This window comes from Gossypium hirsutum, chromosome A01, assembly GCF_007990345.1.
Source record: "Gossypium hirsutum isolate 1008001.06 chromosome A01, Gossypium_hirsutum_v2.1, whole genome shotgun sequence".
Lineage (NCBI taxonomy): Eukaryota > Viridiplantae > Streptophyta > Magnoliopsida > Malvales > Malvaceae > Gossypium > Gossypium hirsutum.
Genome location: NC_053424.1, coordinates 111,300,110 through 111,372,198, shown reverse-complemented (window position 1 = coordinate 111,372,198; position 72,089 = coordinate 111,300,110). Strand labels below are relative to the sequence as shown.

At 32.8% G+C, this 72,089-nt stretch overlaps 4 protein-coding genes and 1 pseudogene across 11 annotated transcripts in view; 3 read left to right on the top strand and 2 right to left on the bottom strand.

Annotated features, from left to right (window-relative positions):
- The window catches only part of LOC107925348 (tRNA pseudouridine synthase A), a 3,776-nt gene extending 3,532 nt beyond the window's left edge, over positions 1 to 244 (top strand). For all 3 annotated transcript variants that reach the window (XM_016856010.2, XM_041113438.1, XM_016856009.2), the window contains exon 10: positions 1 to 244. This exon is cut by the window's left edge and continues 97 nt beyond it. In XM_016856010.2, coding sequence (XP_016711499.2) covers position 1 — 1 coding nt within the window. In that variant the 3' untranslated portion in view covers positions 2 to 244.
- A 1,272-nt stretch (positions 245 to 1,516) lies between these two features.
- On the bottom strand, positions 1,517 to 5,399 carry LOC107925467 (bromodomain testis-specific protein). 2 transcript variants are annotated; one of them, XM_016856168.2, is made up of 8 exons: positions 5,229 to 5,399; positions 4,405 to 5,038; positions 4,239 to 4,316; positions 3,323 to 3,566; positions 2,953 to 3,040; positions 2,698 to 2,818; positions 2,173 to 2,577; positions 1,517 to 1,933 (listed from the first exon to the last, which is right to left on the bottom strand). In XM_016856168.2, exons 2-8 carry the CDS (start codon positions 5,002 to 5,004, stop codon positions 1,877 to 1,879), a joined length of 1,593 nt encoding a protein of 530 aa, XP_016711657.2. In that variant the 5' UTR covers positions 5,005 to 5,038; positions 5,229 to 5,399; the 3' UTR covers positions 1,517 to 1,876. The 2 variants fall into 2 exon arrangements, with proteins under 2 accessions (XP_016711657.2, XP_016711656.2); XM_016856167.2 differs by having other exon boundaries at positions 1,517 to 1,905.
- A 13,943-nt stretch (positions 5,400 to 19,342) lies between these two features.
- Positions 19,343 to 26,910, bottom strand: LOC107925444 (uncharacterized). Of its 5 annotated transcripts, XM_016856129.2 has the most exons (14): positions 26,654 to 26,910; positions 25,761 to 26,399; positions 25,504 to 25,581; positions 24,876 to 25,119; positions 24,035 to 24,346; positions 23,019 to 23,249; positions 22,489 to 22,698; positions 21,728 to 22,134; positions 21,442 to 21,645; positions 21,240 to 21,332; positions 21,046 to 21,153; positions 20,585 to 20,938; positions 19,720 to 19,802; positions 19,343 to 19,630 (listed from the first exon to the last, which is right to left on the bottom strand). In XM_016856129.2, exons 2-13 carry the CDS (start codon positions 26,298 to 26,300, stop codon positions 19,761 to 19,763), a joined length of 2,823 nt encoding a protein of 940 aa, XP_016711618.2. In that variant the 5' UTR covers positions 26,301 to 26,399; positions 26,654 to 26,910; the 3' UTR covers positions 19,343 to 19,630; positions 19,720 to 19,760. The 5 variants fall into 5 exon arrangements, with proteins under 5 accessions (XP_016711618.2, XP_016711617.2, XP_016711619.2 ...); XM_016856128.2 differs by having other exon boundaries at positions 19,343 to 19,802; XM_016856130.2 differs by having other exon boundaries at positions 19,343 to 19,802; positions 22,489 to 22,671.
- A 2,955-nt stretch (positions 26,911 to 29,865) lies between these two features.
- Positions 29,866 to 30,868, top strand: LOC107925373 (protein DMP3). The gene has a single exon (XM_016856034.2). It carries the CDS (start codon positions 30,061 to 30,063, stop codon positions 30,727 to 30,729), a length of 669 nt encoding a protein of 222 aa, XP_016711523.2. The 5' UTR covers positions 29,866 to 30,060; the 3' UTR covers positions 30,730 to 30,868.
- Positions 30,869 to 52,160: 21,292 nt separating this feature from the next.
- LOC107925367 (putative DNA (cytosine-5)-methyltransferase CMT1) lies at positions 52,161 to 61,552 on the top strand (annotated as a pseudogene).
- The last annotated feature ends 10,537 nt before the right edge of the window (positions 61,553 to 72,089 follow it).

Below are 72,089 nucleotides of genomic sequence, written 5' to 3'. Positions count from 1 at the left end.
ATCATGAGATGCTCAAGATGTTGTTTCCTACTACATGAGCCTCTACTTTGGTCCAGGGACGGATTCTAAAATGGGGCCTATTTCTTCCCCAAAACTATTACGAATGCAGTAATTTTAAATGTCTTTATTGAAATTTCAGTCGTATTATAAGAAGTCACAAGACTATTTGGATAGGTAGTTCATCACTCTTTCAAGAAAGTACATTTCCAAGAAATTTCTGGTAATGGAGTTAAATACTTGAACATTCTTTTCTCTTTATTTTTTGTATTTTTTTGGTCAACAAATTAAACATTCAAAGCATACTTCAGGCAAGCAATCTCCTGCCTTAACCAAGGAGCAAACATTATTTACATGCAAGGATATGCAATTTATTAGTCCTAATTAATTTTTATATTTTAATTTTGTTAACTTAATTTTAGTTTTTATATTTTAATTTTGTTAACTTAATTTTAGTTTTGATCTAAACAATAATAGTTAAATCTATTAGGTCAAATTTTGTTACTGTTTTGTATTATGGCGTAAATTGTAAATTTCTTTTTTCAATTTGATCTTTCTGAGATCATTTACACTTCAAATTTTGAAAATAGTCTAAACTCAAATAGTAGTTGTTGAATGGATTAACTAAAATAATAATGGTTTTTGTGCGAATATCAAGTAGAAATGACAAATAGTTCGAAAATTTAACGGTTTGATCATAATTTTAATTTTTTTTAAAAACACTGGAATTAAAAATAATTAAATTAGAATATATTATTAAATTCACAATTTACTTATAATACAAATGCTAATAGTAAAATTTTGACAAAAAATTTATATACAATAAAAAGACATGAACACAATATATATATCTTTAAAAAAATTACAAAAACAACACCATAAACAAAATATGATGTATCTAAGAATTAGTCTTTAATGCATTAACTAATGGCAATATGACATAATATCTAATGATGAAACCTCAACATTAGGCCTGTTAATCAAGGGTGCTCACCATATCCCAAGGCCATAATAAGATTGTGCTTGCGTTATAATTTAAATGAATGCTTGTGAATTTGAAATTATATTGTATAAAAAAATTAATTATATGAATATAAGTTTCTAACGGGAAAAATAAAAATCATTAATGGTCTTGAAGAAAAGAAGGAATAACTTTATTTAGGACTAAAGATAATGTTTTAGAAGTTGTTATTCACCTTAATGAGGTGTGAGATTGTAATTTACTAACATTGTATATCATATTTAATAATTTTTATATTTGTGGTAAACAGCCACAACAATATTTGACAATTGTGGGGCTAAAGTTTGATGAGATGAACTAAAAACACACCTATATTTGATCCATACATTTTTTTTCTCAAAGCAAGACTCCAAAACATTAATAGACATGAAAACTAATATCATAGTTCTCCACTCCTCACCTGGAATTCTTATTTTAAACATAAAAAAGTAGGTGAACAAAATGATTTTAACACTTTATCAAGAATGAAAGACTATAGTTATATGATAAAAGGAGGAATTAAAGGAAGGATACTTAGATTAGAGAAGTAAGCCACAAATGTAGATCAGATCTAGTGTCAGAGCATTCTGTGTGCTTAGCATCTAATAATTTACAACGGTATTATGTAAATCACCTATTTCACCTAGACAGATTTTCCAGGGTTATGTCAAAAACCTCTTGACAAAAGAAAGAACCGCAAGAAATCTCATAATCTACTTCATGAATGACTCGATAGCTGAATGAACTAGACTAGTTTGAGAATCCCGATTTGGAACCAATGAATGACTGCCACTCCAAACAGACTTCTTATTGTCAGGAAAGAGAACTCCACATAATTTAAGAAGCATGGGATTCTCGAAGCAGAAGCTCTCCAACATTTTAGACCTTTGTTGCCTTTCTTGAGCCTCCTGTAATTACATGAACACCATTAACTCTCTGCATGACCAAAATACATAGTAGCATGTCATAGAAATGCAAAATAGAAACCTTTGAACTCTTAAAACATCACTATGCCAAGAACTTTACAAGATATTTAAACCATGTTCCAAGAATAAAGTTTGTGCAATGGAGGAGGAACAGAATAGATTATTACATTTTAGAAATCAGAGTACATTGCAAATGATGCAAAAAGAAAAGGTGGGGAGGGAAAAAAGGGAAATCGGGGACACAAATACCTTGTATCTCTGTTGTTGAACTGCTTTACTTTCTTCTTCGTTTTGTGTTATAATTCCTTTCTGGTTTTGGACTACTGCACTGGACTTATCCACTGTTTCAGGCTGAGATTTTCTACCGCGCTCCTCTGACAAGCTATCTCTGAACTGTGATTGCTCTTTCGTTTGACCTTCATCTTTGTTAATAGTCTTTATATCATTTTCTTCCTCATCCTCCTCTTCCTCTTCTTCCCCATCATCTTCCTCCTCCTCATGCCTCTCCTCCATACGGCTATACTGATGCTCAGACACCTCCCCTTTCACCTTTTCTCCTTCACCTTCCACCTCAGCATCTGCATATGGGTCTACTGATTCATCCATATTTAACGATGAATCTTCACCATAAGGACTACCAACAGGTGAAGATTCCTACAATCAAGAAACAGAAAAGAGAAGTCAATCTTCTGTTAGAATATTAAAAGTAATTCTTTTGCCGATCAATTTAGCCTTAAACCTAAGCATTAGTCCAATAAATTAGCAGCAGCTTACCTCTTGCTGGAGATCCAGGACTCCAGAATGACCTTTAGCCATTCTAGCATTTGCCTCACGCTCTCTCTTGCGTCGCTTCAAGACGCAAATAGCACATAAGCAATCACTTTTATGGCGCCTTCTGCAAAATGAAGGATGAAAAGCAAATACAGAAAATATATGTTTTGTTTAAAAAAAAAGTTTAATGCGGATGAAACTTTCCAGAAAGCACCATCGTGCAGAAGAGAGAAAGAGGAAAACCCCATGACAACATACCCGTGTTTTCGATTTTTCAGTTTTGATTGACCAGATTTTATCTGCATTTTCCCCTGGCTGGAATCCTCAACATCACCGCCTTCAGCACCTGATACAAAGGAAATAAAAACTTCTAGTACGGTACCAAAAAATCCTCAGCTCCACATAGGAAAACAATTTTTATGAGAAAAATGACCAATATTACGAGGTTTTGTCTTTAACACAAGGATCAGAAAGGCAAATAGCTTCATAGATGGGATAAAGAATACTCATAATTTTAAAAACCTTACTCAGAAACTAAAAATGACAGATGCATAAGCAAATTCAGTATTAAAAATAAAAAGGAAAATGCATCAATTGCTAGGTAGCACAAGTCAGCATCAATCCTCACCATTTGCTCCTTTTGAATGTTCAGTGTATAATCCTGCTGCTGTCCAATACTTCATGAAATTCTTCTTCACTCGTCTCATTAGGTCCAAGATTGCATCACCTTTGTTGTTGTACTTGCAACAATTATCCCAAATGTACTGTACATCCTTAAACACATCTTCTGAATCCATGTACTTGTCCCCACTTTCAAGATTGTTGCATATAGTTCCAAAATCCATTGGTGTGTCTATGATATCAAAATAGTCCTTCATTTTGATACAGAAAAGAAATAAAGAAATAAACATATCTTGGTAGACCAAAGAAATAGGAATGAGAAAGCTATATGGCATACAGCAAGACATAAATATATCATCCAAGTCTGCAGAACAACAAATAGAAAAGGCATTGGCTTCCCCACAACAAAACTCTCTTCGGAAGTGTTTGGGAATTAGGATTTGGATTTCAAAAATATTGTAAATTGAGTGGTAAACTATCTAGAAACGTCACATTCATGATCATTTCTAAAATCCATGGATTTTTTAGATGCCTATTTAGTAATGAAATTGAAATTTTCAAAATCTTTTTGGATTTGATAAATCCATGTTTTTATACTTTGCTGATATACTTTATATTGAATCTCAACTAATTTGTCTATAACATAAGCATTTCATTCTTACAATTTACATAATAAATGAAATCCAAATCCAAATTCTGAAATCCATGTTCCCAAACGGAGCATTAAGATATTAACTAACTCCCTAAGGAGAACAATACCAATAGCCATAATACTACAAATGCATTGATCATCAAGACCTGAAGAAATAATTAATTATCTACCATCTAAAGACCTCTTGAATAATACAAAGAATAAACTGCTGAAAAAGCTGGAAAACTTTAATATCCTTAGGCTATAAATATAGCTTGTTATTCACACTTACAGGTATCCCCAGAGCTTCAGGGTTAACAGGCTCATTGAAGGGAGCAGCTGCTTCCATTTTCATCACTTTCTTTATCACCTAGGAAGAGCAAACAACAAACCACAATGAAAAGATGAGACAAAACAAAATAAATGCTAATGGAAACAAAGTTAAACCTCCAACATACCGTCAGAGCAGAATCTAATTCTTGCTTATTATACCGAGAACCCAAACGAGGCATCTTTGCTTCTTTCTGGAGAGAAGACTCACGTTCTTCTCCTATAACATTACCACTCTTATCAGCATTTGAACCAGCCAACATCCTAGATGACTTAATCTTGATACTTCCAGCTTTCCTTGACACGCTACTAGAAACACCCATTTTCATCTCTGCAGATGAATTAGCACTGTCTTCCATTTTCTCATAAACCCCACCTTGTCTCTCAAACCCTACTTGTGGACTACTCTTATCGGTATCACTATGCGAAGGGACATCAGATTCCAACACTTTTGATGATGTCTTGAGCTTCAACTTAACACGACCAACGGACTTACCAACGGCCTTATCCACAGAGCTATCAGGATTTACGCTGGTGACATTGAATGCCGGATCGGTTCTGGTAGATGAAGGAGTATCAACTTCCATCCCAGATTCATAATCATCATTAACAGAATTATCATCAGTATTTACACTCGCAACATTGCCAGTAGCCTCATTGGGAGCCACCAAAGCAGCAGCATTGGCTTTAGCTTTATTTCCTTTCTTATGCCCTCTCTTTCGTTTCATTTGTCTAAACAAAAATTCAGTCTTTTCTTACACACTACAACCAATCATAAAATAACAGAAAATTAAGTTAAAAGCATTTCCACCAATCCAAAGATAACTTGTATTTTCTAAAAAAATTGAAATTACACAGAAACCCAATTCCCAAAAACCCTAGAAAGTTCGGATGTTTTGTCAAAAAGTGTAACTTTCAAAGACAGAGAGAGAGAGTGTGTGTGTTAGGTTACCTTTTGTTTGTGAGAGTAATCAACGAACGAATGTTAGGTATTTGGGTCGGAGATTTTCTAACGGAGCCAGGATTTTATTTGATTTTGAGTTTCCAAAGTTCTTCCTTCGATTTTCCTCTGTAAACTGCTTCCCGCAACAAAATAAATCAGATTCGCTGAACCACGACGTCGTATTTATATTTTAGATTTAAATACCCTATCTATATTGTATAGCACATGGGTGGGAAAAAATTATACTAACACATTTATAAAATGTTTTGAAAAAGTTATATATTTTTTTTATTTAAATGAATCTGTGTAAAATATTTTCTATTATTTTGTAGATTTCTTACAAATATTTCATAGAAGTCATTTTCAATTAAATAAACATACATTTAAGATTTTTTTCATTGTTTAATTGAATTTATTTTTATCTATAATTTTATATTTTATATTGTTTTTGCATATTTTTAAAATATTATGTTAAATTCAGATTCATTACAACGTCATTTTTTAATTACATGATTATCAAGTGAGTATTTTTTATTTAAAAGTGTGACATCAACAATGTAACGATGTCAACAATTGGACTTTATTTTCAAATTTGAAAAGTAAAAGGACTAAATTCTTGAAAATAAAAGTACAAAGACTAAATTGCAAATCTGTAAAGTGTACGTAGAATTATAACATATTTTAACCTTTATACTACAAAATATTTATTATTAATATATTTATAATTGTAATAAATATTTATTATTAAAATATTAATATTGAATATTTTTAATAATATATGAATAATATTATTTAAAATTATTATTTTTAAAATTTATTAAAATAAATTTTAAATATTAAATAATTTATAAATTATATTTATTATATTAATAATTTATTATATGATTAAATATGTATGTTTAATACGATTGAAAAATATAATATTTTAATATTTTAAAATATTTTAAAATATTTTAAAAATAAAAAAAATGTATTATCAATATAATAATATTAAGCTTAAGTAAAATTATCTATAAATGAGCTCTTTTTCGGAAATTGACTTACATTTTTCAAAAGGGTAAGTCATTTTACAGGAAAAAGGGCTTATTTTACATTGACCTGTAAGTCATAACACAGAAAAATGCAGAAAACATTTTCTGTAAAACATTTTACGTGTAAACAAACGGACCCTAAATATATCAAATAGAAATTCTATCACATGTGTATGCGTGTTGAAATTACATACTTATAATACATATATTAATTTAAAATTAACATTCAATAAATAATGAAACATATTATTTGGAAGTAATTAATAATAACACATTAAATATTTACAATATTAAAATAAAAAATAGATTAAAACTGATGGAGTTAATAAAGTATGTATAATACAATTAAAATATAAATATTAAATTATAATAAAGCTTTGGTTTAATGGTAAATAGGGGCAAAGTCAGAAATTTTTTACCATTTAATAGCCTATATCTTTATAATTTTAAAGGATTAAATTAATTTTTTATCATTTTTGGGAATTTAAGTGCACTTTTACCGTTACTAATTTAAAATTTTATAAATTATAAATGGGCTTAAATAAAAAAATTTCCATTTTAAGGGAGTCGGGCCCCTGCCAACCTCCTAACTTTGCTACTGATAGGAAAGTTAATGTTTTATCTATATTTATATATATAATATATATAAAAGTACGGGTTGAGAAAAACTTTTGAAAATACACTTTATTTTCTATCATATTACTAAATTCACATCAAAAAATAATTACAGTATTTAATTTAGAATTATTAGTTTAAAAAGTCAAAATAAAATAGAAGTTGTGATAATTATACATTTAAAAATAATTATAATTTAATAAAAATTGTGATAATTACAGTTTTAAAAATAATTAGAATTTAAATTACAATTATTAGTTAAAAAGAGTTGTGCTAATTTTCAAATAAAGCTCTTACTTAAATAGAACTCTAAGTATAAACTTTTGAATTGGCGACTATACCCTTTATTTTTCATCATATTATTTTGAATAAGGTTACTTTGCATTAATTACCAAAAGTAAAACTATTTTGTATGTTTAATATGATAAAAGTGCTTTAAATATTATTTGAAAATTTTCTATTATAATATTTATTTTGATAAGTTAATATGTTTTAATTATATTCAATAATTCAAATAAGAAATATTATTTTAAATTAATTATTGTAATTAAAATATAATATTTAAAAACTAATTAAATATTAAATACATAACATCACATGTAATACATATGACATTAGAAACCGTTAATATAAATAGGACAGGTTCAAATCCAATCAAATACAAATTTTTAATTTATTTTAGTTATTGTATCAACCAAACTTTTTCCGATAATGATCTTACTACTTTTCAAACATATTTTTCTTCAAATATACATCTCACCGAAAGCATAAGCCTCATTAACAATACCATATAGCTTAAAATAAAAATAAAAAATAGATTCAGATTCAAACACGCCAAAAGTTTCCAAGTTGGTGGTGAATCTATGGAGCTTTGACATATTCGCACTTGAAATTTCTTCATAGGCAACCTTTAAAATGTTATAGGCTTCTCTTATAGATGCTTCGAAATTTCTCTAGATCCACTCTATTGAAGATAACATATAAGGTTTTTAAATAGTAATTTGTTGATTTATCTTCCTTTCTAGTCCAAGTAGTTTCAGGTTTGGGGTCTTCTCAATTGTTTATAGTGGTTCTCCTCTTATTACAATTGCTTTTCATGCCCTTTTATCAATAGATTTGATAAAAGTTTTCATTTTAGCTTACCAATAAAAGCAGTTTGACCTGTCTAGGAATAATGGTCTAGTTGTTGATACTCCTCCTTTATACCTTCCATGTGAATTGGTCAGACATAGGATCTGCACCAAATATGTTATGATTTCACTCTAATACTAGTTCAATGTATGTCTTGCTAAGTTGTGGGATGAGTTGTGGGCACAATTACTAAAATAATCGCAAAAAATTTAAAAGATAAAAAATTTATTTTATGTAATTCGAACTTAATCTACTTCTATAAGGCCTTACTTAGAAAATAAATACACTAAAATTTACTCTGTATAAAAAACTTACAACCTTGTCTTTGTACATCTTAATTTATCTCTCACATGTTGCTATCTCAATCACTTACCAAATGTTATCTAACATCACCTTTATTGAGCCATCCTAAGTTTAATATCTATATTTTTTTATCAAATTTATATCTTATCTTTAATTTCAAATACACTCCCAAATTAAAATGTCGTTCTTTCCTCCTTATCTGTATTTCAAGATAATGCCAAAATCTTCAAATAACGTGAGACTTTTTTTCATCTTCCGTTCTTTGAATAAAATGTTTTCCTTATGTCAATATTTGATGAGTCTTTAAATGTTCATATACCCTAATTTGAGTAGATATTCTGTAATGACCCAAAATTCATGGGCATCAGAAAAGTGCAAAATCAGACCTCCGTTTTAGTGAAATGGGTTCGTAAATAATTATTAGAAATATTTATGAGACTGGTGGTGTGCCTAATTAGGTTCTAATTAGGTGAATTTAGCTTAATTAGGAGTAATTAAGAAAAATGACTAAAGTGAATTAGGGTAAAAGTTGAATTGTAGATTAAAAGAAAATAAAAAGGATCAAAATAAAAAATAAACCATTTAGCATAAGTTGAGGCGGCAAACAAAACAAAAATCTAAGATTTTTGTTTGTTTAATTAATATAAATAAATAAATTAGTTATAAATTTAATTATGTTAAATTATAATAATTATGTTATAATCATATTATATTATATTATATTATATTATATTATATTATATTATATTATATTATGAAATAAATAAAATAAGGACAAGTAGATGATGATGATAATATACAATTGTAAAAATATATGTGTGCACAATTGTAATACATATATTTGTTATTAAATAGATATTTATTATTATTTAATTGATATTAAATTATAAATTAAATTAAATAGTTGACAAATGTAGGGTGATGTTAAAACACGTGTTTAATAAATATATGCAAACATTTGTAATATAATTATTTATTTACTTATATCTTAAGCTAAAGATATTTATTATAATAATTATTATTAAATTAATTTATTATAAATATATGAATTGAATTAAATTAAAGCCAAGTGTATGGTGATAAAAATATACCAATGTAATAATAGCATTTATATATTTGTAATATATTAATTTAATTACTTTTTAAGTAAATAGATATTATATTATATTATATTATATTATATTATATTATTATTGTTGTTGTTGTTGTTGTTGTTGTTGTTAACTAATATATATAAAATAAAGTAAAATAAAAAAAAAGAAACAAACAAAACAAAGAAGGAAAGAAAGAGAGAGCAATTTGAAACCGGGGAAAAGGAAAGAAGAAAAGAAAAAATAGGGTTTTGAAGCTTAAAGCTTTAATTGCTAATATCGCGCCCGAGCCATCCACGAAGAAAGGAAAAGAAAAGGTGGACGAGGAGTAGACACGAGAGTTATGATTTGTATTACTATAATTCAAATCTATTTATTATTAATTGTTATATTTTAATTAAAATGCATGGTAAGTAAAATTAGGTAAGCAATTGAAATGATAACATTGATTTGAATGAAATTGATTCAAACATGTTTATGGCTATTGAAATTGAATGTGAACAAATTGGAAATTAAAAGTGATTTGAATTAAGTAATTGAATTATGAATTATGTGAATATTTGAAAGTATATTTATTATAAACTAAAAGTGATTTGAATTGAATAAACTTAAATTGAACGAAGAAAATATGTGAGTATTTGAAATGTATATTGATTGAAAAGTAATTAGTGATTTGAATTTAATTGGAAAACGAATTAAAAATATGAATTGAATAAAAGTAAATTAAATTATGAATATGTGTGAATATGTGAATTGTGTATTGATTGAAAAGTGGTTTGAATTGAATCGAAGTATGATTATATGTGAATATGTGAAATATGTATTGGTATTGAATTGTATATTGATTAGAAAGTGGAAAGTGGATTTGAATTGAATTGTGATTGAATTGAAAGTGAATTTGAAATAGAAAAATGATTTGAATACCCTATTAACTAGTCGAGCTGAGTCGGATATAGTTGGCATGCCATAGGATTGGAAGAGTATGGGAATTTATCGGCTTTGCCGATCAGGCACCTCGTGTGTCGTTTCAGGCAGTTTATGTGTCGTATACTACTTCTAATATATTGATCAGGTATTGAGTACTGTTTTAGGCATAATGTGTTGTACTGGTGTGTTTGGTTGGTTGAAATATGTGTATCCGCCAAGGTCCGGGTTTGTTAATAGGGTGAATAACTGAAATGAGAAAATTAAATAAATTTGATTGATCATACTATTAAAAATATGAGAAAGAAATTATGAGTTGAATTGTGAATTGAATTGAGACATGAGATTTGAAGCATGAACTTAAGGCTCATGAATTTGTTAAAATATCGAAATAAGAAGTGAAAATAGAATGAATAGGAAATAATGAAATAGTGTATGAGTTAATTGAATATAATCATATGAATTAATTATAATTTTTTTTTTGAAAAATGTTGGTTTAAATAATTATTGAAAGACTAATGTTGTAAGGTTTTAGATATGAAATAGAATAAGTTATTGAATTGAGATATAGAAATGAAATATGTGAAATAATGACTTTATGAAATGGTTATTGATGAAATGCATGAAATGAATATTGATGTAGTAAGAAGATATATAAATTAAAATGAAGAAAAGCTATTTACGATACATATTACTAAGAAAATTTTAAAGTTTTAAATGCATGAATGATTTATTGAAAGTAAAATACTGGTAAGATTAATTGTGCATATTTATTGTTTTTACCTTAAGTATTTGAATTATAGTAATACCACTGGGTGTATACTCAGCGTACGGTTTGTTTCCGTGTGCAGATTAGGTACAGAAATTTTTGAAGAGTTGAATTTGAGATTGCAAGCTTTCATCTCATCACATCTTCAAGCAACAACAGGGTATGTTTTAAAATTTTGAATAGAATGGCATGTACTTAGGAAAAATATTAAGTATGTTCCAAGTGTCCATTTTTATGTTCAAATATATTAGTAATTAGCTAAGAATTACTTTGGCACCAAATGTAATATTTCTATATCAGGTTCCTTGAGTCGAACATGGTATAAGGGTGTTACATATTCTTTGTTGCATTTTTACAAAATAAAAAATATATATAATCGTAAAAAATGGGCAACTAAAACATCATGTTATAGCAGGTGTGACTTTTTTATATTGGTACAACCTTACCTCACAACATGTATCCTAACACATAATATCATCCAAGCAACTAAGCACCATCCAAAATTTGATCATTCAGTTGAGTTGTCTATGTAACACCGTTAGCCCATCCTAATCGCCGAGACTGAGCTACAGAATGCTACAGTATAAAACGGAATAGTTACATACCTTTAACGGATAATTCGAGATAGAAATCATTTTTTATCATAACATAAGTAATTTAGAACAAGTTTAAACTTTTCCTGAGCTTAATATGAGCTTACATGAGCTTTAAAATTGACCTGAAATCAAACAATAACCAAATTGCGAAGCTTGAAAAATACAAAGCTGATGTTGTGACGAGATTTTCTCCATGTCGTGACATTGCGGAATAATATGTCATGTCACAACATTTAACCACTTGATGTCGGGAAGTCACAAACTGTTGGTCGACGTTGCAACGAGGAAAGATCGACGTCTGGACGAGAACCTATTTTCGGTGTAATTTGGCCATTTGGTACTTGCTTCAAACTAATCATCCAAATAGGTCAAATAATGCATTTGATATCATTTGAACATGTTCAAAACATACCAATTTCATGCCAAAACATAACATATAATCATCTAATCAATCTACAAAACCAATATGCCAAATTAGACACTAAATCACAATAAGGATACATGAACCATTCCAAACCATTGCACCTATTTATACCATTTCATATCACATATCCATTTAAAATAACAAGTTGATTCAAGCATACCAAACTCATTATAATTACCTATCCATAAATGCATATCAATATACCAAAACTATGAACATGAGCAAATTAACATCACCATATGTGTTTAAAATCAACTATGTCTCAAACATGTTTAAATTACAAACAACTTGACACTCCTAAGTACATGTCACATATAATTGAGTTCAAGCGATCAAAAGTCTACCGAACTAGGAGACGGATAGTGTAAGCTCATCGAGGATCTGATCGACACATTCCGTAAGTCAAGATCTATAGAAAGAAAGGCAATTGAGTAACCATTACGGAATGCTTAGTAAGCTAATATAAAATTTCACTTAACTTACCTAAATTTTATATCAATTTAATCAATAGAAATACAGATATGCATATTGTAACAGCTTACTTTTCAGTGGTGTTGGAAATAGTGATTTGAGATCACTAAATCCGACAAGTGAGTTCAAAGATTTAATAAAATAATATATGTGAGACAAGTATGACATTAGAAGAATTTTTGAATTAGTGAAGTTGGAGAATTAGAAGAATTTATTAGATAAATTGGGTCGAAAATAAGGTATCGAGACCTTGAATTCATAATCCAAGCCATAAATATTTTTATAAATATTTATGGAGTGTTATTGAGTTAGTATTAAAGTTTTGTCAGAAAATTTTAACTTAGTATTAAAGTTTTGTCAGAAAATTTTAACGTTTTGATAGTTAATTAATCAAAAATGACTAAATTGTAAAAGGTGAAAAACTTGCAAAGGTCATTAAATAGCTTAAGTGTCCAATAAGGAAGGACTTAAAAGGAAATTAGATCCAAATCATTTGGGCTGGACGGTATGGGTATAGAAATGGACAAGAAAACAATGTGAACTAAGGACAAAATGGTAATTTGGTTAAAATTAAATATAAAACAAGTGACTAAATTGAAAAATCTAGAGATCTCTTCATAATTCATTAGCCAAAACGCCATAGGAGGTCTGAAACAGGCTTTTATTTCATATTTTTACACCATGTGAGTTCAATTCTTGCTTTTTCTTTGAAATTTTTATGTTTTTGTGACTTTTACAATTAGGTCCAATTATTGATTTCATTAGTTTTTGAGTCTATGGGTAAAATTGAAAGTTTCCATGGATAAATTCTGTATTTTTAAGAGGAATTATCATGTATTTGAAGCTTTTAATTCATTATAAGATGATTTTATTAAGTGATTTTAATAGAAATTAATTTTAGGACCTAATTGTGAAAAAAGTTATGCATTAGGATTTAATGTTTAAAATTATGAATATAAAATGTTATGTAATAGATTAAAGTAACTAGATAAAGTGTTTATTGAGAAAAATTAGCTCAATTGATGGGTTAATTAAGCAGGGACTAAATTATAAAAACTGTAAATTTTAGGGTAAAAGTGTAATTTTGAAAATTAAAGGGCATAGATTGTGAAGTGAATTAGAATTGAATTAGATGCTAATGAATGGAAAATTTTATATTATAGATCGAGAATCCAAAGATAAACGAGGAAAAGAGAAAATTTCTAATTAGTCCCTGAATTTCTACAACTTTCATAAATTAGCCCAGGTAAGTTCATATGGTTGAATTTTTATGTTAAATTGTTAATTTAGGATCGATACAATATTTATAATTTATATTTTTGCTATTGAATTATGATAATTGTAACAATGTAAAAATCGAATTGAAAGTTCAAATTAAGGGAAACGCAGGATTGAGTACGTTCATTCAATGATCAGTGATGAATTGACGGATAAGACCATGGTTAAACCATGGCAAAGTGTGAAGTACAAGACCATAGCAGAGCTATGGCATAGTGTGAAAGACCATAACTAGGTTATGGCACTGTGAAAGTAAACGTAAGACCATGATTGAATCACAGTAGTTATATGTGTGTGCAAGTGTAAGACCATAGCTAGGCTATGGCAATGTGATAAAGTGTGCAAGACAAAAGTGGATGTGGCATCAAGCTAACGACGTACTCTATTCTGTAAGACATTCCCTAATTTGAAAAATATTGGTAAGTGTTATGTGAATTTAAGTGTTGGGATTTAATTAGATATTGGTATTGAGCTCAATCAAGTGAATTCACCGTTTGAAATTGTGTATAACATGAAACATTAGTGAAAAACTTATTATTTGAATTGTTATTGTAATTCAGTAAGATTTATGTTTTAAGCCTATGACCTTACTAAGCTTTCTTAAACTTACTCTTGTGCATTTAATGTTCTGTGTAGATTGACGAGAGTTCAAAGGATCAGATCAACACATCAAGTCACACTATCTAGAATTATTTCGGTAGCTCTTGTTTTATACCTTAAGGTTTATATGGCATGTATAGAATGGAATGAAATGAAAGTAAATTTGTAATAGGGTTATGAATAACTATTCTACATATATATATGCATGTGTTTAATAAAATCCATTATTAGTCAATGAATGGAATTAAATGATAAGTTTATGCAAGAGAGTAGTGTAATGACAGTTATAAAACTTGATAATTGACTTGAATTGGTTGTTGAATTAGTGTATCTGGGTATATGAAAGTGTTTTGTGCAGGTTGGATGTATAAAAGGTGAGAAAAGTGGCCTTAAAATGGCTTATTTTCGTCCACACAAGTAGATACACGGGCATGTGTCTTGACCGTGTGTGACACACGGCCTAGCATATGGGCATGTGTTTTGGCCGTGTGTCCCTTGCACCTTAAAAATGAGAAACAGAATGTTCAAAATTGAGCAGACGGACAGAGATACGGGCGTGTGTCTCAGTTGTGTGGGTGACACGGTCTTGAACATGGGCATGTTACATGGCCGTATGAAAACTGCACCTAAAATGTGAAAATTAAATTAACCACACGGCCTGGTACACGGGCGTGTGACTTGGCCATGTGACTTCAATTTCTTCATGCCTTATAAGTCAGAGAGTTATACGGGTTAGGGACACGAGCGTGTGTAGCCACATGGCCTGACTACACGAGCATGTCCCTAAACCACACGGGCATATAGGTATTGTTCATAAGAAAAATTTTGTAATTTCGCGAAAAGTTCTTAGAGCTTCCGAATTAGTTCCAATTTGATTTTATTGTTCATATTGGACTTCGATAGTCCAATTAAGGGACAATATGATTATTTCTGAATATGAATAGTACTTTTGCATGATTTATTCGAAATTAATCTGTAAACTCCAGTAATGCCCCAAAATCCTATTCCAGTGACGGATACGAGTTAGGGGTATTACACATATCATGACATTTCTTTGATATCCTCAAGCATTCTTGTACCAGGCATAATAAAATCAAAGTATTCAAATCACAAGCACATACCACCATACTAATTATTTACATGTATTTCCCTCATATACTTTTTATTTTATAAACATATCAATTAAGTTCACAACCACTCTTTCCAATCGTTTGCACCTTTAGTGCGTTTGTACACTTCCAAGCCTACTTAAAACATGTTCAGCACATTCCAACAATGTAATTTAAATAGTTCAATTCAATTGAATTCAATATCAACTTTTCAATACTATATGCGTAATCAATTTAACATTTAGCCACTTTGAAATATCAAATTCATATCATGCACAACTATCTTGTTACCTCAATTTTTAGAGCTAAATGAATATACAAACATATGTTAAAATACTTGAACATTATTGCTCATCAGATTACTCGTCCAAGCTTAATCTATGTCCCAAATATTTTCGATATATCAATTGCTCATCCGATCTGAACATATAATCATATTAGGTTACCCGTCTGTGCTAAACCTTTTTCGGCACATCAAATAGCTTGGTTAAAGCTGTAATGTATAGGTCAGGTTACCCGTCCGGGCTGAACCTTTAAACGACCTCAAATTGCTCATTCGAGCTGAACATATATTAATGTCAAGTTACCCATTCGAGCTAAACTTTTATTGACATATTAAATAGCTTGGCCCGAAGTTATATATTCATGGAAGATTACCCATCTGGGCTAAACCTATAAAACGACATCAAATTATTTGTCTAAGCTAAACCTGTGTCACATGTATCTTTGAGTCTGTATCAAATGATAGATCTCAGAATCATCAAAATCAACCTGTAATCATTTGTACGATACATTTACCAATTTTCATTGGAGTAATTCCATCTTGTAAGTTCATGTTATTCCATTTCAACTTAATTCATTATCACCCTTTTGTACTAAATTATAAGGAATCCAAAGTTCACTAGAATTTATATACATTCTTACAATATAAAATGCATAAGAATCAAAGCATTATTATACCATATGAATTTGCCTGACAAAACAACAATTGCTAAAGTGTATGGAACTAATCCACAATTTTTCCTTTTCCGTGATTATCCTCCATCTGGTTTAAATCCCGATCTATATCATAATTAAATTTTCAATTTCAAACATCAATTGCAGCTTACTATAGTTATGTAACAGTTCAATTTCATCTATTTGTTTATTCCCTCAAGTTTTGTATTTTATTCAATTTAGTTCCTAAAACCGAAACAATTATAACTTTCACATTTAAGTTTCATTTTTCAAACTGATTTCAATTTCATCTTTATATGACCCTCTATTTTCTATAATTACATAAATTTCATGTCAATTTCAAGATATTTACATTTTAGTCCTTAAGTTCAAAACTAACAATTTTCACTTTACAAACTAGTCCTTTTTCATATCTAAGTATCAAATCTAACCAAATAAGACCAAAAGCTTCAATATTTAACAATGAAAACTTTTATAAACTTTAACAATTTAGAAAAATAACATACGGGTTAGTTAAACTGAGCTGCCACAATCTCAAAAACATAAAATTTATGAAAACATACTCATATACACTTACCATGTAAAGGCCAAATGTTCTTGAAGCTCTTCTCAAGCTTTCTTTGGTGTTAAACGGTTGAGGAAGATGAGAGAAATAAAGATGGTACTTTTTGTTTTATTATTTCTTTTAACATAAACATATAATTTAATTAAATTTTTAACATAATATTAAAGAAACATTGCACCAACAATCCACGCTAACATTAAAATGGGTCATTCCCATTTTAAATCTTAGCTTAATTATAAATAATCCCTTTGAAAATTAAAAATTAATAGCGATTAATTTTTACGGTTTTTATGATTTAGTTATTGTACCTTAATTAGTCACTAATTCGGTAAAATTATTTATCTAAAATTCAATTTTCTTATACAATAAATCCTTAAATATTTAATAAAAATATTTATAGACTCGGTTTATGGAAACGATGTCCCGATACCTCATTTTTCGACATCATTGACTTTAGGGTCATTACACTTGTACATTAATTAACTATCTCATTAACAAAATTAAAGAACCAAATTCTAATTAAACTTCATATTAATTTCATAAATATTAAATAATAATATTTATGGACTTCATCATCGAAAATAGAATTTCGAAATTACCGTTTCTGACACCACTAAAAAATAGATTGTTATAATCATCCTAATTTTCTTTAATAATAAGATAAATTGAGCTTTTGTTGTTTAAATATTTGTAGATAATATAATTTAGGGTTAATTATTAACAATGCAGTCACCACCATTTATAAAATCTTGCAAATTGCAGTTGTTTGTCATTTGTTGGGAAGTCTAGCCTACTTAATGCATAGAGCAAAGTACATAGTTATCCTTCCTTTCTTCCTAGTGCACAATTTGTTTGAATTGACATTTCTCAGTTTTTAACCCTTCTTTTTATTATTTTTCAATTTTAAACCTTTCATCATTCATCTCATCCTTCATTTCATTTTTTCTTTTAAGTTTTGAAAACATTGCTCAATAACTTTCAATAGTTATTGCTGCCTCCATGTGTTTCCTTAAACAACTTTTCTGAGTAGCTTCGCACTGTGCCCTCCGCTTGGTTATGGATGAGGAGATTTTCTTTAAGAATGTGTGATTTTTTAAGTACAATCATATTAATTGGCAAACAAAATGGTAATGTATTTAAATTATTATAAACAAAACTAATCATTATACAAATCAGACTTAACCTAAATGGGAATAATTATAAACAGATTCATACATGGCAAGATTAAGCTAAAAATAAAATCATACGTATAGTTTACATAAGGTCCCAAGACTTCAACCATGCCATTTTAACTACTCTCTCATTGGATATTACTTCAAAGTTTTAAGCTAAAAAGAAATAGTTTAATTTTTGGTGTTTTTATTATTGGACTTTGCACATTTAGAGGTGATACATTTATCCCTTTCTACATGATTTCCAAAATTTCATATTTCCACTCTAACAGCACAAAAACTAAATCAAAGTCTAAAAATCGAAAAACTTTTACTCAATACTCATACATAATACTAGTTAGACATATGTTATCTCTCTATGTCTATGTATTCACACATACATATGGATGATATAATATGCATATATAGGAATAATTGTACGAAATTTTGAAAACTTGCCTTCCCTCATCGTCGACTAGCTGAGTGGCGACCATAAGGCCAACCATCGGCTTCTTTCTTCTCCCCCTCTCCATCTTTTCTTCCTTTTTATTGTTTCCTCATTCAAAATCACCAACGAAGCTACTGACAGTCTGACACCCATTTTGTTGCCAATAACAGGGCTCGCCTCCACCCTATACCATTCTTCATTTTCTATTTGCAGATCGTCACCCCACTTACCGCCCTCCTCCCCCTTCGTCCCATCTCCTCGTCGACCATCCTCCGTTATTGAAATAAAAATTTAACGTAAGATTCAACACTCTACTCCTCCCAGGAGGAAAGCTTTCTCGAATTTGTGACTACTCAAATTTCTTAAATTCATAGTGAAATGATTTCTCAAGTCCAAATGAACTCGTTTTTGAATGAGTACGGTTTAAAAGAGTAAATATTTTCAGGTTTTCCGAGAATGACAAGATCGTTGATGGCTGATCCAACGCACCAATTTCAAGAGTTTTTTTCTTGGTGGTTGACGCCCAACATTCTACTGATGTTATTTCCTACAGTCAACCGTTTCCCACAATATGGTTCAACTTTCAATCAAGCGTATATACCGTTTTCTTTGGGCTTTAGTTGAAATGGGATCTTTGTAACTACTTTTACTCAATTGTAATGATTTATATATAAACGAAATTTCATGTTCGAATAAAATGTGTTTGTCTATATAGGAGAAAGCATACATGCAGAAGCCGGGCTCCAAAACCATGTCAACTTGAAAGCTGAAACCAGTTAATTGCAATTACCTAACTGAAAATATAAACTCTAACTATATTCCATGCTCACATTGCAAGTCCGCTAATAACGAGACCCAGGGAGGGGAAAAGGGAAGGCCCCAGATAAACAGTTTAACTCATCCGACGGTGGTGCTGTTCCAATTTCCCCCATTTTGCTTGATAACTTCCTACTCTCATTCAGACATAAAAAGAACTCTTAATAACTACATTCCTTTAATGGTTCATGTTTTAGAATTTCAACGTAAAAACACCATACCATCATAATGCCACGTACACTAAATAGGTAGGTGAAGTACATTAAGCATCATCCTCTTCTGGGTCTTCCTCCTCATGATGACGCTGGAAGAGGGAAAAAGAAATCAAGTTATTGGCAGAACAGGATTTATAAATAGCCTAACCTGATGAATAGCTAGCCTGACAAACTCTTTCTGTACACAGACTCCGAAAGGTCAATATGTTACTAACGATGAAAATCTTGTTTTCCTTAGCTCATTAACAAATCAATGCAAGCAAGACAGGTTGCATCCATGGAAGGCAAGATCAAAGGAATAGGATGTCAAACAAAACATTTCTTCAATGTCATATTCTGCAAATTCCTAAACTATGCTAATCATATTGAACACATATACAACCAAACTCGTGACATGCTACTTCCTGTAATATGGCTATTCTGCAATCATTTTTGTTTTTGACAGTTGAGATAGGGTCCCTAGGTTTTTAAAATTTACCATCTAATTAAACTACAGGTACTTTTCATGATACATAGGGGAACCCTATACTAGCCTATATGCTTAAAACCTCCTCATTTTGCAAACTCACTTGATCACAGCATTGTGTTTTTATTACAGCTTGATGCATTTCCAAGTCTAAGCTAATTAGTTAAGATGTCCATAAAAGGTCTGTCCCTAATAACTATGTAGAAGACAAATGCGGTGAAAAAAGGAAACCATAAAAAAAAATCCTCAGTAGGTTGTAGCTTATTTGTCTACTTGGTACATTTGAGAGTATCATGCAGCAATTATGCAAGCAGCAAAATAGTATAGCATAAGACAAAAATTAACTATTTGTTTTCGAGGAAAAAAAAAAAACTACCATTAAGTACTGGTATAAGAGAAGGTTACCTCAGAACCCAAAATATTTGAAGATCCCCCAATCTTCTCGAGAAACTTTTCCATGTTTGAAGTCATTCTAGCTATATTCTTTTCCATAAGGGCATATTTTTCCTCCATAGCTTCCATTTTCACTGCCATCTTGCGCACCTCTTCATTTGCAGATCTTTTGGCCTTGGAAGCCATCCTTGCAAGGACAACACGGCCAGGTCTTGGGCCAAAAATGCCAGTACGATTGGGACCCATTCCATAAGGTCCCACATGTTTGCCTTGTTCTTCTCCCATAACTTGACACAAGGTGTCATTTGATTCATCACTACATTGTGAGGTATTCTGTTTCTTAGCTTCTTGTTCGCGGATCGTTGACTGCAAAGAAAAACCCAACTGTTTAACTTGCAAAATTTATCAAGACCAGATGCACAAATATTTACATATAAATCTGCAACTCATAAAAATAAATTGCTTATACATACAATTAGTTTTGCTGCGGTACCGTCAACAGGCTGTCCATTCTTGCGAGTATGTGTTAATATATAAAGCTCAGCTCTAGTTGGCTCCTTCCCATCAGGCCTCTTGTTTCGCTATTTCCATAACAAAAGCATCGACTTCTTTCAATATGGCCAAAGCAGAATAAGAAACAAGTGAAAAAAATAAAAAAAGAAATTACCTCCTCCTCACATATCCTTGCATAACTCTTGGTCCCTGATGAATGTCCACACGTCTGTTTTTGACGGTTAGCCCTATTTCTTGCACAACGCTTCTACAAACGGCAGATATAGACAACATGTTTCCACATTGTAATGTAACAACCAGCAAAATTTGCATCAATATAGAGGAACTTAAAATGACAATCAGTGCTCAGTATGTACCTTTGTGTCTTCAGAGTTCCAATATGAGATAAGGCTTGGCCATTGGTCAGGAACAACCCTTGGGTCACTTACTTTCAAGCGCTCTTCGTCTGTATTAAGAGAATCATAATACGTTGCCTTTAAATCTGCTTTCCAGTCCCTCCATTTTGTAGCAATTGAATGCATGACCCAAGACTTGCCACTTGGATCAATGTCAAACTTTGTCTATAGCACATGGAAGAGATAAAATGTCACTAAAAGGGGAAGCAATATGACATAAAAAGACAGAATAAATGTTTTATCATGCCTGAACATATTCCCACATATCATCTTTGTAAGAATCTGGCATTGCCCTCCAGTCTATAAAATTAAGTGGTGCCCTGTGTCCATTCCGTGCCACAGTGCCCAGGAAGCTGCTTAGTTTGGATGAATTTGGACCAACAGGCTGTCCAAACTTGTTGATGCGGACAAATATCCGCTCACCATCTGCCAGATCATTTAAGAAGAGGCAGCGAGTGGGACCTCTTCCTTTCCTCTTCTTTGTGAACTGTAACTGTTCGGGTCTCTGTGGGCTCTGCTCAAGCTGGGATTTGGTGCAGCCCAACGGACCTTGATTTTCTTGGTTAGATTTGTTAGTTTTAGGGCTGGCAGAATATCTAAGTGCACATCTGATACCCCTCAAGGCAGAATCTGTAAGTGACGTGTGTGAATGTTCTGCAAAGAAAGGGGGGAAACCAGATATGCCACCCAAAATCAGAAGCTAGTATAAAGAAGTTACATCAAAACTGAAAGTTTCGATGCATTTTCACATAAAGGAAAACTACAGACTTTCACATCCCCAAAGAAAAAAAAAAAAAAACTCTTAGCTGATGCAATTTAACAACTAACTAAAGTTATTCCTGATAATCATGTTTAGCTTTTATTTATCTGTGTTACTGCTTTTCTGCTGGTGCTGATGTTTAAGTTATCAAATAGAATAGAAGATAAAATCATCCATACAATTTATATAAACACAAGGGTAAGCAGATGGTTCATAGACTGACAAAAGAAACAGTGTATAGACTGTACCAATATCTACATTATGTTGCAGCTGTGATGACTGAGGCTGGCAATGGCTTGCCTTCAGTTGCCGTTCCTGTGACTCACTAGATTCCCCATCGCTCAACCGGGACCGTTGGGGATGTGATTGGCCAGGAACAACCATGGGATCCACCGGATAATAGGGGACATACCCATGGGACCTTGTATAATCTGATTGAGGCAGAAAGTGAGAGTGTCCTAGTAAATAAAAAGAGAAAATTGAAGATGTGTGAAGAAAAAGTCTTGAAACTCCTCTAAAATGGAATTTTTATATTTTTTATTTACATGTTGCAACATGCTATGCAGATCCTTTGGAGAAAAAAGAACGTCTATAGAGACAAATGAATGAAGAAATTAAATCTGAGTAGTGCAGAAAAGAAGCTCGCTTCTGAACTCATAACCAGTAATGATGGATTATAAAAATAAACATAAAAGAATCACTGGGAATATTATGTACTGATTACAAGATTAAAGGCAGTAAAGGATCATTGTGAATCTGAAAAGCTTCACTCACTTACCACCATCTACAGCACCCTGCAATTGAGAGGATTGTAGCTGGTTGATGCTCCGTTGGTACTGCTGCAGACCATATGGCAGCTTGTAACTCAAATGAGGCTGTTGTGACTGGCCTGGTGGCCCACTAAGAATGGAGGCTGCAGGACCTGTAGATGAGTTCTTTTTGTGTTTCTTAGATGCCTGCTTTTTGTGTTTTGGGGCTATGTCTCCAGGAGGCTGAAAATGCGAATATCCTACAACAATTTAAAAAAAAAAAAAAAAGAGAGAGAGAATGAAGAAACTAAATCTCAGAGTAATGCAGAAAAAATGCACACTTCCAAACCCAGAACCTGCCGTAATAATGGATTCTCAAATAAGGAAATAAAGAATCATTTAAGAATGTAATGCCCCGATTACAAGTTAAAAGGCAGTGCAACAGCATTTAATTTGCTGATGCTCTGCTGCTGCTGCAGAAGATATGGCCGCTTGTGGCTCAACTGTTGGCTGTTGCACATCAAAACTGCAGGAGCAATAGATGCATCCTTTTTTGTTCTGATGAAGATGCATATTTTTGTGTTTAGGAGCTATGTCTCAAGGTGGCTAATAATGCAAAACCCTACAAATTCATTATTGGTGTGAGAGAGAAACAAAAAAAGCCCAATGGGTAGTTTTCACATGCTAGTGGCAGATAAGATTAAGATCAACAAAGTTTAGAATCATTCAAGATTATTGTTCTGAGTTAGTGTGTTACTCATGCAAGATCAATATGCTTGTTAAAAATATACAAGGATTTACATGTATAACATCAAAAGATATATACATATATAGGAAGACTTCAGGCATGTATATGTTTTCATTGAATATTATGTTATCCATATCTACAAATTCAAAGCATGACAACACAATCCCTTATCGATGGAATGGTTTGAAATTGAAATAAAGTTAGTACGAGTTTTGAGCAGGCAGAAAGGAAAGAGAGATTATAAGAAGTCATAGCACCCATCCAAGAAAAAAATGGCAGAAATGATGAATACATTACCCGTGTGAGATTGTAATTGGGAGAATTGTGGCTGGTTGGTGGTTGGCAGTGGATGCTGTGACTGATGATGTTGGTGATAATTCACTGGGGACAACTGGGAAAACTGTGGCCATGTAGTGCTTGGTGGAGGTTGCGGTAATTGATGAGGTTGGCTATAGCATGATGAAGGGAAGTACAGATGGTGCTGATTAAAACCCAATTGACCCTGCTGCAACTGACTGGCACCATCTGCACTGCCCACTGGATAGAAAGGCTCATGTCCCCTATGCCTTGTAGCATAGTCTGTTGTAGATGGCTCGAACGAAGTTCCCACTGAAGGAATAAAACTAAAAGATAAATATTTAAACACCAAAACAAAAAGACTCACAAAGTATTCATGATTGAAATTTGAGAATCCAATACAAACGATATTAGCATTAGATGCATCATCATTGCACATATACTATAAACTTCCATTTCTCAACGGTATCCTACTAATTACAGAAGTACCTTCAATTAGGTTTACCAGATAGATGTTATCATTTCATACCTAAGAAAAGTTTAATGTCCTAATGTAATGTACGCTGAATGGTATCTACTGAAATTGAGTTCCCATTAAAAATAAAATTGAAACATTTTAGATATCAGTAAACCCCATAACCGACTATCTATATGTATCACTGGTTAATTCTTCAAGGTGAAAATTCAAAAAATGGTTAAGTAGTTGATATAACACAAAATCTCATTTCACAAAGCATCTAATTTTTGTCCACTACTTTTTGCATCTCTAGCATAAAAGCTTTAATAAATTTTGGAGATGCCACCTGAATGTAAGAAATAAGTAATAATTCTGAACACGTACCATTACTCTTCCCTGGTTGTCCAATGCTCAAGCCAGCAGCTATCCAGTACTTCATGAACTTTTTCTTCACTCGTTTCATTAGATATACTATATACTCTCCCTTCTGGTTGCACTTGTAGCAGTTCTCCCAAATGTATTGTACATCATTAAACACATCTTTTGTGTTCATGTACTTTGCGCTATTTTCTAAATTACTACATATAGTACCAAAATCCATTGGTGTGTCGATTACATTAAAGTAATCCTGTTTCCGGTAAACCACAACCCAAAGGGGAGAAGGGAGAAGAGAGGAGAGAGAAAGTTAGCAATTGATAGGGCTGGAGAAGTATTCAAAAGGTGCACTGTGCATAATAAATGATAACTGTGTAACTGAATCTTTTATTTTATGCTTTTCAGGCAACACAACTCAACTGAATAACGTGAAACCTATAATTTCAATATCATTATAATGACAACTTAGGGAAAAGATAAATATAAGGGGGCAAGTAGGCAGGCCATCACATTAGGTTATATCAAAAGGTTGACCCTAGCCCCACTAAGATTGCTAGAATAGATTCAACCCACAGCACGCTGCTATTGAAGATAATTTGGCAATGCATTCATAAATCGCATAGCAATATATCCTTACAGATTTACCCAACGCAACAGGATCTACAGGAACACTGAACGGTTGAGCCTCATCCATCTTCATAATTTTCTTAATCACCTAATAAGTTGAGGAAAAAGGCAATAAGTAGAAAATGCATTAAATATTTCAAAAATATTGGAAACGCTAAACCAAGAATTGTTCCATTAGCAAATTGAAAGCACCTTTCTTTTCCTTCCCGAGCATTCAAAGTGTTAATCAAGCCTAAAAATTAGTATTAATAACGACTCTCATCATACCTCCAATGCGGCTTTCAGTTCTTTCGTATTGTAACAAGCATCCTGCTCAGACATCTTATATTCATCATGCTTTTTACCGAAAGAGCGCAAAACCCTGGACGAGTTAACATCATCTTTCCTCCCTTTATTTGGTAATTTACTTGCTTCCTGCTTTCCATTACCATGCCTTTTAGTCGGTTTCCTTGATCTCCTATCCACCGATGATGAGTCATCGGAGCTACTTTCTTCAGCACTAAATGACTCATCACTGTCACTTGAAGAGGATGATAAAGATGAATTACTCTTGGCCTCATCAGAGTCTAAGTCAACTACTTCCAGATCATTTGAGTCTGCAGAAACAGAATCCCCTTTCCTATTTTGGTTAATAAAACTTAAAAACGCTTCCTCACTTTGGTTCACTATTCTTTCATTTTGGTTCACAGCCTTTTCACTTTGGTTCACTGCCTTTTCACCTTGCTTCACTGCTTCTACATTTTCGGCCAATGCAGCTGATTTTCGTGCAGGAGGTTTTCTGCATGCTCGTTTTCGCTTCGTTCTCATTCTCTTTCAACTACTTACGAGCTTCAAACACTTAACTCTTTTCACTTCAAAGATTGTTACAGAACAGAGATTGCTTTAAATCTAGCTCATTGTTGTACACTAAAAAAAATAGCAACAAATTCAGTAAGATAACAGAAAAATATCAAAAAGCATTAACCAAAAAAGAAGTAAATTTTAATCCAAGGAAATAAATTATTATAAACTATTAAAACCTGGAAAAAAAGGAACCCGTAGAAAGCAGCAATTTCTTGCTAATTGGTTATCTTAAGAGCTTCAACTTTCAATAAACTGAATAATTCATTCGATGAACTTTTACATTGAATTGGAAGAGAGTGAGAGCGAGAAAGAGTTACCTTAATCCCATGAAATGCGAGTGAAACCGAAGAGGGAATGTTAGGGCTAAAGTTTTAGAGGGAAACGCTCAGTCTTGAAGAGAAAGACGATAGTAGAATTCAGCTGATAATGGTGACGATCATGGAATCGCGGCGCCGCTAAATGTAAAAGAAAGACGACGGTTTCAAGTAGATTTCCATGCCGATCAGGAGATAAAAGAATATAAATAGAAATGGGACATATATCTGACGGTCATGATTGATTGTTTCAGTTTCCCGACGTGATTTGTCTTTTCACTGACAAAATGAATTAATACCCTACACGTTGGAGAAAGGGTAAAGCAGGAAAACAATACTTTTCTTTTAAAAGGAATGGTAAATTACACATAATTTCATTCAATTATTACTAAGTTTATGTTTTGGTCACTTAACTTTAAAAAGTTACAAAATGGTCACTGAATTGTACGAAATTTTTTATTTAAGTTATTGAACTATTTGAATGTTTTTATTTAAGTCACTAGGTTGTTTTTTTTTTAATTCGACTAGCGAACTCCAAATGACTATTTGACAAGCAATACAGTGGATTAATACTCATCAACGAGTAGAAAAACATATCTTAGACCCAAGTCAATCTAATGATTATGTCAAAGAGAAGAAAGAAGTTATTTAAATATTGGTTCGTAAATTTGTGATGTTCAAAGTTGTTTCATAAATAAATGAATTGTAGAAGAGAAAGGGAATAAAAGCTTTTGATTGATGCAAGTGGTACAAATAGAGAAGGCTTTACATTAGCGATTTTAACAACCTAGTAACTTAAATAAAAACTTTCAAATAGTTCAATGATCATTTTGTAATATTTTGAAGTTGAATGACCAAAACGTAAACCTATTAATTGCTCAATGATATTGTGTGTAGTTCACCCTTCAAAGAATGTAATAAAATTTGGTTAAACTACACTGATAGTCACTCTAACTATTAGTGAGTTTCTTTTTTGGCCATCCAACTATTCAACCTTTTCTTTTTTGATCACCGGGCATTAAATGACTAATCAAAAACAGCGCAACAGCTTTTAAAATCGACATAATAACAAATTTGCCCCCCAACATTTACACATTACCTTATGTTATCCTTTTTACATTTAAAAAAAAAACATTTTCAATACACTATATATAAATTAGGAATAAAAAAAAACTCTTACTTATTAAACTAGATAATCTCCAAATATATTGCTTTCTTAATACTTCAAATGGTTGAAAACTTAATATCTTTCAATGATATATAATTAACTCATCTTCTATTAGTTTGAGCCTCCATTGGTGAAGCAAAACAAATCTTTTTAAATTTATACATGAATTTTGGTTTAATGTGTAATTTTATATATGAAATTTTGATTTAATTAAATTCTCACAGATTATTAATATGATTATTGATATAGCATCATTTATGTTTATATATTGTATACGCATATAATTATATTTATCTAATATCAAAATAAATTGATGTATTTATTTTTTTAAATATATATGATTGAATCAAAATTAAGTACATTTACATATGTGAACCGCAATCAAAGTTACTTGTGTATAACTTCATCGAATTAAAATTCATGTATCAAATTGTACATTAAATCAAAGTTTATGCATAATTTTGATATTTATCCCTAAAAATAAAGACGTTTGGACTTAAAATTTAGTTGAATTAATGATGTGGGTAATTTGTTTATTTTCAATAAATTGAATTGGGCATTTTTCAAAATTTATCTGACTTTGTTTCTTGTTGTTATTCTTCATTTTTTCATGAAGTCAAACGCAGCGACAATATTGCAAAGGGACAAGCGTCGAGATTCTTTGTGTTCACCTGAAACAATAATAACAACAATACTAAATTAAACTTGACTGAAATAGCATCGATTGCAAATCTTATGAAACCGATGAGGAGTGAGCTGACAAGGAATAAGTCATCTCAATCGTTAATTTTCAACCTAATGACGGAGAATCAAAGTATCAAGAGAAAAGAACAAGAAAATGTGAAAATTATAATATTGAGTTTTTAGATGTTTCAATTTTTGGTGTATTCTCGATCAAATTTAGCAGATAAATTTATTTTTTTTAAGTTTGTTAAGTGTAATGGTCACAAAAAAAAGAGAGCAAAACTACAAAAAAAGAGTAAATTATACAATGTGTAAATGTTAATGATTAAAATTTTTAAATAAATATTAATTTGATATAATATATAAATGTTGAGGGCTAGGGTTGTTATTGTGCCAACTTTAAAAGTTATCACGATATCTTCTTGTTAATCAAGTAACAAAAAAAGAAGAAGAAAAAGTCAAATAATTGGTGATTATTTTATAAATTTTCATAATTAGATGATTAAAAGAAAAATTAATTAATAATTTGACGACTATCAATGTAGTTCACCCTAAATGCTATTGATTATTTTTCATTTACTTCAAAATTATTATTATTTTAAATATTTTTAAAATTTATTAAATAATATCCAAAATAATAAAACAAAGTTAACTCTTTCAAAATAAATCAAAAATATAAAAATATAAAAAAAATTAAACTGAATTAAATTAGGATAAATGATTCAAAAAATCGAATCGAATCCAACTGATCTCATCTCTCCTAAAGATGATGTCTTGGTTAATATTTACACTATCAAATAGTTTGACTTCAATTTAAAAAAAAAATCAAATTAACTTTCTATTTTTAAATTAAACAAAAACTATTAACTAAACAAAGCGTACCTAATTAAAAGAACTTATCCTGAAGCATAGACGTGTACCATAAGGCATAAGCTTCTTTATCATCTGACATCAAGCAATTAATTTGATGAAATTGATTTATGGTTAATATTTGTTATAAATACATGCACTTTTTTTAATTTCAGAATTTAATCTTATTTTTTTAAGATTCAGTTTTTAAAATTTAAGTTTAATTGTCAATTTTGTTAATTTTATTAATGTAACTAAAGAAATAATATTGTAGTGAACCTAAACTTAATAGAAGAACTTTAATTGTATTAAAAAAAGAATTTACATTTTTAAATATGAAAATTCCTTAATATAAAAGTAAGGGATTAAATTCTAAATATGAGAAAAGTACAGGACCTAGAGTACATTTTAACCTTAAATTTAAGTATACCAACTTTTATTTTTATGAATTAAGCCAACTTTGACATCAAGTTTCGTCATAACTCATAAATGTCTATATATAGGCAGTTAAACAACAAACAGGAAATTCCGTGGAAACAGCCATTTCTGAGCAAAAAAAACATTCAACCAAACAACCCCAAGGCTTTCTTCAACTTTTAAGCAACAACAACCTTTAGCTTAACAAATACTTTGCGCAGTATCCCGTCGTAACAACCGCAGCCGCGACCATTTTATATCGAAAATCTAGTGAATTTATTGATTTCCGGCGATGTCGGAAGCGTCTTTGAGGCCGAGAGCTGTGATTTCCAAGCAAACATCTCAATCAGAACCACCAACAATAAGCAGCGCCACCGAGGGTGAAAGACCAAAACCCCAACCAAGGCCGCCGACTTTATCTCAGCGGGCGATCTCACAGACCTTAGCAAGCACCGCAAACTTAGCCAACCTTCTTCCTACAGGTACCCTCCTAGCTTTCCAACTCTTAGTGCCAACTTTCACCAACAACGGTTCGTGTGATGCCGCCACCCGCTCCATGACGCTCATCCTCCTCCTCCTCCTCGCTCTTTCATGTTTCCTCGCTTCCTTCACCGACAGCGTCAAGTCATCCGACGGTCAAGTATACTACGGTTTCGCCACATTCAAAGGGATGTTCCTGTTTGACTACCCCGATTCTAAAGAGTCTGACTTACCGGATTTGAGCAAGTATAGGATCAAGTTTATGGATGGGGTTCACGCTGTTTTGTCTGTGCTTGTGTTTGGTGTTGTGGCTTTGAGAGACAAGAATGTGTTGAACTGTTTCTATCCGACACCTAAACATGAAACTGAGGAGGTTTTGAACATTGCACCGGTTGGATTTGGGCTCATTTGCAGCTTATTATTTGTGGTTTTTCCGACAAGAAGGCATGGAATTGGCTACCCGGTCACGGCTGGCAAATAGTTGCTCTTCTCTTCAATCTTTCCCTTCTTCTGTCTCCATGTTTATTTATTTATTTGTTTATTTATTTTCTTAATCAATTACAGTCTGTGACACTGAAATTTGAGCATTGATTATTTGGTGAATGGAATAATGTTGACCTTCTTGTTTGTTTAATGTCTGCCTTTATGTTTTTCTTTTAATGTCTGCCTTTACGGTTTTTTTTTTCTTAATTTGTCTGCTCGTCGTCTTTTCTAATTTATTTCCAACAAAATTAAATTTTAAATTATTCGAATCGAGTTAATTAAATTAATTTAATTTTTTTTAATTTTGAGTTCAAATCAAGTAAAATTTTTAAATTTAAATAACTCAAATAATTCAACCAAATACCGAACTATATTATTATTTAATTTAAGTATTTTATATTTTTACCCCTCCTACTTACCCTAAAAAACTTTTTACTTTTCCCATCCCCCAATCCTCCAAATGTTTGCCCTACCGTCACCCTTCACCCGCAAATCAGGAAAATCCCTAAACTAAACCATCTTCTTTTTCATCATTCATCAATTTTGGAAAATTGAAATCCCTCTCTCGTTCGGCTATCCCTATCCCATCTCAGGTTAAACTATCCTTTTCTTCATTATTTTATAGTACTTTCCTGAAAAATTATTTGTTCGGGGTCGAGAGTCTTTGAGATGGATGAGATTAAAGGAGTCCTCTAAAGAATGAGGTCCTTTCCAAAATTTAATAAGTTTTTTTATTTTGATCATTGTCATATTTTACACTCATTTTAGTCTCAAATTTAATAAGTTTTCATTTTAATTACTTATTTTATCTATTTAAAAAAATTAATTTTTTTTAAGATTTTATAGAAAATTGAGTTATTCAACTATAGAGACGAAATTTAAAATTTTTTTATTTGTAACTCAATTCTTTATAAAAACTTAAGTTTTTCTATAGTTTTCCCTAAAATTAAAAAATTTAAAAATAATTTTGTAACTCAATTTTTTATAAAAACCTAGGTTCTCCTAAAGTTGAAAAAACTAAACTTAGGCTTCCCTTAAAAGTTGAAAAAGTTAAAAAACAATTCTAAAAAAATAATAAAATAAAGAAAATGAAAAACATAAAATGGTTTTTCCTATAAAAACCCAATGAATTTTCTATGGAGTCTGAACTTTTCCTTTTTACTGGAAAAACTAAAATTAATTTTTAAAAAATAAAAGAAATTAAAAAGATAAATTAGTTTTTCCCTAAAAAAATACGATAATTCCTTGTAAAATCTCTTTTTTCCACTTTACTAAAAAACTAAAATTATTTCAAAAAAAATTAAGTAAATTAAAAATATTAAATGATTTTCCCTTTAATAATCCAAGATATTCTTATAAAACCCTTTACTGGAAATAAATTAAAATTAATTCTAACAAATAGAAAAATAAAATAAAAATTTTATAAGCTAAAATGAGTGAGTAAAATGAAAACTTATTAAAGTTGGGTGAGTAAAATGAAAACTTATTAAAGTTGGGTGACTAAAATGAGTTTAGAAACCATTTAATTAACGGTGGTGACAAAAATAAAAACAATTGTCAATGACAGTGCCCAATTTACAATTTTTTATTTTATAGTGACCAAAATGAAAACTTATGACAGTTGAGTGATTAATTATAAATTTACCCGTAAAGAAAAAGAAAGCCTTTGGATTCTCTGCGCCCTCAGTAAGGTACAACTTAACGCACAAAATTTTTTACTTCAATTTCAAACACACTCCTTTTTGTTTGGATGCATGTTTCAGTGGGATTATTTTCACACTGACCCTTGATTTCTAATTAGGGCACTTTGAATGTGCCATGAGTCTATCCACAATTAGTGTAAACATAGTGGTGACAATAAAATTAAATATTATAACATAATACAAAAAAAAATTAAAAGCATCACACTGAAAATAAACCACATTCATAAAGATGAATAAGAGGTCCAATGACACTGTTGAAAATATTGTTTTAACCTTCTTTCTATTTATTTTATTTATTAACTTTTAACCTTTTTAAATTCAATTATGCCTTCTTTAAATAATATTATAAATTAATAGTGTGTGATTTTTCAAGTAGTTAATTTATTTTAAATTCTTTTATTTAAAAGTTTAAATTTATATTTTAAAACAATAAATAAATTTATAACGAAATTAGTAGATTAATTAAAATATTTAAATAAAAATTATTTTATAAATATAAATTATAAAAATTATATAAAATAATATAATGATACATGTAAATACTCAAATTTGACTGGGCCTTAATAAGTAAAAGCCCAAAATAATATAAAAATTACAAAAAATTCAGCCCAATTGCTCAGGCCCAAATTACTACCCAAACCCTAAATTCACTAATCAAACCCAACCAAAACCTAGCCCAACTATCCAAACCCCAAACAAACCCTAACCCCAAATTCCCTTTGCGCCGCAAGTCAGCCTCCAAGCGTCGCACGTCCCGCGCCCTTCCGCATCGTGTGCTGCTCCACCGCGCTACGTCCACACCATGCCTCCCTGATCTTCGCTCTACACCTACAAGCACGTAGCAAATAGTTGTAATTTAGGCTATATAAAGCCATTCTCAACGGTGTAAAAATGAATGGTTTTGACAGATACAAACACACCAAAATCAATACAAAGGAAAAGAATAGTTTTCTAATATAGAAAAAAAGATCAGAAGGAAAGAGGTGATTTGCATTTCGTGTTTTTTTTAGCTTTTTCGAAGTCTATTTTTTTTCTTTTCATTTCTACTTATATCTATATATTTATCAAAAAGGATAAAAGTAAAAGACGAAAAAATATCTGTTTTAAAATAAATAAAAAACTAACTTTTTGAATTCCTGCTGTTGCACAGCAGACGACGACGGCTGATGTGATGGGAGCTCACTGGACCCTAGCCAGATTTTTGAAAGGGAAGATGGGAAGATTTTTTTTCTTTTTTTAGGGTTTTTTGTTTTTTTTAATGAAAGGGTTTAAAATGATTTTTTTTTGAAAAAACTGATTTAAATACCCAAATAAAAAGGCGTCGTTTTGATTTTTAAGTTCAGAGGGCAAAACGACGTCGTTTTGAGCCTCTGACTCGCGACTCGACCTGCTCCAGCTTGAGATCCGCGTGTTTTTTTAGTAATGGTCTAATTTCCAGTTTAGTCCCTCCGCTTTTTTATGATTTTACAATTAAAGTTATTTTTATTTCTAAATTCGCCCCACGGTTCTATTGCGTTGCAAATTGGTCCCCCTGACAACGACGCGTTTTGGGCGAAGGGTTATTTTCTTTATTGGTCCCTCCCTGTTTTGCGCGTGTTTTAATTCGGTCCTTCCCCTCTCTTTTATTTTCGGTTTGGCCCCAAAATTTCTATTTTCAATTCAATTTAGTCCCTTTTCAATTATTTTGGTTATTTTATTGTTAAATTAATTAATTTGAGTTTTATATTTATTATTATTATTATTTATTTTTAGTATTATAATTTCTGTTATTACTATTAATATTATTTTTATTAGTATTGTTATTACTATTAGTAGTATTATTACCACTACTATTATTTTATTACTACCATCATTATTGTTATAGTATTATTAGTATTATTATTACTTTTATTTTTATTATCATTATTTTTATTATAATTATTATTATTTTTTAAAAACCATTTCACTTAATATTTCGCTAATTTATGCGTTTATTTGTTCACTTTCAATTTAAATGAAATTCTCACTAGAATTTTCTTTGTTATTTCATTCATTATTTTACTTATTTCATTTTTATTTTATTTTTGTCCTCATTGTTATTATCTTATTATATATTATCCTATTATGTACCTATTCATTTATTTATTTATGTCTTTATATACCTACAAGTTTATGTTATTCGTTATTATTATTGTATTTGCATTATCATTATTCGCCAAGTACAATCATTTTCGCGTTTTAACCAATTTTCTATTTTAAATTTACATTGATTTTATCTTTTTTTTACCCAAACTCATAGAAAAGGATTTTTCAAATAAATGCAATATTCCGTGTTTGGAAATTCGAGAAATCGTGCCCTAACGTGTTGAGTTTCGGTTTTTCATTTGACCAAATAACTAAATATCCTTTTAATTTCATGCTTTAAAAATCATGAGATGATCTCAGATTTTGAGGGCTTAAAATGTTGTATCCTAACGTACTGGATGTAGTATTTTATTCATTCGGAACGAGTGAGTCTTAAATTCCAACTCGAGTTATTCAAACATTTTTTAAAAGGGATTGTATTTTAAAACTTTTCAAATTTTCGACATTAGGACATTAGTTAATCAATCTGGTACCAACTTTGGGTGTGACGAGGGTGCTAATCCTTCCTCGTACGTAATCGATTCCCGAACCCGTTTTTTATATCGTAGGCCAAAATTAATATTTTAATAAAATAACATGTTTCATAAGGTGATCCGATCACACCTAAACAAAAAGGATTGGTGACGACTCCATTTTTGTTTTAAAGTCGACTCTTGTTTTTCAAAAATAAAAAAGGTTTCGACAATTTGGCGACTCCACTAGGGACCAATAAGAGAGTTAAGCCGTAAAATTGATTATTTTCTGTCTTTTTGTCGAAAATTAAAAATTTGATTTGAAAAATCACGGTTCTTTTGTCGCATTTGTTTGTATCATGTCATATGTTTGTTGCGATTTGAGTCTCATAGGATATTCTTGCATCATATTGCATTACCGTTTTGGTCATACCTTTTAAGTGGAGTGAGAAACTATGCATTCGTGAGGTTTTCACCTCCGCATGGGCTAGTGAACTGCTTCCGGGATACATCCGTACCTATGTCTTCGTGAGGTTTTCACCTCCGCATGGCCATAGGGAAATGTATTCCCCTGAACTGAACTCGATCCACTTGAGCCTATAATGCGCGAGGATTGAGGAATCTGCTAGTTTAGGTACCATTTCTTTAAAACTAAGCCACATATAGAGAACCCTAAGAGCCCACCCTAGATAGAGCTACGCTGAACCCTAGTGGTTTATCCAGATAGGTGTTTGACTATTTTCTATTTGCTTTGAATTTTATTATTCGATACTGGCTAGGTTGTGTTTTATTTTGGCTATGATTGCATGTCATTTCATATTTAAGAGGTGTCGATTCCTGTTCAGTTACTAAATTAGAAAACTTGTCATGGAGAACGAAATTCTTGATAAAGTGGAGGATAATGCGATTGTCCGTATATGGTCAGAGAAGATGCAACTTGACAAAGGGGATAGCCTAGTTAAGGGATAAACGTCGAAGTTGTAGGACTTCACCCGTATTAGTGTGACACAAAATAAGTTCCAAGAATTGAAGGATATATGGGCCCGTTGAGATGATGAGACTAAGCAGCTGTTCTATCATAATTGTGGCGACTTACCCTACCTGCTCGACATCAAGGTGGACAAGCACTTGTTTCGGACTATGGCTCATTTTTGGAACCCCTCATATAGTTGTTTCACTTTTGAGAAGGTGGACTTAATGCCTACTGTAGAGGAGTTTACAACTCTGCTTTGTTGTCCAAAGGTTTAAGTCAACAAAACTTATTTTAGGGCCGCTAATGTCTTAACTTTTGTAAAGAAATTAATGAGTATCACCGGGATGAGTGAACAGTGGGTTACAACCCGAATTCAGCAAAAATGTGATGGTAAATGCATTCATTGGGTGAGTTTGAGGGACCTGATCGTAGTACATCCAAATATAAAGAAGAAAGTTGACGTCTTCGCCTTGAGTATTTATGGTTTGGTAATCGTTTATAAAGTTTTAAGGCATATAGATGAAACAATTACTGACTTATTTGATCGACTTGACAAATGGGTCACACCGGTACCAACAATTTTAGCCGAGACGTTCAGATCTTTAAGTACATGTCGGAGAGCGGATAAAGGTAGATTCATTGGATGCGTGCAATTATTATTGGTTTGGTTCCATGGTCATTTTTGGAAGGTCGAAAAAGTTGTCTACCGAGTCTTCTCTGAAGATTATTCCCCATTAAAGGAAATAGTAACTACGCCAATAAGGGACGACATACCAGAGGAAAGATGGATGGCGATTCTTCAAAATCTCCAATAGGAAAATATTGAGTGGAGAGCCCCTTGAATGGTTCCCAACGAGATCTTTTATCGATGTGGGAGTTTTGACTGGGTACCTTTGCCTGGAATTTAGGGAGCCGTTGAATATACCCCTTTGCTCGTTTTAAGAAATACAGATTAAGGCAGTTTATACCGATGACACATGGGTTAGCTCAGTATGAGTTCTCGTATAAGGAGACAATTATAAGAAGAAAGTTCAAGAGATTTTTGATGCTTGAAAATAAACACAGTGGATGAAGAGATTGGTTGTAGGTTCAATGGCAACTCCTGAATACAATGGGTGGTTGAGTAAAAGAATCAATGATAATATCCCTTAGCCAAGTTTAGAGGGAGTTCGATCGATGGAAGAATACTTGAAAGTAATATCCTCCGAGCTAGAAATTATAAAACAAGACTTCAAAGAGAGAAATTCGGAGTTAGGAAAGAAGATAGAACAATTGGAGGAGGAAAATATGCATTTGATGTTAGATGTCGATGTTCAAAAACTCGAGGCTGAGAAGTTGAGAAAAGGAAAAAGGAAGGCCGAAGAAGACTTGGACAGTTTAAAAATTGATTACAAGAAGCTGCGTATATCGATGAGAACTGCCGGATCGGGAAAGACGTCGGAGCAGTGGCGATAAGAGATCCAAGTGGAAAGGGCTAGAGCGACTCAGTGGGAGAAAAAGTTTCGTGACACTCAAGTATGAGAGGACACTTTTAAAAGGGAATTGTTGGAGAGCCAAAATAAAAAATGAGAAGTTAAGAGTTAGAGTAACAGATTTAGAAATGGTGTTTCATCAGTATTGTAGTCACAATTCAACGACGGAGTTGAGGGCGAGCCAAAGTAAAATTGAAGAACTGAAAGGAAAGGTAAAAAAGCTCGAAACAGCGCTGCAAAACAGTAAACTCCATGTAGAACTATTGGAAGCAAATAATGAGCGATGGGAAAAACAGTTTCATCGATCTCAAAACCAGATCAGGGATAGAGATTAAGTCATAGGCGAAACCGTGGCTCAAAAACGAGAAGTGGCCGATCATTTACAGACCTTTGTGGTTCAGGCTTACGTGCTAAGTGTGAAATATGAGTTAGAGTCAAACCAGGGTCGTGAGCTGGCTTGGCTTTTTAAGAGAGTTAAAACTTTAAGCATCAAGGCAAAGCCGTATATATGTTCTGTTTTATGTAAAGAATTTTGTTTTCTAATAAAGTTATTCTAAATAGAATTAGATCAAAATTGACACCTTTTTAGTTTTGCATTCATCTCATGCACTTGCATTACATCGTATCATGTGCACTAAATTTCAGAAAAGAACCCTAATTAATTAGAAATCGTATTATAGTTACCCTGGAACATTACTACCACACACGGAGAAAAACTAAAGCTATGGATCAAAGGTTGGAAAAACTGGAACAAATGCAGAAGGAAATGCAGGATCAACTGAAAGTACAAGTGCAAGAACAGTTGGCCAAAATCCAATAGGATTTGAGGGATCAGATGTTGGAATCTCAAAGGAATATGATGAACCAATTGACCCAGTTACTGATTGGAGGGCCAAAAAAATGGAAAAGCCCCATTATCAATACTGGGACAACAGCGAGGACCTTGTTTATCCTCCAGGCTTTGCCCCAACAAACGCTCAAGTACAACCACCAAAGCTGTTCGTCAATATCAAACCTCAGTATCAGACTGGTACTTCAGCACTGATAAATTTCTCGACGGGTTCGAGTTCTAACCCCGAAGATAATAGGGCAAATCATGTAGTCCCTGACATCGATGATGTAGCGGAAGTGGGAAAGGCAAGAGCAAAACTCCCAAAGCAACTGGAAGACCGATGCAACTGGATGGAAGAGAAATTCAATGCGTTGAAAAGTGCTGATTATCATTGTGGAGTGGATGCTAAAGAGTTGAGCCTAGTCCCAGATTTGGTACTCCCTCCAAAGTTTAAAATACCGGAGTATGAAAAATATAATGGGACTAGCTGCCTTGAGGCCCACATTACAATGTTCTGTCGGAGGATGACGGAATATGTCAACAACGATTAGTTGTTAATTCACTGTTTTTAGGACAGTTTGACTGGGGCTGCGGCCAAATGGTACAATCAGCTGAATCATACCCAAGTTAAATCATGGAAGGACTTAGCATAGGCCTTCATGAAGCAATATGGCCATGTGACAGACATAGCGCTTGACAGGATCACGTTACAGAACATAGAGAAAAAGTTGAGTGAAAGTTTCAGGCAATATGCTCAGAGGTGGAGGGAAGTCGCTACACAAGTCTAACTGCCACTGCTGGAGAAAGAAACAACCATGTTATTCATTAATACCTTGAAAGCACATTTTATTAATCACATGCTGGGAAGCGCAACTAAGAGTTTCGCAGATATAGTGATGTCCGGTGAAATAATAGAGAATGCGATAAGGTGTGGAAAGATAGAGGCTGGGGAAAGAACCAAGAGGTCGGCCCCGAAGAAAAGAGAAAATGAAGTCAGCAATGTGAGCACGGGTTATGCAAAACCAATCACGGTAAACCAACCGAGAACGATAGTCATAGGCCAGCAAGCCTCACCAAGACAAGAGCCCAATACAAAGTAAAACACGAAGAAGTTCTAGTTTACTTCATTTCCAATAATGTATCGGGAGCTATACAAAAGTCTATTTGATGCACACGTTGTATCCCCTTTCTACTTAAAACCAATGCAACCATCATATCCTAAATGGTACAACGCAAGTGCTCAATGTGAATACTATACAGGAATCACGGGACACTCGATAGAGAACTGTACTTATTTCAAAAGGTTAGTCGAAAAGCTCAGCAAAATAGGTGTTGTGAAATTTAATGATGCACCTGGTGTAGGAAATTTGTTACCCAATCATATTGATAATAGGGTAAATGCAATAGTCGAGAGTTTGGGGAGGAGAATCAAGTTGAATATTGCAGAAGTAAGAACACCGTTGAGAGAGGTTTGGAGGAAAATTGTGGAAAGAGGGTTAATCACATAAGACTTGGAGAGTAAATCCCGAGAAGTGACAAACTATTGCCAGTTCCACCGGGAGGAGGAGCATGAGATTCAGAGATGCAGTGAATTCAGGGCCCTGCTGTAAGGTCTAATAGACAACAATGAGCTAAAGTTCTTTGAGTTCACTAAAGGAGAGGATGTGTGTACCACAGGAGGAGGGTCGGTAGAGAAGGTCTGTGAGGCTAGCTACCCGGTGGTAATTATCTTACGGTCAAAGATCGCCAAAGCTAGAACAAAAGTTACACCAAGAGTCGTAATTCAGAAACCCGTTTCTTTTTATTATAAGGTTAGCCAAAGAGTGCCTTGGAACTATCACTGCAATGTGACAATCCCGGGAGAAGAGGGCCTAGTTAGCACGCCAAATACAAAAACTGAGCCTGAAAAAGGAAAATCCTTGATGATCGAACCGAAAAAAAAATCTAGAGCTACTTGTTAATGAGCTGGTAGCTGAGAATGAAGCTAAAGAATTCTTGAAGTTCCTAATACACAGCGAGTATAGTGTCGTGGAACAACTACACAAGCAGCTGGCTCGCATATCGGTACTGGCTCTACTCTTAAGTTCGGAGACGCACCGTAATGCGCTAGTGAAAGTGTTAAATGAAACCTATGTCGCTAACAATATTTCGGTAAACAAGCTAAACCGCCTTGTCAGCATATAAGCGCCGATAACTTCATTTCTTTCAGTGACGATGAAATACCGCCAGGGGGCATGAGATCCACCAAGGCTCTACAGATTACCACTCGCTACAAAGGGTATACATTACCGGGGGTACTAATTGACAATGTATCAGCACTGAACGTGTTGCCCCTGTCCATATTAAACATGTTACCTATAGATAGCTCTCATATGGATACATACCAGAACATAATGAGGGCATTCGACGGCACCAAAAGGAAAGTAATGGGAAGTATTAAGGTACACTTCTAATCGGACCAAACACATACGAGGTATACTTCTTAGTGATGGACATTAGGCCTTCTTATAATTGTTTATTGGGGAGGCCTTGGATTCACTCAGCAAGGCCAGTACCATCATCATTGCACCAAAAGCTAATGTTGGTAACAGAGGAGGACATTATCGCACCCGTTACCAGTGATGCGCCGTATATAGAAAATGATAGTGAGGTAATAAAGTGCTCTTTTCAGTTATTAGAATTCGTAAATGCAATTTTCATCATCGAATGAGGCAAGGTCTCAATGCCAAAATTATCTGAAGCTATGAGGATGAGCTTGCAACTAACAGTTGGAAAAGAGGCATTGCCTGGAATGGGACTCCGGAAATATCTTCATGGAAGGGTTGAAGTGCCAATCTTGGCTGACAAGGATCGCTTTGGCTTAGGGTATAGGCTAGACGTAAAGCAAAGGAGAAAGGAGTTGGAAAAAAAGCAAGAGAGACGAAGAGTAAGATTAAATGGGGCAAAGGTCAGATGGGAACCGATAACCTTCCCTCATATATCCAGAACGTTCGTGTCAAGAGGAGTTATTCATCCTGAACAGAAGGTGACAAGTAAAGAGTCCAATGAAGATATGATGGAAAATTTGAGCATCAACGCCATATTTGAAGAGGGAATAATGGAAGAAAACTTATCGGGCATTCGCCCTTATGAGCTTAGAAGTGTTTTGAACAATTGGACTGTGGAAGAAATTCCTATAGTTCTTAGAGCTAATACAAGGTAATGTTCAAAACACACTTGTTGTTTTAAGCCTAGAAACAATAAGAATCTTTTGTGAAATAGGCTTATGTTCAAATGTCTTTATTTTCAATAAAAATGCACTTTTGTATCTCATTCTGGGCAAATATTCTTCTATTCTCTCATTTCATTCATAATCATTCCATACAAATAAGCCACTCTTAGATTCATTCTTTGGATATTCTTTTGTGCCTACAATAGGTCTCCAAATATCAACAACACGAGCGATGCTACTCCGGACCCAGAATCTCTTTTTGAGCGAGATATGTGTGTAGAGGGATCTCAAGATTTTGAAGATGACAAAGACTGTGGATTATCTCCGGATTTGTTACGGGTGGTAGAACGGAAAGAGAAACAGATTCTACCCCATAAAGAAACAATTGAGAATGTGACCTTGGAAGAAGGGAAATAGGTGAAAACTAGAACTTGCATAACTGAGGAAACAAGGCAATACCTCATTAAACTACTGCAAGAGTTCAAAGATATCTTTGTATGGTCATATCAAGACATACCTGGGTTAAACATTAATATTGTTGTACATTGCGTCCCCATAAAAGAAGAGTGTAAGCCAGTTCAATAGAATCTCCGAAGGATGAGACTCGATGTTGTAGTGAAAATAAGGGAAGAGGTCAAGAAGCAATTTGATGTTGGGTTCTTACAAGTGGTTAATTACTCAGAATGGGTAGCCAACATTGTCCCCGTCCCTAAGAAGGATGAAAAAGTACAGGTGTGTGTAGATTACAGAGACTTAAACAAGGCCAGCCCAAAAGACAACTTCCCACTACCTCACATAAACACTTTGGTGGATAACACGGCAAGTTACTCATTGTTCTTCTTCATGGATGGTTTCTCTAGATACAATTGGATAAAGATGCATACTGAAGACATGGAAAAGACCACATTCATAACCCTGTGGGAAACATTTTGCAATAGGGTGATGCCATTCGAGTTAAAAAATACGGAAGCAACGTATCAAAGAGCCATGGTTACATTGTTTCACGACATGATGCATAAGGAAATTAAGGTTTACGTCGACGATATGATTGCAAAATCCCGAACAGAAAATGAGCATGTATAAGATTTGAGAAAATTGTTCTTGAGGCTAAGAAAGTTTCAACTAAAGCCCAATTCAACAAAATGTACTTTCGGGGCTAGGTCAGGAAAGCTGCTCGTTTTCATAGTCAGCAAAAATGGAATTGAGGTCGACCCCGACAAAGTCAAGGCTATACAAAAATTACTTTCGTCGCGCACTCATAAGAAAGTTCGAGGTTTTCTGAGAAGACTAAATTATATCGCCCGATCCATTTCACAACTAACTGAGAAATGTGACCCCATATTTCGTCTTCTCAAGAAACACAACCCAAGTGTATAGGATGATGAGTCCCAGAAAACCTCTGATAAGGTTAAACAATATTTGTCCAATCCCCTAGTGCTAACGCCACCTAGTCCTGATAGGCTACTGATTTTGTATTTGACAGTATTTGATAATTCAATGGGATGTCTGCTAGGCCAACACGATAAGACAGGCAGGAAAGAAAGGGCGATATACTACCTCAGTAAGAAATTCACTGAGTGTGAAATGAGATACTCACCAATTGAGAAACTATATTGCGCTTTGGTTTGGACAACTCGGAGATTGAGGCAGTACATGTTGTACCATACGACTTGGTTAATCTCGAAATTAGACCCTCTTAAGTACATGATGGAGTCAACCACTCTGAATGGAATGATGGCCCGATGGCAAATTTTGCTCTCCGGATTCAACATAGTTTATATGAACCAGAAGGCTATGAAGGGGAGTACAATAGTAGATTTTTTAGCCAGTAGAGCTTTACAAGATTACGAGCCTTTGAACTTTGATTTCCTTAATGAAGATCTAATGTATGTGGCAACTACCGAAGAAGACACTACAGAAGATCATCATTGGAAACTGAATTTTGACAGAGTATTAAACGCCGTTAGTAATGGAATTGGGGCAGTCCTGATATCCCTAAATGGATATCATTATCCATTCACTTGCAAATTGGATTTTGACTGCACAAACAATATGGAAAAATATGAAGCATGTATCATGGGAATCCGTACAGTCATAGAGCAAAAATCAATGTGCTAGAGGTGTATGGAGATTCTGTACTGGTGATCTATCAGCTTAAAGGTGAATGCAAAACAAGAGACCCAAAGTTAATTAACTATCGAAAGCTAGTTCTGGAATTAATTGAGGTGTTTAATGATATCATTTTCTGTTACCTTCCGTGAGATGAAAACCAGATGGCTTACGCCTTGGCTACATTAGCTTCTATGATCAGAGTAAATAAACAAGAGGATATGAAGCTGATCCAGATCAGTATTCGTGAGGCTCCAGCTTATTGCTGGAATATAGATGAAGAAGAGAGAGAGAGATGATTATCCTTGGTATCATGATATTCTACGATATGTGAAGAACCATGAATACCCTGATCAGGTAATTGAAAATGATAAGAGAATGTTGAGGAGGCTGACCAGTGACTATGTCTTAGACAGAGAGATCCTGTATAAAAAGAGGAAGGATCAGGTGTTGATAAGATGTGTTGACGCTGTTGAAGCTAAGAAAATCCTGGAAGAAGTCCATGAAGGTGTCTGCGGAACGCATACCAATGGGTTCACAATGGCCAGATAAATCATGAGATTCTGGTATTACTGGTTCACGATGGAAGGAGATTGCATCAGTTACGCCAAGAAATGCCATAAGTGCCAAATTTATGGAGACAAGATCCATGTGCTTCATTCACCTCTTCATGTTATGACTTCTCCATAGCCTTTCTCAATGTGGGGCATGGACGTTATTAGGCCGATTTCACTGAAGGCTTCTAACAGATATCGATTCATCTTTGTGGTCATCGATTACTTTACCAAGTGGGTAGAGGCTACTTCATACGCCAATATCACAAAGTCGACAGTCAGCAAGTTCTTGAAGAAGGAGATCATATGTCGATATGGCATGCCAGAAAGGATCATATCTGACAACGCGTTAAATTTGAATAACAGCGTGATAGTGGAGGTCTGCAGTCAGTTTAAAATAAAGCACCACAACTCGTCACCATATCGCCCGAAAATGAATGGTGCAGTTGAGACGGCTAATAAAAATATCAAGAAGATTACAGGGAAAATGACTAAGACCTACAAGAATTGGTATGAAAAGTTACCATTTGCTCTCTATGCTTATCGAACATCTGTCAGAACTTTTATCGGGGCAACACCTTACTCATTGGTTTATGGGATAGAGGCAGTTTTGCCCATTGAAGTTGAAATTCCTTATCTCCGGGTTTTATCAGAGTTAAAGCTGGACGAAGCAGAATGGATCCAATCCCGATATGATTAATTGAACTTGATTGAAGAAAATAGGCTAAAAGTTATCCGTTATGGTCAAATGTACCAGAAACGAATGATGCGAGCTTACAACAAAAAGGGTTCGCCCTAGAGTATTCCATGAGAGGGGCTTGAAATTGAAAAATATCCTCCCTATGCAAAAAGATTTCAAAGGGAAATGGATGCCAAACTAGGAATGACCTTATGTAGTAAAGAAGGCCGTTTCTGGAGGAGTGTTGTTATTCCTTGAGATGGATGGTAAGAGCTTGCATAACCTAGTAAATTCGGATTCAATTAAAAGGTACTTCACTTAAAAGCAGAGACTAAGGTGAAAACCCGCAAAGGTCACATTGAGACCAAAGGGGTTTTGAATTGAAAACCCAAAAATGGCAATTCAAATTTCGATCGAAGATGAGGCATAACTGAATTAACGAAGAGGAAGTATACTACATCTTTGGACATTGAAAAAGTACTCTAGATCTCCTAGGCACATGATTAACTCAAAATGGTCCTCGAAGAGTTCGTACGGAGAAGCTCAGGCTGCAATATCTGGTGCACTTATTTTTTTTCTTTTCCTATTTTTTGTATTCCGGCAATGTTTGCTTTCTTTGATTAGTCTATTCTTTTCAAATTTTGTTCCTAATAAATTTCAATTTTATCCATCTTTATAATCTTTTTTAAGCATTTCGTATTGAAATAATGATTAATCACTTTCATAAAAGAAGTTTTGCATATTACTCTAGAAGTTTCTAAATAGTGCAAGAGCCTGAAACATGACTATTGTTTAGAACTTACCAAGCTTAAGGGTTAGAAATATTTGAGTCCAAATTGAGATTATCTCTTCAGATTTTCAGTCAAAGATATCGGTTGAATAAGAAGACAAGATATCGCGTCAATGACAAAAAACGAGCAATGTCAACCCAAACATAAAAGGGGATCATTCTCGAGAAAAAAATGATATTCCTCATTCATGCAAATATCAGGTGTACACATCTGGTCATGACACCCAGGGAATGGTGTAATAGGCCAAATTGATGAAAAAGATTCAGATCTTATACTTTTGAGTTGTAGGGGAGGGTTTGAAGATAGTACAAACCTTAGGTCCTAGAGGTACAGCGAAATAGACCTTGAAGTTATAGTGGGGCAAACCAGTTGAGCAAAATGGATTGTTTCCACGGGTTTCTTGTTAAAAAATACTAGCCGAGCAAGAAGGCATCATAATACGTCAGTGATAAAACTCTGATGAACAACGAGCGATGACACTTTAAGCATTTAAAAAGGAATCATTCTCATGACATTTCTGTATTCATATCATTCATAACACATTTGGTTAGGAGCATCTGATTCATTCTGATCATAGCATCCTAATCATTTGGCATAAACATAGGCATATGAAACCGAGTCTACAGGACATGTCCCCCAGAGGATGGTGTAGCAACATCGGTGAATTCACAAATCTTATCTTCCCGAGGTAGTAGGGGAGCAGATTTAAGCCACCAGCCTTATCTCCTTGAGGTAGCAAAGGAGTAGGCTGAAGATTGTAGATCTTATCTCCCTAAGATAGCAGTGGAGCAGATCAAAGACGACAAATCTTATCTTCCCAATGTAGCAGAGGAGCAGATTTAAGCCACCAGCCTTATCTCCTTGAGGTAGTAAAGGAGCTGACTGAAGATTGTAGATCTTATCTCCCTGAGATAGCAGTGGAGCAGATCGAAGACGACAAATCTTATCTTCCCGAGGTAGCAGGAGAGTAGATTTAAGCCACCAGCCTTATCTCATTGAGGTAGCAAAGGAGTAGGTTGAAGATTGTAGATCTTATCTCCTTTAGATAGCAGTGGAGCAGATCAAGGACGGCGAATCTCATCTCCATGAAGCAGCAATAAAGTAGATTTAAGGTACTAGCCTTATCTCCTTGAGCAATAGTGGGGCAGGCTGAATATTGTAGATCTTATTTCCCTGAGTAGCAGTAGAACAGATCGGAGATGGCGAATCTTATCTTCATGAAGCAGCAATTGAGCAGATTTAAGCCACTAGCCTTATCTCCCTGAGCAGCAGTGGAGCAAGCTGAAGATTCTAGATCTTATCTTCCTAAGCAGCAGTGGAGCAGATCAGAGACAACGAATCTTATCTCCATGAGGTAGCAATGGAGCAGATTTAAACCATTAGGCTTATCTCCCTGAAGTTACTGTGGAATGATCAAGTTACAAGTCATAGATCCTATACCTCTAAAGTTGCAGTAGGTCGGATCAAATCAAATTACGAATTTAGTTGTAAAGGAGCTGATTGAAGCCACAAATCTCATTCCCCCGAAGTTACAGTGGAGTGAGTCGAAATGACAATGCCTATACCCTTGAAGATGCAGGGAATTGGAAGAAAGCTACTTGAAAAAGAAGTGCCAAGGAGGTCGAGGTTCTGTAAGACCCAACAAATTTGGCCCTTTTTAAAGTCTTTGCTTTATTCTCGTTACACGACAATAAGCAAAAAGGGGCAGCTGTAAATACCCAAATTTGACTGGGCCTTAATAAGTAAAAGCCCAAAATAATGTAAAAATTACAAAATAATTCGATCCAATTGCTCAGGCCCAAATTACTACCCAAACCCCGAATTAACTAATCAGACCCAACCAAAACCTAGCCCAACTACCCAAGCCCCAAACAAACCCTAACCCCAAATGCCCTTTGCGTCGTAAGTCAGCCTGCAGGCGCCGCACGTCGTGCGCCCCTCCGCGTCGTGTGCTGCTCCACCGCGCCATGTCCGCACTACGCCTCTGTGATTTTCGCTCCACACCTACAAGTACGCAACACACAGTTGTAATTTAGGCTATATAAAGCCATTCTCAACAGTGTAAAAGGGGATGATTTTGACAAATACAAACACACCAAAATCAATACAAAGGCAAATAATAGTTTTCTAATATAAAAAAAATATATCAGAAGGAAAGAGGTGATTTGCATCTCGTGTTTTTTTTAGCTTTTTCGAAGTCTGTTTTTTTCTTTTCATTTCTACTTTTATCTATATATTTATCAAAAAGGATAAAAGTAAAAGAGGAAAAAATACCTGTTTTAAAATAAATAAAAAAACTAACTTTTTGAATTCTGGTCGCCGTATAGTGGACGATGGTGGCTGATGTGGTGGGGGCTCACCGGATCCTGGCCGGATTTTTGAAAGGGGAGATGGGAAGAGTTTTTTTTTGAAGGGTTTTTTGTTTTTTTCTGAAAGAAAGGGTTTAAAATGATTTTTTTTTGAAAAAAACTGATTTAAATACCCAGACAAAACGGTGCCGTTTTGATTTTTAAGTTCAGAGGCCAAAACGACGTCGTTTTGAGCCTTTGACCCGCGACCTGACCCGCTCCAGCATGAGATCCGCGTGTTTTTTTAGCAATGGTCTAATTGCCACCGTTTTGATTTTTAAGTTCAGAGGCGAAAATGACGTCGTTTTGAGCCTTTGACCAGCGACCCGACCCGCTCCAGCTTGAGATCCGCATATTTTTTAGCAATGGTCTAATTGCCAGTTTAGTCCCTCTTCTTTTTTATGATTTTACAATTAAAGTTATTTTTATTTCTAAATTCGCCCCACGGTTCTATTGCGTTTGCAAATTGGTCCCCCTGGCAACGACGCATTTTGGGGGAAGGGTTATTTTCTCTTTTTGGTCCCTCCCTGTTTTGGGCGTGTTTTAATTCGGTCTTTCCCCTCTCTTTTATTTTCGATTTGGCCCCAAAATTTCTATTTTCAATTCAATTTAGTCCCTTTTCAATTATTTTGGCTATTTTATTGTTAAATTAATTAATTTGAGTTTTATATTTATTATTATTATTTATTTTTAGTATTATTATTTCTGTTATTACTATTACTATTATTTTTATTAGTATTGTTATTACTATTATTAGTATTATTACCACTATTATTATTTTATTACTACCATCATTATTATTATAGTATTATTAGTATTATTATTACTTTTATTTTTATTATAATAATTATTTTTTAAAAAACCATTTCACTTAATATTCTGCTAATTTATGCGTTTATTTGTTCACTTTCAATTTAAATGAAATTCTCACTAGAATTTTCTTTGTTATTTCATTCATTATTTTACTTATTTCATTTTTTTTATTTTTGTCCTCACAGTTATTATCTTATTATATATTATCTTATATGTACCTATTCATTTATTTATTTATGTCTTTATATACCTGCAAGTTTATGTTATTCGTTATTATTATTGTATTTGCATTATCATTATTTGCCAAGTACGATCATTTTTACGTTTTAACCGATTTTCTATTTTAAATTTTACATTGATTTTATCTTTTTTTTACCCAAACTCATAAAAAAAAGGATTTTTCAAATAAAGGCAAATCGTGCCGTAACATGTTGGGTTTCGGTTTTTCATTTGACCAAATAACTAAATATCCTTTTAATTGCATGCTTTGAAAATCATGAGATGATCTCAGTTTTTGAGGGCTTAAAATGTTATATCCTAACATACTGGATGTAGTATTTTATTCTTTCTGAACGAGTGAGTCTTAAATTCCAACTCGAGTTATTCAAACACTCTTTAAAAGGGATTGTATTTTAAAAATTTTCAAATTTTTGACATTAGGACATTAGTTAATCAATCTGGTACCAATTTTGGGCGTGACGAGGGTGATAACCCTTCGTCGTACGTATTCGACTCCCGAACCCATTTTTTATATCGTAGGCCAAAATTAATATTTTAATAAAACAAAATGTTTCATAAGATGATCCGATCACACCTAAACAAAAAAGATTGGTGGCTACTCCATTTTCATTTTAAATTCGATTGTTGTTTTTCAAAAATAAAAAAAGGTTTCGATAATACATCTTTTGAGTAATGTTTTTAATTGTCATTTTCTATTATCATCTCATCAGTCATCATCACTATCATTACATTTAAACTCAAACATATATGTCATCACTGATTTCAATCACACTACTGAAATAACTAACTTCACAACCATAGTTGTTTTTAATTTCACCATCCATTCAAAAAGTTGAACATATTAACCATAACTTTTGTCTAATTAAGCAGCGGACAGAGAAAAAAATAATATATTATATTATAAATGTTCAATTATACCATTTTAAAAAAAATAAAGTTACTTTTTATGTATCTTATGGATATTCTTTGTAAATGAGCTATTTTAAATAATTTTAAAAAAATATCGATTCATAAAACTAAAAGAAAAAAGTAAAATTGAATAAATATTTTTTATTTTCCTTATATGTTAGTGTTTTCTTCATTTAAAATAAACGTTTATAAATTCAAAAGATAAAAAAAATTAATGCTTTAGCACAAATTAAAAAATTAATACAAATTGATTTATCAATGAAGATAACATTTTTTTCATTTAATTGTATAAATTTAAAGGTATAATTGATAATTAATTTAAATATTATAGTAATTATTTAGAAAATAAAATATATTATAAGGGTATTATATTTTTGAAAGGTTTTACAACTTCGCTTTCCTTTGAGTTTACCCTACTTTGGGGCCATTAATCCTATGTTTGGATTGTACTAAAGCAAGGTATAATTGACAATTAATAGGGTAGTAATTTTATGGAAGTGTAATTTACTATGTAATTTTTGGTGGTACAAATTATAATTACATAGTTGTATAATTTATATTTTTAAAAATATCAATTACTACAAAAATTTATTAGTATGATAAAAATAATTTCTAAAAATGTTACAAAAATTAAAATTAAATCATCATATGTACTGCGTTGGTCTATAAAAAAGTAATTGATAATAGGATTATTACTAATAAAATAACAAAAAAAATCATATGCAATTTTATCCAGTTCTTTCTGTGCATATTTATTGGCTTATTCCCTCTTTAATATTTAACATATGCTCATTATCATTATTTGTTAGTCATTGATTGAGTTCATCATCATCTGGATTTAAATTTGTATAATTAAGATCATCAAGGTCTCTTTGAAGTATGGATAATCTCAATTCCAGATATACTTGAAGTTATAAAATATATAATATGCTAGTACAATCCAACATTATTTTTTATGTTCCGTCAATGTGATGTTGTTAATACGATAAATAAATTTTATTTACAACAAATGTATTCTCAACCATATTTCAAAACCTTAAATGTCTAAAATTAAATAGTTCGTGAATTGTCTATAGTATTTATGTCTGACATTATTCTCTCAAATGGTATCATATACGACTATAATTAAATAATAAAAAAGGGATAAGTTGAAAAAAGAAAAACAACTCTTCAAACGATAATTGGTTGGTGAAAATAAAATCTCCCAGAATATTGGGATTAAGGGTCGTTTGTTTACATGTAAAATGTTTTACAAAAAATATTTTTTACATTTTCCTGTGTCTGTTTCACAGAAAATAGCTTGGTTAACGGAAAATGACTTACCTTTTGAAAAACATAAGTCATTTTCCGAAAAAGAGCTTCCCTATAGATAATTTTATTTTTATATAAAAATTAACTTAAATCAATCTTAATATTATTATATTGACAATAAATTTATTTTTATTTTTAAAATATTTAAAATATTATATTTTTCAATATTATTAAACGTACATATTTAATTATTTATATTTAGTCATATAATAAATATAACTTATTATTTTAATAAATTATTTAATATTTCAATTTTATTTAATAATAAATATTTATTACAATTATAAATATATTAATAATAAATATTTTGTAAATAAATGTTAAAATATGTCATAAGTCTATATACATCTCATAGATTTGAAATTTAATATTTGTACTTTTATTTTCAAGAATTTAATCCATTTACTTTTTAAATTTAAAAATTAAGTTCAATTGTTAACATCATTACAATTTTTTTGTCAATTTTATTGATGTCATATTTTTAAATAAAAAATACTCACTTGATAGTTATATAATTAAAAAATAAAGTTGTAATGAACCTGAATTTAACATAATATTTTTAATATATGTAAAAATAATATAAATATATAATTATAGATAAAAATAAATTTAATTAAACAATAAAAAATAAGAAAATATCAAATGTATGTTTATTTTATTAAAAATAACTTTTATAAAATATTTTTAAAAAATTTATTACCAACAAAAAATATTTTACACAAATTATTTAAAAACCTGAAAATATTAATTTTTCCAGAAAAATAAATAATCACTAAAATAAACAGAACGAAATTTACAGTTTTGGAACCAAAATTTCCCAGTTACCGCCCGCTGTCCAAATTTCAAAACTTTACTTAAAATTTTTTTTTTCCACTACTTTTTGTTGGCACAATCCAACGTCTCTATTTTCTTATTCTCTCTATCCAAGCAGCAAAAAGAAAAAAGCAAACAGAGAGAGGCTTATTCTCTGAAACTATGGGTAAAGGTTCGAAACGGAAGCATCAAAAGAAGATCGATGAATCTATTGATTCGGAATCCGAAACCCAAACCCAGGGTCTGACTACTTTGTTGGATCCTCCTAAACCCAAAAAAGCCCGAAAAGTTGTACCCGATTCCGACCTTTGTCTTGTCGGTCCACCCATTGCGCCCGCTGAAGCCCGACAACGATGGCCACATAGATATCAGTCCAAGGTTAGCACCATTAGAAAAAAGAAAAAAGATACTGTGCTTTCTTTGTCCCTTTTGGCTGCTTTATATTTTGGTTTTTCATTTGTGGTTTGCAGAATAAGCTTAAGAAGCAAGCTGTAACCGAGGCTTCAAATGAGTAAGTTCCTTTACTCGTAAAAGCTGAGCTTCTTTCCGAAATGATAAAACAAATTATAAGTAAGAATAATGGTACACTAATTTGGCAAATCTATATTGAGTAATGACTAAAACGTTCTGCTGGGCTTAACACTGATAAAAGACCTCACTTGGAAGGGTTTTTTTTATCGTCCCCAAATACTGTAGTTTAACTAGCTTACTAAACGAAAATCTAATCATGGACCATGTTGACTTATCCCCTTCAAGCAGCAGACCTTTGCATGCATAAGCATGTAACATTTTGCCAGTCATTTGGACTAATGGAGTTATTACTGTTAGGCGGGCTCCCAGCCTGAACAGAATTAGGCTCAAACTGTAAAACGAACAAAAATATCAAAGAAAATACATTCTTTGGTCACGTGCAAAAGCAATTGTTGAAGGTTCATAAACTAGATACTTAAATTGCGAGAGTCCCACAAAGAAGTATATACATAAACTGTCTCTGCCATCTCTTTCTTTGAGGCACTTTCCATACTGTTGTTTCTTTATCAAAATATCTTTAGTATCTTCTAGTACTCAACTTGATACCTACCCACCTCTATTAGGCTTTCAGCACCTCCATGCAAATCTCCATCCTCATTCTTAAACTTTGTATCAACAAATTTTGTAGATATTTTTGTTAATTTCTGTAACTACAAATGAAGTTAATGGCAGGTATTCAGGTTTTGATTATATTGGTTTAATATTATTAGTTACTATCTCATATCTTTTAAAATGTTGCTGAATCAATGTGCTTCTTAAAGCCAAAATTAATTCATCAATCATATCCGGCTTAATCAATGAACAATGGAGTGGAGTAAGTTGTATATATGAAGCATAATTTGCCTTCTATTGGTTGATTTTAGGTGTTAATCTTTTTACAAGAGTGTATTATAGTTGTACCCTTGATGCTTATACATGCTGTTAATTTGTGGTTTTTGTTTCCTACCCTCCGATTATAAGTGAGGAGAATGAGGTACTACAAGCAAGGAATCATTATGTAGAGGCTATAGTTGATGGCTGTCGTTACAAATTGGGCGATAATGCATACGTTAAGGTATGATTTTGTAAGTTAACTGCGTTCTATCATTTTCCGTTTGAATTGAATTGAGTATTATGAATGATCTTTTGCTTGCAGGCAGAAGATGGCAACCTTGATTATATTGCCAGAATTGTTGAATTTTTTGAAACAGTTGATCAGGAGCCATTCTTTAAAGCTCAATGGTTTTATAGAGCTGAAGATACCGTAAGAACAATTTTTTGAAGCTTGGTGGTTCAGTTATATTTATCTCTTTTTCCTTTTTTTAAGAGCACTGGTTATTCGATTTAATTGGAAATTTTTAGGTTATTAACAAGGATAATGCCCATTTGATTGATAAGAGACGTGTGTTTCTCTCTGATATCCATGATGACAATCCGTTGAACTGTATTATCTCCAAAGTAGAAATTGCTGAAGTTGCACCAGATGTAAGACTGACCCTTCTTCTATGCTAATTGTTTACTATATACTGCTTATATAAGCTTAAACTTTTTTGTTTCTTATCTCAGAATGACTCAGCTGCTAAGGAGAGCAGAATCCCAGATTCTGGTTTATATTACAATATGAAGTACTCGTTACAACACTTAACATTCAAAAACATATTCACCGGTAAAATGTCATAGTTTTACTGAATTTGGAGATTATTTCCATTTCCAATTATGAAAAAAAAAACTAAAAGTTAGCTATATAATGAGTATCTTTTATTTCTTTCATTGATGTTGTTGCATATTTTATGATTATTTGATTACTTGTTTTATTAACTATTAGAATTGTCTTGATAATTGCAGAAACATCTAAAAAGGATAATGGTACATCTTCAGTTGTTTCCAGTGAATGTGGTTCTAATAATACTAGTTCAGAAGTTCAGAGGTTTGATAAGTCACAGAAATATTTGCTAGATCTATATTCTGGTTGCGGAGCCATGTCCACGGGCCTTTGCATGGGGTCCTCCTTGGCTGGCATAAAGCTTGTCACAGTGAGTTAATAGTGAAGTTTCATAACATTCACAATACATTATTCATTTATTGTTTTTTTCACTTCTGGTTTATTAGGAGGATGTTCCCTACTTTTGGTTTTGTAGAAGTGGGCTGTTGACATAAATTCATTTGCTTGTAAAAGTTTGCAATGGAACCATCCTGAAACTAAGGTAAACTGTTTCTTATTGGATGGTTATTAATATATCATCAGTTGTTTAGCATTGACTATATATTTCCTGTAATGACTTTTAGGTGAGAAATGAGGCAGCCGAGGATTTTTTATGTTTGCTGAAGGAGTGGGAAAAGTTATGCCAAAAATTTTCCTTGCTTGAGCCAAACAAACCATCTGAAACAGTTTCTAGTGAAACCGGTGAGGAAGATGATGATGATGATGATGGCCAAGGATGCGAAGAAGAAAAAGAACAAGAACAAGAAAAAGAGAGACAAGATGATAGTGGCTCTGAGGATTCCTCTGAAGAATTTGAGGTTGAGAGATTGTTGGACATTTGTTTTGGTGATCCTAATAAAGCGAAGAAGAGAGGATTATATTTTAAGGTATCATTATATCTTCAAATAATGAAGAATTGCTATAGTTTGTTGTCATAATTTGTCTTTGTTTTATCAGTTCACTGGTGGATTTTGGTAAAATTGTATGCACTAACTAGTAATTGTTTGTAAGTTTTTCTTTTTGGATTAAAATCTTTTACAATTTTTATCATTTTATCTTAAATATAGGTGCTTTGGAAGGGTTACGATAAAAGTTATGATACTTGGGAGCCTATTGAGGGCTTGAGGTAATCTATTTTATTGCATTTACATCCATAAAAATTCTCTTACCTTATCAATGAATTTATTTAATGTATTTTTGTAATTTCAGTAATTGCGAAGAAAGACTGAAGGAGTTTGTGAGTAAAGGGTACAAGTCAAACATATTGCCTTTGCCTGTAAGTTATTCTATTTTGGTAATATACATTTATTAAATTAGTATTGTATATGTAAGGTAACCTTTTCTATCCACATTGATAGTCTATTTCATTTTTCTTTGTTTTTGCAGGGAAGTGTTTATTTTATATGTGGAGGGCCCCCATGTCAAGGTGTTAGTGGGTTTAATCGCTTTAGAAACTCAAATGCACCTTTGGAAGATGTAAAAAATAAGCAGTTAGTTGAATATATGGATACTATAGAGCATTTGAAACCAAGATATGTATTAACGGAAAATGTTGTGGACATATTAAAGTTTGCTAAGGGTTTTCTGGGACGGTATGCTGTAGGCCGTTTAGTGTCTATGAATTATCAAAGCTAGAATGGGGATGATGGCTGCAGGATCTTATGGGGTTCCCCAATTCAGAATGAGGGTTTTTCTATGGGGTTCACATCCTTCAGAGGTAAGTATATTTAAATTTGTATGATATGATGACATCAAATGATAGTTACTTGTTTAATACTTTTCTTCTTTTTTTTTCTCCTTCAGAGATTGCCTCAATATCCATTGCCAACTCACGAGGTTTTTTCTAGAGGAGGCGTTCCAATTGAGTTTGAGGTATATATGCTGCTTAAGTTAAATAATTATGGTTTCTATAGAAGTAAAATACTATTACTAGATACTTTTTTGTCTTGTTCTAAGTTGAATCTATTTATTTTTAACCTAGGAAATACATGTTACATATGATAAAAAGGATTCTTGTCAGTTGGAAAGTGCTCTCACTCTTACAGCATGTTTGGTTGGGTGTATTGGCTATGCCAATACACCCCTAATAGCCAATACACCCCTAATCGGTGGGCCCCACTTATTACGCCTTTAATCCGTTGTTTGGTTCAATGTATTACTATTACGGGGCTAAACCATTACTGACCTAATCGGTGAAATTCACCGATTTCTAATCCGTCCCTTTTGCTCAGTTTAGGTACTGCTTCACTTTACCCTCCCTGTTTTACCCTCTGCCTCTTCTGTTCCCCTTTGCCTCTTCTGTTTCGCCCGATTTGCTCCCTCCGTTTCTTTTCTTTGCTTTGCTTTCTCCTTTGCTTTCTTCCTTTGCTTTGCTTTCTCCAGTCGACATCTTCTTTTGCTTTCTTCAGTTTTCTCCTACCCAGCACCTTCTTCAAGGTTCCAAGTTCTTTTTGTTTCTCCTTTAATTTCTGTTGTATTGAATTCCATGGATGTTATTTTAATTTGGATTTAATTATGCCTATTGAGGTTGTTTTTGCTTTTGAGAATCATAAAAAATAATTGGGTCATTTTTATTTCAGTTTCTTTTGTGTTCTTTTATTTCAGAATCATAAAAAATATTGAGGGTAGAAAACCGCCGTACTGCAAAAGCAGAAGATGTATCTACGTAAAGCTGCCGTTAGTTTGCTAAGGAGAGTTCGCCTCCCTTCCCACTCCATCTTCACTTCTGTTTCTCCTCCAACAACTTCAATGGCTATCGCCACTCCGTTGCCGTTCTCTCTTTCCAGTATGTTTCTCAATTTTTAAATTTTTGTGATCATTTTTGTTAATTTCGCTATTTTTCCTGAATCCAATTTCGATTCAGTGATGCTACATTGAATCTGATCAAGCCCGTATTATCCTTTTAAATTTGAGAGAGTTCCAATTCTTAGATTAGAATGCTAATTATTTGGATTATTCCTCAAATTGTTCATCATTTTTTTGTTTATTATGTACCAGTGTTTGTTACTTCTGCTATTTACTTGCTTTAGGAACCAAAAAGAAAAAAAAAGTGAATTTGGGTACAAAAGCAAACAAATTTAGAAAATGTAAAACTTTTTGGCAACAAAATTCTTGAGTTTACTTTTGATAGTAGAAATAGTGTTGCCTTTTAGCCATGTTCATGTTTGTTGACTTCCCTCGGAAAAAACGAAGAGGAAAGAGTGAACCGAGTAGCATAAGTTACAAGTTAACTCTGTCTGTAATGGTCTTTCATGTTTAGCTGTTATATTATCTAATTCTTCTTGATATAATCGATTTTGATATTATTGCATGAAAAATCCAATTCCCCAATCAATTTGGTAATGGAAGTTCATGGAGTACGACTTATGTTGATCCTCCTATATGGACTATACTATCTATTCAAGCTGGTATAACTTCTCACTTTCTCTCTCATCAAATTTTCTTTCTTACCTACTATACTAGTCTTTATCTCTGCACTGTATCTTTTTTCTTTTGTCATTTCTACTGAAGCTCTTGTACTCCTCCTCAATCACACCCTCAAACATTTAAAAAGGACTCAGTTTTTCTTCTTTCTTTTTTTCAATGAGGTTCTCGGTTGATAAGCTACAATATTGCTGCCTTCTATTGACTTGTTGCATTAGATCATATAGGGAGTATTTCTATGTTCTGTAAATCCTCTTATTCCCTTTTGGATATCTGGGCATCATTTTAATATGATTCCTGAAAATTCAAGCACTTTCTTAATGATTTTTTGGGTTAGAAATAGAACTGCAAAAAAGTTTAATGTTTTCTCCCTTTCTTATCGAAGTGTTTTGATTTTTTTGGTCTTTCACAATTCAAAATGTTGTTGAATTTCTTTGTAGCATATGTAGAATTTTTTGGTGTTTCAATCTAGAATTTCTTAACCTATATTGTTGTCTGCCCTCCTCTTTCTCATATGTCTAATATATTTGAGAAAAATGGTTTTTACTATTTTCTATTGAAGAGTATTTGTTTCGAATTATGCACTGGATAGATATGCAAACAAAGAATATTGGCATCTTGATATCACGTTTTAACCTTCTTGTTCTTTGAGTTGATCAAAGATTTGTCTAATGTATTAAGTTTTTTTCAGGAAATTGTAGTTTGCATTGATTTTTGCTGGAGATGGTTTCCATATCTGATTCTGGTTTGGTTATGGCTACCAAATTTGGTGCTCATACTATTGATCATAAGTTTGATCTGATGTATGCAAAGTGTGCATTTGTGCATTGGTATGTCGGTGAGGGTATGGAGGAAGGTGAGTTTTTTGAAGCTAGAGAAGACTTGGCTGCTCTTGAGAAAGATTATGAAGAAGTGGGCTTGGAATCTAGTGAAGGAGATGAAGATGAAGGGGATGAGTACTAGGCTAGAATATAGAGTAAAATCTGCCAATGGACTTATTGGTCAGCTAATAAAAATGGGTTATTTTGTTTGTCTTCTCTATTGTATCAAACTTCAAAACATGTTTTAATGGATCTTTGCTTAATTTCATATGCTCTAACTTGTAGTAATTTCATATGCTTCAAAAAGTATGCGTGCTTCAAAAATGGGTTCTTTTGTTTGTATTCTCTATTGTAGTATCAAACTTCAAAACATGTTTTAATGGATCTTTGCTTAATTGTTTTATTAAATTATATAAGAATATTAATTATTAATAATTTTATTAAATTATATATTTTAATTATAATATATTTAATAATAATTATGTTAATTTATATTTTATAGTATCATATATTATGATTTGAGTAAATTCATATAAGAATATTAATTTTAAGAATTTTATTAAATTATATATTTTAATTATAATATATTTAATAATAATTATGTTAATTTATATTTTATAGTATCATATATTATGATTTGAGTAAATTCATATAAGAATATTAATTATTAAGAATTTTATTAAATTATATATTTTAATTATAATATATTTAATAATAATTATGTTTAAATATGATTAAATTATTTATTATTGATATTAATAATCTTATTAAAATTTAAATAACAATAACAATAATCATTTACCAAAACAAATTTATGGTAAGGGTATTCTAGTCATTTTAGTTTTTTTCCATTATGCTATTACACCTCTATTCCATTCAACCAAACACAAGATTACTATTACGCCTCTATTCCATTACATTCAACCAAACAGTTGATTTGCTATTACACCTCTAATCCAATACACCTCTAATCCAATACACCTCTAATCCAATACACCTCTAATGCAATACACCTCTAATCCAATACACCTCTAATGCAATTTCTGATCTTCCACAAGTATGGTTTCCCCCCCTTTATTTGTAATTGAGTTGACTTTGGAATGTATTAATTAGTTTCTTCTTTTTCAAACATTCTTTTAGGTTAACAATGATGAGAGTCGAGATCAGAGGAATTATGGGACAACTGCTCGCACGGAATTCCAAAAGTTCATCAGATTGCGGAGGAAAGGTATGTTTCCTTGCATTGCTTGTTGTTCATGTGCTATGGAATATCTTACAACCAAGTTTTTGCAGTTATAGGTGTAATTGACATGCATCATCCTTAGGAATGCTGTATGATCAACAATGTTTGCAATTAAATGCTTTATAGAATTAGATCTTATGCAAGTATTTAATGTATTATCATTGAAGTCAAACTGGTGTTTATGTGCTTTATAATATCTTACAGTTAAGTTTTTGCACTGTGTAGATGTTATAAATTTAACGGTTGATTCTAGACATGCACCATCCTTAGGAATGCTATGTGATCATCAGCCTTTGCAATTGAATCCTGATGATTACGACCGTGTTTGCCACATTCCCAAGAAGAAGGTATGTGCAGTTCACTTGATTATGGTTCTTGGATTGAAATATTTCTCTTTCTCAATAGCTAAAATATTACTTTTCCAGGGTGCAAATTTCAGGGACTTACCCGGTGTGGTAGTTGGTGAAAACAATAGGGTAGAGTGGGACACAACAATGGACAGAGTGTTGCTGAAATCCGGAAAACCATTGGTATTATGTTGTCTACAGCTGTCTTAGTGATTATTAAATTATTTTTCTGTTCAAGTTTTCTCAGTTCATTATATGTATAGGTGCCAGACTATGCCATGAAGTTTGTCAAAGGAAGATCAACCAAGTAAGCATTGTATAATAATAATTACAGGTGACTTTTTATTTTTGCAACAATGTTGTATCCTTGCACAACCTTAAATGTGAACTGGAATTTAAGCCATTTGGTCGTTTATGGATGGATGAAATTGTAAACACAGTGGTAACAAGAGCTGAACCTCACAACCAGGTTCTTTTTCTTCTCTTTTTGTCTTGGGTTGCAAAGATGTTTGTGTGGGTAAAAGTATCATGGAGGCCTTTATACTAAGAGTTAGATTTTGCCCTTGTATATCAGTTTAAAGAGTAAATTGGTCCTTTCTGTTAAATATTTTGTGCATTTGTATTGTTATAAACTGGCGTAGCTGACTGGATAACCAAATAGTGTATATGTTATGCCACATATATTTCATGTTGATAAATAGGGATCAATTTTCAATAGTAGAAATAGATGAAATTTTTAATAGAAAGATCAATTTGCTCTTTAATCTAATATACATGGATTAATTTGCCTATTTTTTGAGTAGAGGGGATAAAATGCAATCTAACTTTTAGTACATAGGTCTTCATGCTACTTTTACCTGTTTGTGTGTCATCTAGACATATTGAATTGCTTACATAAGAAGCAAACCTTTTTTCAGACCGTCATTCATCCTTCCCAAAATAGAGTACTTACAATTCGCGAGAATGCTAGATTACAGGGATTCCCCGATTGCTACAAGCTTTTTGGAACTATTAAGGAGAGGTATGCTGACTTTATCTTATGGTGATGAATCATCATCATTCATATTTGTTTGATGCCAAGCCTGTTCTTGCTGTATTCAGATACATACAGGTTGGAAATGCTGTTGCTGTTCCAGTTGCAATTGCATTGGGATATTCATTTGGTTTGGCATGCCAAAATTTATGTGGTGATGAACCCTTGATGACCCTTCCTTTCAAGTTCCCAAATTGTCTTGCAAGGTCTTCACAAATAGAAGGGGGTGATTCTGATTGAGGAACAAAGTTACAAGGAAATACCATTTTGTTAACATCACTATATCGATTTGCCTTTCAATGCAATGGATCAGCTCTTTTCATGGTGTTCCCCACTTCCCCTTGATAACTTGAATGAGTTTCATTTAGATTATGTAGTGTTGGATGTGCCTTATTCTTGATTTCCTTTTTTCTTTTTTGGTTTAGTGATTAATTTAAAGCCGATGTTTCAACAATGTATGCGTGAGTTTGATTCGTTTCCAAACAACATCATCGTGAGAGTTAATTTATGTGTTGTTGTTGGTTGGTTTTTGTTGGGTCTAACTTGAATTATACAATGAACATAAATGAAAATTGAGAAAATTGGATACAAATATTTACGTGGAAAATCCCCTTTGAAAAAGATAAAAAATAACAGGTAATTTTATTATTTATTAAAATGACAAATTGAAAAGGGAAAAAACAAATAAACCTTGAATTTGAAATACAAAAAATTCTCAAAATTCTTACAAACTCTCTTAAGTGTTGTTATTTTAAACTATTTAGTGTTGCTAAGAGGCTTATTTATAGGTTAAATTTTACGTACAAATATTATTAAAACATTTCTAGAATAATTAGAGTTAGACTGGGAAAACAGGGAACATGATGTCACAATGTGACGTTGTTATCGTCACGTCAGGACATCCATATTCACGTTGTCGAGATGTGGCACTACTTCTTGTTGGGACGTCGTAGTCGCGTTGTTAGGACGACAACTCTTTCCTGTCACGACATTATGTTTCGTCTGAAATATTAGGCACACTCTACAAATCTCCACATTGACTCGTATTTTCGAAATGTCTTTTTTGCTGAGCCTCTCCAGGAGCCTAACTCGATCTCTGTCGAAAGCTTACCAAGTCCAAATAATGTCTGAACTTGAAAATTGGAAGACTCTTCGTCATCATGTCTGTTGGATTGTTCTTTCTGCTCATTTTAAGAATTTGAACATCTCCTTGAACGATCATCTCTCAAACAAAGTGGTATCGAATATCTATATGCTTTGTTCTTTTGTGATGCATTTGATCTTTCGTGAGATGTATGACACTTTGAGTGTCACAATATATAACAGTATTGTCGTTTCTATCAACCAGCTTCCCAAATAAACATCTTAACCAAATAGCCTCTTTCACAGCCTCTATGGTAGCCATATATTTAGCTTCGGTAGTCGATAAAGCCACAATGGCTCGAATAGTGGCTTTCCAACTAATAGTGCTAATTTTGAATGTGAACAAATAACCTGTAAGAGAGATATTCTTTTGTCCAAGTCTCCAACATAATCTGAATCTACATAGCCGACTAGACCTTCTAAACATCTTTCGAATTACAAGCAAGTATTGAAAGTCCTTCTTAAATATCTTAGGATCAACTTAACAGCTTACTAGTATAATTAGTCGGGTTTGACCATATATCTACTTACTACACTAACAACACGTGAAATATCGAGACGAGTACAAACCATTGCATACATTAGGCTTTCGACTGTACTAGAATAGGGAATCGATGACATGTACCTTTCTTCTTCTTTGATTTGTGGCGAATCTGAAGTTGTAAGTTGCCATGTATCATTCTTATTGAGAGACTCCATCTCTTCTCTCATGGCAATAAACCACTTGTTAGAATTAGAAGCCCAAATTGCCTTTAAATAATTCGAAGGGTAGACTTAATCGATGCTCTCTGCAACACTTAGAGCATATGCCACGAGATTTCCTTCACAGTATTTTTGCGGTAGTTTGATCTGTCGCCTTTTTTTTGTCCCGGGCTAATTAATAATTTTGAAGGGTCTTTGGTTTGGATGGGAAAGCCTCGAAAACCTTCTGCTGCATAAAAAAAAAGTCAGTTTCATAATTTTGACGATTCTTCTCGTTGGGACGTTGCCCTTGTTTGTCATGTCGTTGCGACATCCTGACGTCACTGTCTGTTTTTGTTTTTGGCTCCACCTTGCTTGAAACACTCGACCTTTTAGTGTTGTTTGACTAGGTGGCCCCTTTTGTGACAAAATCATCAATGTTTCATCAAATGTAACATCTCTACTGATGATGATCTTACTCATTTATGGGCACCACAACTTGTAACCTTTTATCTCGATTGCAAAACCTAGAAAAATACACTTCACCATCCTCTGTTCAAGCTTTCCTGGCTAACTCAAGCATAAGCAAGACAATCGAATATTCTAACGTTAGAGTAGCTAGGAGGATTACTTGACCAAATCTTTTTGAGAACCTTTCCAACCAAAACTAGATGTAGAGATTGGTTTACCAAATAGCTTGAGAGATTAACTGCCATACATTGGGCTATTTCAAGTAATGTTCTGTTTATCCGTTTGGCAACACCATAATGCTGCGGGGTACCAACAACTGTGTGATGTCTTTCAATTCCTTCCTGTTTACAGAAATCATTAAATTTGGTTGAACAAAACTCGAGCCCTTTATTCGTTCTGAATTGTTTACGGATTTCTCAGTCTATTTTTCAAGTAGGGTCTTCCATTGCTTAAAGATCCCGAAGATTCGTTTTTGTGCTTCAGGAAATATACCCAAACTTTTCTAGAGTAGTCATATTTGCTACCTTCTTTGCAAACAATTAGAGCCGAACCCCATAAATCGAAATGAATGTAGTCGAGGGTCTTTTTAGTTTTGTGCACTGCCGAATCGAAGCTAACTCGAGTCAGCTTCCAATAAACACAATTCTCACAGAAATCTAACTTTCCAACTCTAGTGCATGCGAGAAGAACTCTTTTACTTAAAACGATAATACATTTTTCACTCATATAACCGAGTCACATGTGCCACAACTGGGTTGATTCAGAATCCAAAACAAGTAAATTTTCTCACGTTGTCGTGACATTGGGAGAGTCCTCGTCGAGACGTGGCAATGGTTTCATCCCTTTTTCCATAATTGCTGCTGAACCGAAAATCGTTGCACCTTGTAGAATGTAAAGGCTGTCGACTTTCTGCCCTCTCATCAGAACAATGGCTCCATGAGATACCTTTAAGCCGTTTGACTCAATGATGATCTTGCAGCCGTTTGAGTCTAGAATTCCTATAGAGACAAGATTTTTCTTTAAATTAGACACATGCTTGACATCTGACAATGTTCTGACTATCCTATCATGCATCTTAATCTGAATGATATCAATTTCAATTATCAAGGTGAGATATTTCCCATAAGTGTAATTCACCTTCAATTGAACTATATATGGAGAACTAGTCTCTGTTAGGACACAAATGATAGGAACACCCTGAATTCAAGATCTACTCGGATGTGAACTTAGAACTTTTGGTCATGATACCAACAACAAATCATCACCATTGTCCTCGACTACATTAGTTTTCTGTTTCTTTCTCTCTTCGTTTTTGACGACCCTCTTAATTTTATTTTGAAGTTTATAACATTTTGTTTTGATGTGACTTTTATTTTTGCAATAACCACATTCCTTGTCGCGGTTCCTTGACTTATATCTTACCCTTGGTCTTCTCTGACCTGAATCCTTAGATTGTTGCCTTCCTCTAGTAACCAAAACCAATACTTGCTTATTTGACTTGTTCTTTAAGCCTAACTCGTTATCGAATTTATCCTTACTCAAAAGATTTCCCTTCACGTCCTTATACGAGAGTTTTTCTCTATCGTAAATCAGGGTTTCTCTAAAAGTTTTGTATGAAGGGGGCAAAGAAAAAAGTAGTAACGTAGCCTGACCTTTTTTCTCTATGTTGCCCACGACATTTTTCAGGTCATTTATGAGAGTTACAAATTCACTGATGTGAGCCCTAATAGACTAATATTCTGCCATGTGGAATGTATATAATTGTTGTTTCAATACCAAGCGATTTGTGAAGGACTTTGTCATATATAAGGCTTCCAATTTCCACCAAAAGTTGCTACAATCTTCTCCGAAAGTACCTCATGCAATACATTGTTAGTGAGGCACAATTGAATTGTTGACATTGCTTTCTCATCAAGTTCCTCCCATTCTGTCTGATTCGTATTCGCATGCTGTTTTCTTGTAACGACTTTTTTCCAGATCGTTCTGAACTAGAATTGCCGTCATTCGAACTTGCCACAAGTTGAGATTTGTAATCCTAACGAACTTCTCAATATCGTACCTTATTGCCATATTTGAACGGGTTGAATGCAGAAACTAAACCAAGATCTGATACCAGTTTATGGGTCAAATCCAAATTATGCAATGAACATGATCGAAAATTGAGAAAATTGGACACAAATATTTATATGGAAAAACCCATTTGAAGAGGATAAAAAACCACGAGCAAAAAAAACTTCACTAAAATAACAAAAACCGAAAAGGTTAGTACAAGATGGAGAAACAAATAAACCTTGAACCCGAAATACAAAGATTCCCTAAAATTCCCTAACATTCTCACAAACTCTCTCTTGATTTGTTGTTGTTAATCTAAACTATTTAAGGGTGCTAATAGGCCTATTTATAAGTTAAATTTTGTGTAAAAATATTACTAAAACATCCCTAAAAAAGTTAGAGTTATACTAGGAAAATATAACAGAGTTTAACAAGGAGAAGAAGTCCGGTAAAGTGGGAAACATGACTCCACATCGTGACGTCACTATTGGCTCATCGGTACGTCCATCTTCCCATTGTTAGGACATGGCGTTACTTCTTGCCGGGACATTATAGTCGTTTGGTCGGGATGGCGACTCTTCCTCGTCATGATATCAACTTTGTTTCGTCTGAAATGCGAGGCACACTCCACAGTTTCTTTGTCGGGTAAGGGTTGCTCCTCATTTTGTTTATTTTTGGCTTAAATGCTAAAAATGTTTTCTGAAAATAATTAAAAATACAATTAAGTTTTTAATTAAAAATAATATTTAATTAAAAATTTCAAATTATCAATTGCATTTAATTGAACGCTAAGTCATAAGATAATGGTTTTTTTTATATTACAAAGATATTATAGTTTTTATAATGCTTTCAAAAATTGAATATTGGATATTTGATTTTTTTTACACAAAAAATGCTATAATGGGTACGAGAAGAGAGAGAAAAAAGAAGAGAAATGCATAGTTAGTGTGATTTCATTAAAAAAATAAGGAAGAAAAATTGTAAAATTAGTATTAAATCTCTTTATGAGTTGGGTTATTTGTTTAAGTTTGAAAGTTCATTTGAAATTTGGAAGGGTATGGATAAAAATATTAGATTCAAAAAACAGGTTTGGCCAAATAAATTAGGTTTGTTTAAAATATGGGTTGTGCTTGGGTTTGAACATTAAAGGCCCGAACTCGACTTGACTTGTTTTTAAATTTGTAATGTTTTATATTATATTATTTAATAAATATTATGTAATTTATAACCTACAAAAACTAAATTTATAGTAATATATAATACTTGTTATAGCTCAATTTTGCCCATTTACAACTTAAACCCGAATGGCCCATTTACATTTTACAAAACCCATTTACATTTGAAAGCCAATTAAAACAAAACCCAAAACTATTTACACTTAAACCCATAACCCAATACCTAAACTAACCCAAACAATAAACCCAACAGAAACCCAAAATCACCCTAGCCCAAAATCGAAAAACCCTAATCTTCCTAAATCTAGCTGCTGCCGACTCAGCCCCTAGCCGCCGCCTCTGTCCCATCTCCCATGCCACTGGCAGCCGCCTACTCCACCATCCAACTGCTCCTGCAAAGAAAAGACATAATCAGATGCAAGAATAGTGAAAAAAATAGAAAAATATTATAAAAATGGCTATATAAAAGCCAAGCAAAAACAATGTAAGGGGCTAGACATTTTCTTGAATAAAAAACAGCAAGCAATACAAAACAAATAAAACAACAAAGCCATTGGAAAAAAAGGAAGTTCAAATCGGGTTAAGTTTTTTCTTCTTTTCTTTTCTTTTTCTTTTTTATTTTATTATTCGAATCTATTTCTTCTCATTCATATATTAAAATATATTAAAATATATACATAAAAAAATAAAAAAATAAAGTAAAAAATACCTTTTTGAAGTTCCGGCCACCGTGGACGGTGGCCGGCGGAGGCGGCCGACGGTGGTCCGGTGACTGGACGGTGTTCGGACTTGTGGCCGGAAATCACCCACCCACCCTCTCCCTCTCTCTCTTTTTTTTCCTTCCAAATGCAGAAATGCATTTTTTTTCAAAGAAATAGGCCTTTTATAGCCTCCCAAAACGACGTTGTTTTGGGGCCTGCCTTTTAAACCCTAAACGATGTCGTTTTACTTAACCCAGATTTGACCCGACCCAATAGGCTGACATTCGCGTGTTTTTCATTGGAGGGGCTAATTGCACTTTTAGCCCCTCCGCTTTTTTATGGTTTTGCAATTAGATTTATTGTGCTTTTAATTTGGCCCTATAATTTGTTGCGCTTTCCAATTTGGTCCTCAATGCTGCTGCGCGTTTTGGTTGGAGGGGTTTATTTCGTTTTTAGTCCCTTCACTATTTGTGCACGTTGAAATAGGTCATTTTCTCTTCTTTTTTATTTCAGATTCCCCCCCCAAACTCTGTTTTTAATTCGATTTTAGTCCTTTTTGTTTATTTTCATTACTTTATTATTGAATTAATTACTTTTAATAATAATAATATTATTATTAATGTTAGTATATGTTTTATTATATATGTATATATTTATGTAGTATTATTAATAGTCGTTTTTTTTTATTTCTAATATGTATATATTATGTAAATATTTTAATACTATATTATGTATATATTTTTTATATATGTTATGTACATATATTTAGTTATATATTTTTATACTATTTTATGTATATATTTCGAATACTATATATTGTATATTTCTAATACCATTATTATTTATATATATATGTACGTATTTATGCATTGTATTATAGTTGTTTTTTTTGTATCATTATTGTTGCTAATATATATATCATGTATATATGATTTTTTTTATATATTATGTATATATCTTTAATACTATATTATTTATATATTTTTTTCTTGCATATTATCTTATGTATATATTTTTTAATAACTATATTATGTATGTATTTTTAACGCTATATTATGTACATATTTTTAATACTATGTTTATACTTTTTATTCTTATTATTATGTATATATTTTAATACATATACATATATATTTATATATCGTTATTATTAGTTATTTTTTTATATTATTATTGTTTTCAATATATATTGTATATGTATATATATATTTTTAAAATCTAGTATTATATGTTTTATATATATATGTTCACTACTATTTCATATTTGTATTATTACTATTATTATCATGTTTAATACCATATGCACTACTATTGTTTTATGACTATTATTATTACATATACATTGTTAATGTTTATATATTATTTGCTTCGTATATTCTTAACTTTTCATTATTATTTGCCTGTGCCGAATTTAGCATATTAGATCACATCTTATTTCAACATCGATATTAGTTTTCTTTTTCTTTTTATTCTTATTTTAAAATATTTTCATTCATGTTTTTAATTTCAATAAATAAGGTAACGTACCGACTTAACATTAAGTCGTCGATTTCATCGCTATGTTAGTGAATATCATCGGCTCGTGTTAAAAACGGAACGCCCTTTTCAAAAGAAACCGAAATTTTAAAAATTCTCGTGTTTTGATCGGATCACGATTAAAATTTAAATTGAACTCGTATTTTTAAAAATTAAGACAATAGATGTTTAACGAGATACCAATTTTGGGCATCGCGAGGGTGCTAATACCTTCCTCGTGCGTAACCGACTCCCGAACCCTAATTTTTCTCTGGCTTTTGACGTAGACCTAAATTCGGCCTTCTTTTTGTTTAAAAAATAAATTTTCTTTTAAAAAAGAGGATTTATTAGGTGTCCAATCACACCTAGGAAAAAAGATCGGTGGCGACTCCCTTTTTTAATAAAATCAAAAGTCGGTTTTCAAATTTCCAATAAATCACCTCAACTAGCGACCAAAGCGAAATTTTTACGTTGCTACAGCTGGCGACTCCACTGGGGACCTTTTCTTGAGAGTCGAGTCTAGAATTAAACGCGTGTTGTCAAAATTTTCAAAATTCCTTATTCAAATTAATATTTAATCGGGATCCTTAAATTTTGAAGAGTCATGTATTTGCACAATGTTGTAAATATTCTTTTAACTTGTTTTATCCTGTTGTTTTTCAGCTCTAAGTTTTTATAGTTTTAGCTTTTAGTAAGTTTTTAAATAAAACGTAAAGGTTTGTGAGTTTCTCCCCACACACCGCGCACTTGCATTGTTGCATAACATGAGCTCTCTACCCGGACTTCGTTCGCTTAAGTGGAAGTAAACGCTATGCCTTCGTGAGTTAACCCGTTCCTCTGCACAGGCTAGTGAATACTTCCGGGTTACATATGACTTATGCTTTCGTGAGTTAACATGTCCCTCCGCATAGGCATAAGTAAATGTAATCCCTCGAATTGAACTCGTGAGCCTGTGATGGGCTACGGCCGAGGCTTCGTACTAATCTTAGTAGACGATAGTATGAATAATTCGAGTACCTGACTAGAACCGAAACCGCATATAGTAAACCATATAAGCCATCTAATTAGAGCCATGCCGAACCTCTGTCCGTTAATAGTCACCAAAATAAGTACACGGGAGAAACGCCTCTTGCCTTTCATTTAAACTGTTTATGCAAAGAAATTGAACCAGGTAGCTTAATTTGTTGAAGTTTCTATAGTTTTCCTCAGTTCTTATTTGTTGTGATTACTAACCAAGGTTGTTTGTCGTTGTTTTTATTTTTCATCATGCATTATAGGCATCTTGATTATGGAGGTGTTGATTAGAGATTGGTTGCCAAAAACGGGTTTCTGATGGAGGAGTTAATTACACAAATGACTGAGAAAAATGCAGTGATTCGAGACTGGTCTTTGAAAACTCAGAAGGCGAAAGGGGACAATTTAACGGAAAGATGTATCTCCAATCTTCTCGAGCAAATAGCTACAAATGTTCGTCAGAATAATCTCGAGGATTTGACTCAGATTTGGAAATAGTGGGATTCAGACACTAGGGGTATCTTCACTGAAAAGTACGGGGATATAGCTTATTTGATCGCCATCAACGTAGACAAACAACTGATTCTAGCCATGGTTCGATTCTGGGATCCAGCTTACCAATGTTTCACTTTTAATCAGGAATATATGACTCCGACCGTAGAAGAGTATGTTGCCTTGCTTCGCATTGACAATGTACAATTCAGCCAGATATATGTGAAAGAGCCCAAGCCAATGATCTTCAAGAAAAAGTTATTGAGGTTGACGGGAATGACTGATATGTTGGCTGAAAAACAAATAAAGAAAAAGAAGGAAGTCAGTTGTGTTCCCTGGTTTTCTCTGCGAGACTTAGTTCAAAACCATCCAGATATTGCAAAGAGAGTCGATCTGTTTGCTTTGGCCATTTACGAATTAATTGTCTTCCCAAAAGTTCTCGGGCATATAAAAGTTGCGGTAGTAGATTTCTTCGAAAGATTGAAGCAAGGGATCAACCTCGTCCCGGCTATCTTGGCCGAGACTTTTAGATCTCTAAGTTGTTGTAGGAAGAAAGGGGAAGGACGTTTTATAGGATGCGCGCAGTTACTTAATGTCTGGATTCTAAGCCATTTCTAGAAAGTGGAGCGCACACCTTTCCACATGTTTTCAAAAATATTCACCCCATTGAAAGCTTACCTTGAGAAAGATTGGCCAAAGGATGTCACTGAACAGCATTGGGTTTTAGTTTTTCAGAACCTTCGTACCGAAGATATAACCTGGAGAGCACCATGGATCCGTCCTTCAGTTATATTATACAAATGTGGAAGCTAAGATTAGATGCCTTTACTAGGATTATAGGGAGGAATTGGATACGCTCCGTTAATAGTTCAAAGGCAGTTTGCTTCACGACAGTTCATACCCGCTACTGGAGGATTGGCACAATCAGAGTTCGCCTTTACAGGTGAAGGCTACATGAAAAGAGTCCGAGATACTGCAAAGTCTTGGAAGGAAATTCACCTAATGGAGTTAGCCCTTTATACTGATACTACCACTCAGGATTATGACTTATGGAGAAAATGACGAGCAAATAGTCAAAAAATCTCACCGACGAGTTACACTTTCCAGAATCCTTTCTCAGAAGAAATGCCATCCGAGTTGGAAGTAGCAAGACATGAATTCGAATGTGAAAAGGCCAAGTTGTTACAGGATATTAGTTCTCTTCAAGAAGAAAATTACCAACTGAAGATCGGGGTCCAAATTGAAAAATTCAAAACCATGAAAGTTCAAAAAGAAGTTGAGATCGTGAGAAACGACTTAAGGGACCTTCATTTGGAAAATAAGAAACTAAGAAACACTATAAAAAATAGTGGTTTGGGCAAGTCGTCAGTAGAATGAAAGGAAGAAATTAGCAACATTAAAGGTAGGATGGAATTTTGGAAAGGGAAAGCAAAGAAAGAAGAGGAAAAAGCTGCGTGTGCTATGATAGAGTTAAGAAAGAAGAATGTTGAGTATGAAACTGTGATTGAAGAATTTGTGACTAACCAGTCCGAACGTCAAGAGCTAAGAAGGAAAATACGAGATCTAGAAAATATGCTGCAATCTCGTCAGCAACAGTTAGATACTCTTCTAAAAGCTCTAGAAGAAAAGAATGATCAGTACGACAGAGACACTCGCACTTACGAAAGAGCTCTTCAAAAAAAAGAAATGCAACTTGGCTTT

Bases quoted from the DNA above. Each gene is read 5' to 3' on its own strand.
- LOC107925467 (XM_016856167.2), bottom strand. From the start codon at position 5,004: ATGAAACGAAAGAGAGGGCATAAGAAAGGAAATAAAGCTAAAGCCAAT. The intron at 2,819-2,952 runs GTATGTTGTCAT...TTCATTTTGCAG, and splicing joins CTGAAAAATCGAAAACACGG to AAGGCGCCATAAAAGTGATT. The intron at 2,578-2,697 runs GTAAGCTGCTGC...TCTTGATTGTAG, and splicing joins TCCTGGATCTCCAGCAAGAG to GAATCTTCACCTGTTGGTAG.
- LOC107925444 (XM_016856128.2), bottom strand. From the start codon at position 26,300: ATGAGAACGAAGCGAAAACGAGCATGCAGAAAACCTCCTGCACGAAAA. The intron at 21,646-21,727 runs GCATGATAAAAC...CATGTGCTATAG, and splicing joins ATATGTGGGAATATGTTCAG to ACAAAGTTTGACATTGATCC. The intron at 21,333-21,441 runs GTACATACTGAG...TGCCGTTTGTAG, and splicing joins GGAACTCTGAAGACACAAAG to AAGCGTTGTGCAAGAAATAG.
- LOC107925373 (XM_016856034.2), top strand. From the start codon at position 30,061: ATGTCGGAAGCGTCTTTGAGGCCGAGAGCTGTGATTTCCAAGCAAACA.